General features: G+C 36.6%; 5 protein-coding genes across 7 annotated transcripts; 4 read left to right on the top strand and 1 right to left on the bottom strand.

The window, feature by feature from the left end:
* Window positions 1-3784: 3784 nt before the first annotated feature.
* Window positions 3785-9017, top strand: LOC132604031 (uncharacterized). Of its 2 annotated transcripts, none has more exons than XM_060317350.1 (6): window positions 3785-3921; window positions 4051-4123; window positions 5524-5659; window positions 6635-6772; window positions 6857-6978; window positions 8531-9017. In XM_060317350.1, exons 2-6 carry the CDS (start codon window positions 4080-4082, stop codon window positions 8688-8690), a joined length of 600 nt encoding a protein of 199 aa, XP_060173333.1. In that variant the 5' UTR covers window positions 3785-3921; window positions 4051-4079; the 3' UTR covers window positions 8691-9017. The 2 variants fall into 2 exon arrangements, with proteins under 2 accessions (XP_060173333.1, XP_060173334.1); XM_060317351.1 differs by having other exon boundaries at window positions 3825-3921; window positions 4069-4123.
* Window positions 9018-14875: 5858 nt separating this feature from the next.
* On the top strand, window positions 14876-23226 carry LOC132604030 (uncharacterized). Of its 2 annotated transcripts, none has more exons than XM_060317349.1 (7): window positions 14876-15715; window positions 17792-17927; window positions 18620-18757; window positions 18864-19028; window positions 20785-20922; window positions 21032-21153; window positions 22644-23226. In XM_060317349.1, exons 1-7 carry the CDS (start codon window positions 15672-15674, stop codon window positions 22783-22785), a joined length of 885 nt encoding a protein of 294 aa, XP_060173332.1. In that variant the 5' UTR covers window positions 14876-15671; the 3' UTR covers window positions 22786-23226. The 2 variants fall into 2 exon arrangements, with proteins under 2 accessions (XP_060173332.1, XP_060173331.1); XM_060317348.1 differs by having other exon boundaries at window positions 22638-23226.
* A 15060-nt stretch (window positions 23227-38286) lies between these two features.
* On the top strand, window positions 38287-40807 carry LOC132604029 (putative FBD-associated F-box protein At3g50710). The gene has a single exon (XM_060317347.1). It carries the CDS (start codon window positions 38593-38595, stop codon window positions 39826-39828), a length of 1236 nt encoding a protein of 411 aa, XP_060173330.1. The 5' UTR covers window positions 38287-38592; the 3' UTR covers window positions 39829-40807.
* A 19373-nt stretch (window positions 40808-60180) lies between these two features.
* On the top strand, window positions 60181-62322 carry LOC132604027 (farnesylcysteine lyase). The gene is given in 3 exon segments (XM_060317344.1): window positions 60181-60369; window positions 60371-61073; window positions 61259-62322. Coding segments are annotated over 3 exon segments (1470 nt in total). The 5' UTR covers window positions 60181-60324; the 3' UTR covers window positions 61981-62322.
* Window positions 62323-62498: 176 nt separating this feature from the next.
* Window positions 62499-69389, bottom strand: LOC132604028 (transcription initiation factor IIA subunit 2). Its single transcript, XM_060317345.1, has 4 exons — window positions 69272-69389; window positions 69023-69163; window positions 66441-66491; window positions 62499-62910 (listed from the first exon to the last, which is right to left on the bottom strand). Exons 2-4 carry the CDS (start codon window positions 69149-69151, stop codon window positions 62770-62772), a joined length of 321 nt encoding a protein of 106 aa, XP_060173328.1. The 5' UTR covers window positions 69152-69163; window positions 69272-69389; the 3' UTR covers window positions 62499-62769.
* Window positions 69390-72089: the final 2700 nt, after the last annotated feature.

Here is a 72089-nt window from a genome sequence, read left to right as displayed (position 1 = left end):
GAGCCGTGGAAACAGCCTCTTGCAGAAATACAAGGTAAGACTGCGTACAATAGAACCTTGTGGTCCGGCCCTTTCCCGAACCCCGCGCATAGCGGGAGCTTAGTGCACCGGGCTGCCTTTTTTTATAGCCTGTAAATAGTTTTCCTGTATATGATGTAAATAACGCAGCTGTGGATGTTAAATAATGTAGCACTTTCCAACCATAATATCCATAGAGGATACTTCATCTTAAAAGTGTCATCTTATGATTTTACACACATTGTCTGAAAGTAGCATTTATTTATGTTGAAATTACACCACCATTTTTAACTCAACATGAGCTGAATATAGCAAGTATATCAACTGAATCTACAAACACTCCAACCAGCACGGGCCAACTCTGCCTAGTATATATAGAAGATTCAATCGAACTAGTTGTTAATTAGTTACCCTAGCATCTTCCCTCTCAATTATATATGGAGATTCTTGATTAATGATCACACATGTTGTATGCACGTAAGTTGTATGTGTGCATTATTTTTAAGTGATGATTCTAAAGTGTAATTAAAGTATATGTAATTTGATTTTGCATCTGCGTGTAGGGGTGTTAAATATGGCCCAAAAGATGATGGCTCGTCCCACCTGTCCAAAATTTTATGGGTTGCGCTCAAGATAATTTCATATTGGGCTGATTTTAGCCCCAACTCAATATAGTTCATTTTAAAGTGATCTTTAACATAGTTCTTTAATTTTTGCCCCTCAAATTGGTGGTCTTTAACTTTTACCCTTCGCTAAAAATCCCTTGGTTCCGGATTCGAACCTCCGCTCAGTCAAAAATTTTTAAAACAAATTCGCAAGGTAGAGTTTGAATTCGCAAGGCAGAATTTGCAAAATTCTACCTTGCGAATCCAAACACCTGCCTTGCTATTTTTTCTTTTCTTTACTGAGCTGGAGTTCGAACCCACAACCTCGGGGTATTAGGCGAAGGGCAAAACTTAAAGACCACTCATTTGAAGGGCAAAAATTAAAGACCACCCCAATTGAAGGGCAATTCGCGCAAAAATATGGGCAATTTGCAGGATTGCCCTTCGCTGGGGGTGGTCTTTAATTTTTGCCTCTCAAATTGGTGGTCTTTAACTTTTGCCCTTCGCTAAAAATTCCTTGGTTTCGAGTTCAAACCCGTGCTCAGTCAAAAAAATTTTAAAAAATTCACAGGGTAGAATTTAGATTCGCAAGACAAAGTTTTGCCTTCAAAACTTTGCGTTAAGGCAGAATTTGCATGGACGGGATTTTGCAAAATTCTGCCTTAAGGCATAGTTTTGCTTGCGAATCCAAACATCTGCCTTGCGATTTTTTTTTTTTTTACTGAGCTGGGGTTTGAACCCACAACTTCGAGATATTAGGTGAAGGGAAAAACTTAGAGACCACCAATTTGAAGGGCAAAATTAAAGACCACCCCAAATGAAGGATAATCTACCAAACAAAATGACATAGCTCAATACAAGCAATTCGCAGAATTGCCCTTCTTTTGGGGTGATCTTTAAATTTTGACCCTCATATTTGTAATCTTTAAATTTTTCCCTTCGGCTAAAACCCATGGGTTCCAGGTACAAACCCCCACTCAATAAAAAAATTTAAAAAAATTCGCAAGGCAGAGATTGAATTTCGCTATGCCCCCACGGGTAGAATTGCAGTTATGTTTAACCAAAAGTCTGCTGATTGGGGCAGACTTTATATATATATATATATATATATATATATATATATATATATATATATCCATAAGACATAACTAAAAGTATGTCCCATAAGGCGGAACTTTTTCTTAAGGAATAACTAAAGTTATGTCGGACCCGACATAACTATAAGTTCCGCCTTAGGGGCATAATTTTAGTTATGCCTTAACTAAAAGTCCGCCCTATATAGCATAACTAAAAGTATGCCCCATAAGACAGAACTTTTCCTTAAGGCATAACTAAAAGTTTGCTTAATAAGGCAAAGTCTATATCTTAAGAAAAAGTTATGCTCTTATAGGGCATACTTTTAGTTATGCCTTAACAAAAAGTCTACCCCATAAGGCATAACTAGGAAAAGACTTTTAGTTAAGACTTAATTAAAAGTCTGCCCATAAGTATGCCGGATCCGGCATACACTTGTTAAGGAATAACCAAAGTTATGCCGGACCCGGCATACTTATGCCAAGTCTGCCCATAATCATGAGTATGTCGGGTCCTGCATAACTTTGGTTATTCCTTAACAAGTGTATGCTTGGTCCGGCATACACGCGACCTAAATCTTGCCTTGGGATTTTTTTTTTTAATTTATGTTTAAGCTCAGGATTGTAACGCGAAGGGCAAAAATTAAAGACCAGCAATACGGGGGGCAAAATTTAAAGACCACAAATATGAGAGGCAAAATTTAAAGACCACCCTAAAAGAAGGGCAATCCGCGCAAAAAAAAATGGCTCAATACTAGTTTAGCCCAACCCATTTATTATCTTAGCCATTGTTTTAAAAGGCAGTGTCAGGACTCGCCCCGGGGCTCGCCTCAGGGCAGTGGCAAAACACCCTGGGGCTAACGTGCGGGGCTTAGTTCCTATAAGGCTTACGCCCTAAGCGCCCAACCGTACGCCCTAAACACGCCTAACGCCCAACGCGCAGGGCTCGCCTAACAGTTCTTACACAAATTATATTTTAAATTCCTTAATTAAAATCATTCACCCTCATAATTGTTTAACAAAATAATGATACTTAATAGTTTTTCATCTATAGAAATAGAAGATTGGGTGTAACTCATATAACAAGTCGTAGTCGTGAGGGTGAATATCACTTATTTAAAAAAAAAAAAAAAACACATAGCGGAATTGTACATTTTCACTTGTCATTGGTCATAAGTCCTATGTATAAGAATTATCATATAATTTTATTTTTTGTTCATGAAGAATTTATGTTTTAATTGTAATATTGATAAATTTTATTGATTATTTGCTTATAGGGAGATAAAATGAATAGTATGGTAGTAATAGTGTTTTAAGAAACTGTGGTTTTTTCCGTGTTTGAAAGTTAAAATGTTAGAATTTTTTTGCATTTCGTAATAACTTTTATTTCATTGTATTGTTTATACTTGTAAAATTATGTTATATATAATTACAAGTTATAAGCGGTGTATAATGGGCTTTGATCATTTTTTTGTGAGGATCAAGCGCGCGCGCGCTCTCTCTCACACACACACACATACATACATATATATATACATACATACATATATATATATATATATATATATATATATATATATATATATATATATATATTTCATTTATTTACAATTTTCTTTTATTTTTTTATGTAATTTTACCTATTTAAAAATATTTATTGTAATTATATTATTTTAAGAAATACTAAAATTAAATACTCATGGGGCTTACGCCCCGTGCCTCGAGGCTTACGCCTCGTCAAGGCGTATTTAAAACGCCCCGCCTTACGCCCCCGCCTTTTAAAAACTGATCTTAGCTCATTTTAATTGGGCCAGTTTCAGTCCAATCCGACCATTTAACACCCCTATTTGCATGTATACAATGTATTTTGCTTGCACGTGTACGAATTTTGCAACATTCGGAAACACAAGTGTAACTACGTTTCTAATTACAATTTAAACTATAACTATTTATGAAATTTTCTCTATTATATAATTCAGATAACAGTAAATTTGGGCCCTCGGCATTTCTCCAACTAAGCCCAGACCACTCCAACAGCCCAATCAAAGTCGGTCAATTAATCCTCCATCGTAGCGCGTGCCTAACACGCTAAAAAAGGAGCGTCAGCTCAGCTAGCAATCATAAAAGTATGACACGTAAGAGAACCAAATCTTACAACATCGTCAAAGTGAATTCAACGATCATTTGATCAATCAAATCTATAATTGCATGACGAAGAATCTCAGGTTGTTTTATTTTTAAGCAAAACAATTAGAAAATAAAATTTATAAGAATTAATTTAATTAGTTAACCTATCATTTTCCTTCTCCATTATTGTATTTTAATTAATCCCTTTTTCTTTGTTGTTATCTTAGAGTGTTTTAATCAAACAGGTGTTTAATTAATGGCTATAGCTTGTGATCAAGCAACAAGTATCTGCAGTCACTGGTAAGTTATTTTCATCCTCTTTTTTTTTTTTTTTTGATGAAGATAATTAGAAGTGTATGAGAACTGTTACTTACATAATTATTTGCTTCCTTTTTTTGGTACCTTAGCTGGAATTTATACAGACAATATTTGGGTTTTGCTTTTTAGCTGCAATTTTAGGGAAAATTACACTCTATGTTTACTGGGATAAAATATTTACAATACGTAGCCCATATTTTGAGTTTGTTCCCGGTTTAGCCTATATTTGTGTATATACATCTTTTATACAAGGTTGATACCTTATGTATAATGCTTTCCCCCAGGTATTATGTTGTATAATATTGTATATCGGGTTACGTGGCGTAATATTTTATGTTGGGCTCTACATTTTTAAAAATTTCCCCCTTTTTTTTTTTTAATGGATGAAGATAGCTAGAAGTGTATGAGAACTATAAATTCAATATCATTTGCCTCGTTTTTGTTACCTTAGCTGGAATTTATACAGACAATATTAGGGTTTTGCTTTTAGCTGCAATTTCTTGCTCCCAGTGAAGAAGGAAAGGTCTTTAATTATAGGATATTAATGTGTATTGACAATTGGGATACACCATCTTGGTGTCTTTTTTAAAGAAATAATATTGATTTATCAGCAAATTATGATCACGCTTTTAGCGTGGTTAAGGGGTTGCAGTAGTTGCAATTTGTGTTCTCCATTTTCCTATTATTACTTGCAATGTACATAAAGTCCAGTACGGAAAAGTAATCACCAGCTAGGTTTTTGGTTGATTGTGATGTTGGTGGAAGTGTTACGACAACGACAACAACATACCCAGTATAATCCCACAAGTGGGGTTTGAGGAGGGTAGGATGTACGCAGACCTTACCCCTACCTTGGGTGGAAGTGTTAATTAGCATTATTCATTTTGCACCAGGGTTGTGAGTTACAGGAACATGTGGTTTTATTGTTGAATCCTCATTTTCTTACCAATGGAAGCTGAAGAGTTCATGTCTTTAGTAGATGATGAATGATTGCTGGGATTGTGGATAACACATCGTAAAATTGACAATGAAGTGATGAACCTTCCAGGTTTTTTTTTTTTGGTCGAAATGGACAATTTTGTATCAACCAAGTGGAATATTTACGAAGCACTAGTTCAGTTTTGGACTATAGAACTAGATCTCAAGGATTATTCTACTTTTCCAGCCTTCCAGCTTTACGCTTTCTGTCTTCAAATCTAAGCTGTAAGACGTGTAGTTTAACAGCTGTTGCCATTTGTGCATGACCAATCATATCATGCTAGATGTCAATGTTTGTTCACTTTGTATGTTTATCAGCTTCTTCTTATCTAATTAGAAATATGATCTTTGCCTCTGTGGTTTTATATTCATCATTCGCTAATTTGAAATTGTTATGTTTCCAGTGACAGAGCGGTTCCTTCTTCCAATCTCGATTTGCATGTTGCTCACTGTTCCCGGAAGCTTGAAAAATGTAAAATCTGTGGGGATATGATTCCGAAAAAACACGCAGAAGAGCATTTCTTGAGCACTCATGCTCCGGTAAGTGTACCTATTTATTTAAGAGATTTAGATTAATGCTAAATAATACAAAGAGGTAAAGTGGTCTGATGACTGGACACCAGCCCACCCCTACCCCAAAAAAATATAGTAAAATCCAAACTTTTCGGGGTTGTTAAACTCTCGATAGTCGATACATTCTAATTGCAGGGATTGAAGCTCTAGTTAGAGAAAAGGCACACCCCTTCTCTATGATTTCACTAAGTTGTCCTATAAAAAAACAAGATCATTTTTCTTGGACAAGTAAAGAATTTTATTCATGTGAAAGCACCAAGTGGTGCATAACAAATCACCAAGATCTCTTGGGGTCTTAAGCAAAGCGCAATAGCGCGCGTTAAATGAAAGAAACAAAAACATGTTTGTCATGGAAGAAAAGATAATTATAACTCGAACAACAATTATATGTAAAGCTACAATTCAGTTATAACATATGAAATAAAAATCACGTGAATCAAGTTTAACGACCGTTTTGAATTCTGATTCAGATACAATTTTAGGTTTTTAATTTGGGTCCAGGGACTTGTTTTCTTATACTTTTTTGATTTTCATATTCCTCATTTACTCGTAAGTTTTTTGTAACAATTAATAAATCATATTTTTTGTTAATGTCGGCCTTTTCAAACGCTTTGGTGCTATCATCAAAGCCAGATCTAAGCGTTCAGCCTGTCCTGCACCTAGTTTCAGGGCTTAAGAGTGCTTGAACAGAGTCTTTAAGAACATTCTATTTAAGTTATACCTCTTACTTTCTTCTCAAGTTTTTGCATTTGGTGAAGATATGTTTTGTATTACCACCTACTCTGCTTCTATCATTCTGTTCCGATTTAGGGGAAAGTTACCTTCCTCCCTCCCCTTTTTCAACGCTGAGGGATTACATTCTTTTCCCACTTCTTCATAGTTGCTGTTTTTCAATAAGCCAACTACAAACTTTTTAATGTGATTTTATGCATGAATTTTCAGGTAGCCTGTTCTTTATGTAGCGAGACAATGGAGCGGGAGGTATTAGCTGTTCACGAAGGTCAAAATTGCTCACAAAGGATTGTGACATGCGAGTATTGCGAGTTTCCTTTGCCTGCAATTGATTTATTTAAGCATCAGGTTACAATGACTATCTATGATTAGGCTTCTTTCTATTTTGTACTTTCTCAGGGTAAATGTTTGATATCTGCATTCCTTTACCAGGAAGTATGTGGGAATAGAACAGAACTCTGCCATCTATGTAGCAGATATGTTAGGCTCCGTGAAAGAGATGGCCATGAGAGTAGATGTAATGGACGCACAAACAACATTGCAGAATCTTCCAGGTATACGGACGTAGAATGTTTATTTAATAGACATTTTTCATGTCTCCAAGGTCGTTTTGAACCTTCCTTTCAAAGTTGAGTAGATTTTGGCTTTGATTCTTTGGTGATGTTTATGAGGTCCAACTGTCAGCTCATTGGAAGCACGCATCTCTCTGTCTTTTTTACCTAAATGATATTGTCCCTCAGACATGCATTTATCAATTATCATGTTTATTTTTTGCTTTCTTCTCTTATTGGTACCACTGGTCTATGGATCTTGTCTCAATAATTAGTGAGCACTGACTTACAAGACTTAAAACCCCTTTCTTAACCCCACCTCCCTCCCACCTGAAGACAACAGAAAAGAGGAAACATTTTGTATAGATGCACTGTGGTGAGTGGTCATGATATAATGAACCTAACATCATCATGGCTGGAAATGAAGGCCGCTTGGTTAGTGATCGCGATTCACGACTAATAAACCTGACATCATGAAGGGTAGATGGGTTCCAGACATGTGAAATTTGCTGGTTAGTAACTGTGACGAGGCATGCTGCCATGGAATACTTTTCTCCTTTTCGATCCAATCTACATAGCATAATCTCATCTAAAGGGATATTGGATAAGTTGCTTTTGAGCTATGTATGTAGTAATGTAGATGTGAAAATCAGTATTTTTCCTACCTGAACATTCACATCCACTAGAATCTCTGATAAAATCTAGGTCAGACATGGCCAGGGCTAAGCTGGCATATGTTTATACACTTGTTTCTCATCCGTAATGCAGTTAGTGCATATAAATATGTATGTGCTTGTTTCCTTTATGTTGTACATGCCTGTAAAGGGTGATCGAACTCCAGTTTTTTGTAAGGTTACATGAACTTCTTTTTCTTCTCTCTTTGGAGTTAATCCTTCCTCCATCTTACCTATGTTCATCAAGAATGTGTTTGCTTTCTTCTTATGCTGTCAGCTTTGTCCTCCCTTTATATATTTGAGATACTCTCATTAGAAAGAGTTCTTTCTGCTTTGCTCATAAATAGAAGATGGCTCTCTCATACTTAGACTCTGGCACTTCTAAGTTTGTCAAGTTTACAATATACTACATAGCTGGAATAGGAATCCAGATTTGAGAAAAGGGGGCTTAAGATCCTTTGTCAGAAGTCTTAATAGTACACTATATGAGAAATCTGGGGTCTAGGATCAAAAGAGTTAATAAGAAAATGTGCAGTTGTTAGCTCATGCAATGCCCTATGCCGAATCAATATGGTTTTAAAAAGATAATAGGTGAAAGTGTGTGATTTTACCGCCTTCCATGGAAGTTAATAAACTCAAGGTGCTCCCAGATATGCGCATGTGGTTGTTCATGTTGCTTACACATAGGTTTTCTCTTTACAACTTGCCATCTACTCCATCCATTGCAATTGTTTCCATCATATGGCTCGTCCAATAAATTAAATACACTTCTAGACCATCTACCAACACTTTGCAACTGTACTATTGTGCTGCTTTATCTGCTGTTGTATGGCAAGTGCTCTGGTCTTTACGTTTTCATTCCATTTCTTGTATCATTGAAGGAACACTAGTCCAGCTGAGAGAGATCGCAGTGCTCCTAGAAGGCAGCCACATGAACTTTCCAAGAAGGGGCTTCTATTTACAATTGCAATAACGGGTGTTGCTGTTTTGTTTGGCTCACTTATTTTCCAGAGGAAAGCTGAAGACAATCAAGTTCCCTAGCAGCTTTACTGTAATCCGTCAACTGATATTTTGCCAACTTGATTTTCTTACTATCTGAGAAGTTAATGTAACGACGTCTGCGTCCTAGAATTCATAATGTACCTGCAAGCAATTAACATGCAAATCAAAGACGAGTTTCAATAGTACATGAACTGTTGTATGTAAATAATAACTTCTAAAGTTCATTTGAAATTGTGTGGTACCCCCAGAAACTACAGGCGTAGCTAAGGGTGCAGGGGGTTCATTCAGATTCCCTTGCTGAACTATATATACAAGGTTTGTATTGTTTTGTCTGTATATATAGTAGATGCTGAATCTTCTTGGTTTCGTCGTGTATTTACTTATTTTTATTTGAATCCACTTAACAAATAATTCTGGTGATGTTACTGTATAAACCCCCGATGAACGTGTAATTTACACAATAATCCAGTCTTCCAAGAAGCTCTTTACATAACTTTGGGCCTTTTCTCCAAGGGTAAAACTCAGGCGAATTGCCCTTCTTTTGGGGTGGCGAATTGCCCTTCTTTTGGGGCGGTCTTTAAATTTTGCTCCTCATATTTGTGGTCTTTAAATTTTGCCCCTCATATTTGTGGTCTTTAAGTTTTGCCCTTAGCTTGGATACCTGAGGTTCTGGGTTCGAACCCCCCGCTCAGGCATAAAATAAAAAAATAATTTCGCAAGGCAGGGCTGGAGGGAGTGTATGCCGGATCCGGCATAAAGTCCTTAAGGAAAAACTAAAGTTATGCCGGAGGGGGCATAACTTTTCCTCAAGGCATAGTTTAGTTATGCCTTATGGAGCAAAATTTTTCCTTTTAAGGAACTATGCCTTATGGGGCAGACTTTTAATTAAGGCATAACCAAAAGTATGCCTCATAAGGCAGAACTTTTCCTTAAGGCAAACTTTTAGTTATGCCTTAAGGAAAAGTTCCGCCTTATGGGGCATACTTTTAGTTATATTTTATGGGGCACACTTTTAGTTAAGGCATAACTAAAAGTATGCCCCATAAGGCGGAACTTTTCCTTAAGGCATAATTAAAAGTTTGCCATGAAAAGTAAAAAAAAAAATATATATGTGTGTGTGTGTGTGTGTGTGTGTGTCTTAAGGCAAAGTCTGCCCCCTCCGGCATAACTTTAGTTTTTCCTTAAGGATTGTATGCCGGATCCGGCATAAAGTCTTTCAGGAAAAACTAAAGTTATGCTAGAGGGGACATAACTTTTCCTCAAGGCATAGTTTAGTTATGCCTTATGGGGCAAAACTTTTTCTTAAGGAACTATGCCTTATGGGGCAGACTTTTAATTAAGGCATAACCAAAAGTATGCCTCATAAGGCAGAACTTTTCCTTAAGGCATAACTAAAAGTAACTTTTCGGTCTTATGGGGCATGCTTTTAGTTATATTTTATGGGGCACACTTTTAGTTAAGGCATAACTAAAAGTATGCCTCATAAGGCGGAGCTTTTTCTTAAGGCATAATTAAAAGTTTGCCTTGAAAAGTAAAAAAAAAATATATATATGTCATAAGGCAAAGTCTGCCCCCTCCGGCATAACTTTAGTTTTTCCTTAAGGATTGTATGCCAGATCCGGCATACACTCCCCCCAGCCCGGCCTTGCGAAATTATTTTTTTATTTTATGCCTGAGCGGGGGTTCGAATACAGAACCTCAAGTATCCAAACGAAGGGCAAAACTTAAAGAACACAAATATGAGGGACAAAATTTAAAGGCCACTCCAAAAGAAGGGCAATCCGTGCAAAAAAATGAAACTCAAGAATAGTCATTTTCGGACTTGTAATCGTAAAGTAGTCAATTTTTTGGAATCAATGACACTGCCATGAATTTCGAACTTAAAAAGTGCAACTTCGTCACAGTATTCAGGACTCGAGTTTCACCTTCTTAAGTTTGACATTCATGACAATATCCTAGCTTTTTTGTTTGTTTAAGTTCGAAATCCATGATACTATCATAGTGATTCTGTATTAAAAAATGGGAAATTTACATGGCGTGGCAAACTAATAATAGGCAATTATATTTAGTAGTCATAGTTTGCATTAATTACTTTCCATAGTTAAAAGTTGTATGTTAATGACACTTATTAGCTATTAAGGTAAAATACATAACTTTCTCCTCCTCCTCCTCCTCCTACTCTCTCTAACGTCTACAACTCTCCTCTCTCTCTCTCTCTCTCTCTCTCTCTCTCTAACGTCTAGTTCTGTCTTCCTCTCTATCTTCTCCGGCGAGTGTAGCAGTCGCAGCCGTTGCCGTCAAATCTAAACCTAGGGTTTTGGATTGTTAACAACTCGTTTGATTGTTGTATGAATATGTGTTGATTTGAATGGATACGACGTTGTCTTCTTCGTCAGTGTCAGAGTCGTCTTCTTCTCCATCTTCTCTGGCGAGTTCTAACTGTAGTCGCCACACACTGACCGGAAAAGGAGTAGGTCAGTAAGGTCTAAATCTTACCAGAAAATACACTGTATTTTCCAGATCTGACTGGAAAATACATTGTATTGTTGTATACATACAGTGTATTTTTTATTGTTCGTCAGAGATCTAAAGTGTATTTTGTGCTTTTCGCCTATAGTTCGAAGGAGATTTTTTTGTATACAAATGAATACAGTGAATTTGAAGTGTATTTTTATTTCTTGTATCTCAAATCCGAGTGTATTTTATTTCTTATATCTCAGATCTGAGGGTATTCATTTTTTTCTAGTGTAAAATATAATGTTTCTTTATGTATTTTTTGCCTGTATTTCGAAAGGGAGATTTTGTACACAAATGAATACAGTGAATTTTGAATACAGCTGAATATCCTTGTATTTTCTTGCATTTATGTTGTATGAATACAATCGAATTTAAATAAAATAAGTTTAATACAATGTAAAAGTAGTTATGAATGAATACAGTCGAATTGAATACATCCGAATTCTTTTATATATAAAATGAATTTGAATACAGACGAATATCCCTATTTTTTTCATTTATGTTGTTTGAATACAACTGAATTTAAATACAATAAGTTGAATACAGTGTAAATCCAACCGAATTGGAATACAGTGAAATACAGCCGAATTTGAATACACGTTACTGTAGCTACGAAATGCAATTAGCAAAAGTGTAGTTATGCCTAAAAAATCCCACAAAGTTTAGTCATTTGTGTAAGTTACCCTAAAAAAAAAAGGGTAATTTTTGCGCGGATTGCCCTTCATTTTGGGTGGTCTTTAAGTTTTGTCTTTCGCCTAATGCCCTGAAGTTGTGGGTTCGAATCTCAGCTTAGTAAAAAATAAAAAAATCGCAAGGTAGATGTTTGGATTCGCAATCTAGATTTCTGCAAAATTTCACCTTGCGAATCCAAAATCTACCTTGCGAATTTTTTTAAAATTTTTGACTGAGTGGGGGTTCAAATCCAAAACCAAGGAATTTTTATCGAAGGGCAAAAGTTAAAGACCAGGGACAAAAATTAAAGACCACCCCCAGCAGAGGACAATCCTGCAAATTGCCCAAAAAGTTTCTACTTTTCAACGAACTATTAAATACTGGTAATGTTTAGAAAAAATGGGTCCGGAATATTGGTTAGAGAGTAGGGCAATTCGCAGGATTGCTCTTCCTTTTGGGTGGTCTTTAGTTTTTGCCCCTCAAAATGTTGGTCTTTAATTTTTGCCCTTTGCATTGCAATCCTGAGCTTCACATAGAAATCATGAGGTTCTGGGTTCGAACTCCCGCTCAGGCATAAATTAAAAAAAATCACAAAGCAAGGCTTGGGTTGCGTGTATGCCGGACCCGGCATACACTTCTTAAGGAATAACTAAAGTTATGCCGAACCCGACATAACTATAAGTTCCGCCTTATAAGGCAAAGTTTATGCCGTAAGAAAAAGTTCCGCCTTATAAGGCAAAGTTTATGTCTTAAGAAAAAGTTCCGCCTTAGGGGCATACTTTTAGTTATGCCTTAACTAAAAGAATGCCCCTAAGCCGGAACTTTTTCTTAAGGCATAACTAAAAGTTTGCCTTATAAGGCAAAGTCTATATCTTAAGGAAAAGTAATGCTTTATGGACATACTTTTAGTTATGTCTTAACTAAAAGTCTGCCCCATAAGACATAACTAAACTGTGTCTCAAGGAAAAGTTCTGCCTTATGGGCAGACTTTTAGTTAAGGCTTAACTAAAAGTCTGCCCATAAGGCATAAGTATGCCGGGTCCGGCATACACGCGACCCAAGCCTTATCTTGCGATTTTTTTTAAATTTATGTCTGAGCGGGGATTCGAACCCAGAACCTTAGGTATAAGACCATTTTTCAAGCGAAGGGCAAAACTTAAAGACCACAAATATGAGGAGCAACATTTAAAGACCACCCCAAAAGAAAGGCAATCTGCGCAATTTTTTGTAGCCTGTACGAATTGGGTGAATGACCTATATATACATAAGAATAGTATATATTTACAAAATATAACGATACTTTTCAGTTTACAAAACATACCAATAGATTTTTCACAAAACATATACGAAAAATTTGGTTCAAGGCTTAAAGTTCTGCTCAAATTTTGTGTATGAAAACTGTATGAAAATGAGTATATCCCACTCAAAGCTTAACATTTTTGCTCAGAATTTTGTGTATGAAAACTATATGAAATATGTATATCTCGCTCAAGGCTTAGAATTCTCACATTTTTTGTGTATGAAAATTGTAGAAAAATGGTATGAAATATGTACATAACTGTATAAAATTTGTAAAAAGATTATGTTAGGTTTTTGAAAATTTAATACAACTACAACAACATTGTATACAACTTTCAGACAATATTAATACAAATGTTTATTCTTGTTAAATGTACAAACAGAGAATTAACACTAAAAAGCTAAATTTATGCCTCCCTATCTCTGATTTGTTGAGCAGGTCTTTGATATAGTAGATCTATTGCTATTGTGTGCAATGAAACAATAGCAGTGGGAAGAATTACTCTTTTAAATCATTGTACCCATGGCGGCCTATCAAGAACAACATAATAACCGACTGTTAATCAATTTCATTTAGTAATTCTCCAAGTTGAAGCCTAATCTGCAGGGAACCAGCACTGTGCAGAGGTTCAGAAGACAAAAATCATGCCGTATCGAGTTCAGTTTCAAAGACAACATCGAAATCACCATTCTCACTCAACTCAAGTAAATCAATAGATCTAAGTGCCTCCGCTGGCCGCCGCACTTCCGCTTTCAACCTCCTCCATCGTTTCCATGTTTCTGACACTAGCTACTTCCCGCTTCGTCGTCAACCTCCTCCACTCATGAAAAGGGGGAAGATGGAGAGAGATGTTTCCGCATATATATTTTTTTTCCAGATCTGTTGTGTGAACATAAGGGAGGGAAGAGCATGCTTTTAATTGTTTCAGATCCGTTATGTTTTGTAATTTTATTTGTATATTTTGTAAATAAGGAAAAATAACCTTATGTTTTGTAATATAGAGTCCAAAGTAATATTATTAGGTCATTTTCCTGTGCAAATTTTACTTTCTCCAATTGATCCAACTAAGTCCAACGAGCCCAAGACCACTACAGCAGCCCAATCAAAGGCGGTCAATTAATCTTCCGTAAGTGAATCAAATTGTACAACATCATCAAATTGGATCTTAGGTTGTTTCACTTATTTACACCTTGTTTTGATCGTTGTTGCCCATTGTATGGTACTGTATTGTTATTACAATACAATATTTATTTTAATTGTTATTTAAAATACATTATATCATAGTGTTAAATTCGGCGTTACGTAATAGTGAAAAGCCCCATTAATAATCGATTTGGTGTGGTCGCGTTTTACCTAATTTCTCTTTCTAATTATGTCCTGACTTTGACCTGTTTCATAAGAATTATTCTTTTTTCTTTTCGTTTTTTTTTCATTTTATAATTTGAAAATTAGTGTTTGGTCGTGAAAATTTTAAATACAAATTGTATATAAAATTTAAAAAACATCTAAAATCCTGTTTTCACTTTTTCTTTTATGTTCAAATAATCAAATATTCTTTGTAAAAACTATAACCAAACATAACTCCAACTTCAAAAATTCCAAATAAAGTAAAAAAATATTTGATTTCTACATCCAAACGCCTAACTAGTATTTCATAATCCTATTTTACCCTTACCCTATATTATATATAACTCCACCCAAATACCCTACTCCACGTCTTCCTTTTTCTGCCTCGTCAACTTCTTGGTTTGTACGTCTTTCTTTCATCTTTATCTCCTTCTACGTTTTGGTAAAGAAACTTTGAGTTGCATGCATGTTTCGTTTTTCTTTTCTATTAAGTTGAACAGATGATATTCTAGGTAGCATGGACTATAGTTTATGTTCATACACTCAGTTGCATGAATTTAATTGTGTTTGGTTTTTTGGCTTGAGTTTTTTTTTTTTTTTTTAAGTTGAGCAGATGATATTCTAAGTAGCATGGCTATTTAATAGTTTATCTTCATACACTCAGTTGCATAAATTTAATTGTGTTTGGTTTTTTGGCTTGAGTTTTTTTTTTTCTTCTTTTTTTAAGTTGAGCAGATAATATTCTAAGTAGCATGGCTATTTAATAGTTTATGTTCATCTACTCGATTGCTCAAATTTAATTGTACTTGTTTTTTTGGCTTAAGTTTTTTCTTCTTCTTTTAAGTTGAGCAGATGATATTCTAAGTAGCATTGGCTATTTAATAGTTTATGTTCATACACTCAGTTGCATGAATTTAATTGTGTCTGGCTTTTTGGCTTGAGTTTTTTTTTTTATTTCTTTAAGTAATAAAACCAAAGTCCAAATATTATTTTTGCTTTCATTGATTTATTAAAAAAATAAAGTGTACATATCATTGTTTAGAATTTGCATGTTGTTAATAGCTTAATATATTTACATGGCATAATTTGTGATGAATTAGCAGTAAGAATTATCTGTATTATTTTTATGAGTAATTATTGATAAATTTAATTAGGTGTTTTCGCGGTGCTTTTGGAAGGGAATAATGGCTGTAGCTTCTGATCAAGCCACAAGTATCTGCAGTAACTGGTAAGTTTTGTTTATGAAGATGATAATATTCACTGCTGAGACAAGTTGTACATTGCGTTTGCAGAAGAGTACTTAGTCGTTAAGTACGTTAAAATTATGTTTGTTAGGTTAATACTTTAGTTCCTCTTTTATTTAAGTTATATAGTTTTGGTTATGCCACTATGGCCCAGTAATTAACTTTCTATTTAGCACTTCTAGTACCGAGTATAGTGCAGTCCTTTTCCCCTTTTCTGCTATGTCAGCATACATGGAGTACTATATTTGTTCCATTAGCAGAGCATCAATGAAACAGTACCTTTAATTTTACCCTAGTTTCTCTTAATGCGCGTTTGGAAACAAGAATTGTGAAATTTGGAAAAAAAGTAGTACTCCCTCTGTCCCAATTTATGTGAGCATGTTTAACTGGCTACGAAGTTTAAGAAAGAAAGTCTTTTGAATCTTATGGTCTAAAATAAACAAAAGAAATTTTTGTGGCTAGAAATTATTTCATTAAGGGAAATGGGAATTTTAGAGTTAAATATATAGACATGTGCCATTTTTTGGGACTGACTAAAAAGGAAAAAGTATCATATAAATTAGGGCAGAGGAGTTGTGTTTGGACATGCATACAAAGTGGAGTTGTTTTTGGATTTTTTTGAGTGATTTGTCAAAACAGCTTTTTGGAATTTTTTGAATTCCTCTATGTCCAAACAGTTTTCCGGAATAAAGTAAAAACTATTCATGGCCAAACAGGACCTTAGTTTTATTATAGCGGCAGCGTCTTTCCTTTCTTTTGTCTTTTCAATTTCCAACTCTTGTATCAGAAGATAGTTAGAAGTGTATGACAACTGTAAATTCCATAATCATTGGCCTCCTTTTTGGTACCTTAGGTGGAATTTACACAAGACAATATTTGGGTTTTGCTTTTAGCTGCAATTTCATGCCCCTAGTGTGTATTGACAATAGGGATAAACCATCTTGGTGTGTTTTTAATAAAATAATGTTTGTTAAAGCGAATGCATTAGTTCCGTAAAGACATGACACCTGGGCCTAACTCAACCCCAAAAGCTAGCTCACGAGAGGAAGATTGTCCAAGTCCATATAAGCAAACTACCGTCCATTCCCCAACCAACGTGGGACTCTAACCCACTCTTACACCCCTCTTCACGCCCAGGTCCAACTAGAGCGTGGACCGGTAGCCCAAACAGGAATGGACCTGGCTCTGATACCATGTAAAGATATGGCACCTGGGCCTAACTCAATCCCAAAAGTTGGCTCATGAGGGTAGGATTGCCAAGTCCATATAAGCAAACTACCGGTCCATTCTCCAAACAATGTGGGACTCCAACAAGTTCCAAGTTGGGTTTTCCATTTTGGTATTACTCTGATATGGACGAGTAAATTACAGCTAGGCTGTTGGTGTCTACTTGTGGATTGTGATGTTGGCAGAAGTGTTCACTGAGGTTTTACTCTTTCAATTCAATTTCGCACCGGGGTTGTGAGCTAAAGTAAAATGTGAATTTCTTATTGAATCCATGTTTTCATACCAATAGTAGTAGCATTATTCTCGTAGTTCTTTGTCCTTCTATTTCTCTTACTACCTGTTGTTTCTTGTGCTTCGGTTATCGCATTATTTGTTCGTTGTTACTGTTCTTTTTTTTTTTTTTCCAATGATTTCCCTATTATTTGCTAAGTCCTCTTTGATTAGATGTTTTCTTTTTCTAACTGCTTTTATGTGCGTAACTTGAGCCGAGGATCTTTCGGAAATAACCTCTCTACCTCCACGAGGTAGGGGTAAGGTCTGCTACACTCTACCCTTCCCAGACCCCACCTGTGGGATTACATTGGGTTGTTGTTGTTGTTGGAAGCTGAAGGGTTCATGTCTTTAATATATGATGAATGATCGATGGGATTGTGTAAAGTTTGACTAAGTGATGAACCTTCCAGTGCATGACCAATCATATCATGCTAAATGTCATGTTTATTCAAGTTTCACCTTGTATGTTTGTCAACTTCTTATTATCTTAATCAAATATGAACTTTGCTTATGTGGTTGTATATTCATCATTTGCTAATTTGAAATTGTTATGTTTCCAGTGACAGAGCGATTCTTACTTCCAATCTCGATTTGCATGTTGCTCACTGCTCCCGGAAGCTTGAAAAATGTAAAATCTGTGGGGATATGGTTCCAAAAAGACATGCAGAAGAACATTTCTTGAGAACTCATGTGCCGGTAAGTGAAACTATATATTTGCTCTCTTTGTTTTTTGTGGATGATGCTGAGGGGTTTATAGGGAAAAAGTTCTTTTTTCCCTTCTCTAATTGCATTCTCGACTTTTACACGCGAGGAGTTCTCAATTACCTAAACTGTATCATTTGATCACAACTAGTTTTTAGTGCCTTTTAGAGATAGATTTCTATATTTCATCAATTCAATTTCCTTTATTTTTCATCCAGTTTTCTTCAAGATACTGTTTATGTGAATATGCACTTTTATACAGCTGTCTGTATTTGTAAATACATATTTTTGTGTACCTTGTTTCATGGTTGTTTGCTATTTTCCTATTCCTCATTTACTCATAATGTTTGCTTAACAATTAATAAATCACATCGCTATGCACGTTTTTTTGTTTATGTCGGCCTTTTCAAGTGCTATCATTAAGGCTACATCACAGCGTTCAGCCTGTCCTGGGCTTAAGAGTGCTTGAACAGTCTTTAAGACCATTGCATTTAAGTTAGACCTCTTACTTCTCAAGTTTTTGCATTTGATGAAGATTTGTTTTGTATTCTCACCTACTTCTATCATTCTGTTCTGATTTACGGGAAAGATACCTTCCCCCCTCCCCTTTTTCGAGGGCTGGGGATAACATTCTTTAATAAGACAACTACAAACTTTTTTATGTGATTTTACGCATGAATTTTCAGGTGGCCTGTTCTTTGTGTGGGGAGAAAATGGATCGTGAGTTATTAGCTGTTCACAAAGGTGAAAATTGCCCACAGAGGATTGTGGCATGCGAGTATTGCGAGTTTCCTTTGCCTGCAATTGATTTATCTGAGCATCAGGTTATAATGACTATCTATGATTAGGCTTCTTTCTATTTTATACCTTTTTCTGGGTAATGTATGAACTTCAGTTACTGCTGTTTTAAAATCTGCTTTCCTTTACCAGGAAGTATGTGGGAATAGAACCGAACTCTGCCATCTTTGTAGCAGATATATTAGGCTCCGTGAAAGAGATGGCCATGAGAATAGATGTAATGGAGGCACAAACAAAATTGCAGAATCTGTTCCAAAAAGACATGCAGAAGATCAGTTCTTGAGCACTCATGCTCAGGTAAGCTAACCTATTTAATTAATAATCGTTAAATTGTGGCAGATGCCCAGGGGTTTTGCAGGGAAAAGATTCCTTTTTTTCCCTCCCTTGCATTCTCAACTTTTACATGCAAGGAGTTCTCAATTACCTATAACTGTATTATTTGGTCCCGATAGATGTTAGTGCCTTTTTGAGATAGATTTCTGTATTTGATCAATTCAATTTCCTTTATTTTCCTTCCAGTTTGCTTCCAGATACTGTTTATGTAAATATGCACTTTTCTACAGCTGTCTGTATTTGTAAATACGTATTTTGTGTACCTTGTTCATGTTTGTGCAATACCAAAGAACAGATTGAACTTGATTCTTCAATTTAGTTATTTAATAACTAAGTATGGTGCAAAGCATTGCAATTGAATTCTTTGTATAAAAGGATGAACCTTTAACGGTATATGATCCTATTCTTAACTATTGAAGAATTAATATAAGAGCTTTGGATTAATGCTGAACAACACAAAGAGGTGTGATGATTGGACACCAATCCAGCCCCACCCTAACAACAATTTTGGGGTTGCTAAACTCTTGATATCCTAACTGCAGGGATTGAAATTCTAGTTAAAGAAAAGACACACCTCTTCTCCATGATTTCCCTTAAGTTGTTGTCCTATACTACCTTAAGAAAACAAAAACTAGATCCTTTTTCTTGGACAAGTAAAGAATTTTATTCATGTGAAAGCACCAAGTAGGTGCATAACAAATCACCAACATCTCTTGGGGTTTAAGCAAAGTGCAATAGCGCGAGTTAAACGAAAGAAACAGAAACATATTTTTCTTGTAAGAAAGATAACTATAATTCAAACAACAATTATATGTGAAGCTACAATTAAGTTATAACGTATGAAATAAAGATCATGTGAATCAAGTTTAAAGACCATTTTGAATTCTGATTCAGATAAAAAGATGAAATTTTAAGTTCTTATTTTGGGTCCAGCGAGTTGTTTTCTTATACTATTTTAATTTTCCTATTCCTAATTTACTCATAAGATTTGCTTAACTATTAATGAATCACATTATTATACACATTTTTGTTAGTGTTGGCCTTTTCCTGCACCTAGTTTCAGGGCTTAAGAGTGCTTGAACAGAGTCTTTAAGAACATTCCATTTAAGTTATACCTCTTACTTTCTTCTCATATTTTTGCATTTCATGAAGATAAATTTTGTATTCCCACCTACTCTGCTTCTATTATTCTGTTCTGATTTACGGCAGTGTTATCAAATGTGAAAATTGCAAAAAGCTCTAAGGTGTTGGGGCTTTAAGCGCAAAGCGCAAATAAAGCATGGGCCTTAACGAAAAAGAGACAAATGGAGAAAAAAAAAATACAAATATATATGTTGTCCAAGACTGATAATTATAAGCACAAATAACACATATGGACAACAAAATTGAAAAAAAAAACGATAAAGTGAAATATCAACTGTTTAGTGTAGCCTCTTATGGAAATGCTCATTGGCAAGGAAAAGTATGTCTTAGAGCCTTGATGATGACACTAAAGCGCACATTAAGCGAAGCGAAGCTCAACATGTTTTGAGCCTCACTTCAGGGCTTAAGTGCGTTTAAACCGCGCCTTTAACAACGCTAATTTATGGGAAAGACACCTTCCCACCTCCCCTTTTCGAGGGGTGGGGGGATAACAATCTTTTCCCACTTCTTCATAGTTGCTGTTCTTTAATAAGCCAACTACAAACTTTTTAATGTGATTTTATGCCTGAATTTTCAGGTAGCCTGTTCTTTGTGTAGCAAGACAGTGGAGCGTGAGGTATTAGCAGTTCACAAACGCAAAAATTGCCCACAAAGGATTGTGACATGCGAGTATTGCAAGTTTCTTTTGCCTGCAATTAATTTACTTAAGCATCAGGTCATAATGACTATATATGATTAGGCGGCTTCTTCTATTTTATACCTTTTCTGGGTAAATGATTGAACTACAGTATCCTGCTGTTATAATATTATTATTCCTTTACCAGGAAGTATGCGGGAATAGAACAGAACGCTGCCATCTGTGTAGCAGATATATTAGGCTCCGTGACAGAAATGCCCATGAGAATAGATGCAATGGAGGCACAAATAACCTTGCAGAATCTTCCAGGTATTACGGACCTAAAATATTTTGTTTTGGTAGATGTTTTTCATGTCCCAAAGATCGGTTTGAACCTTTCTTTCAAAGTTGAGTAGATTTTGGCTTTGATTCTTTGGTGATGTTTATGAGGTCCAACCGTCAGCCTGTTGGGAACATGAATCTCTCTGTCGTTCTTACCATAATGCTATTGTCGCTCAGACATGCATTTATCATTCTTATTTTTTGCTTTCCTCTCTTACTCGCACAAGTACAACTGGTCTATGGATCTTGCCTCAGTGATTAGTGAGCACCGACTTACAAGACTTAGAACCCATTCCTTAACCCCACCAACTCTCCAACCTGAAGACAAAAAGAAAAACAGAAAATTGGAAACATTTTCTATATATGCACCGTAGTGTGTGGCCATGATACAATGAGCCCAACATCATCATGGCTGGATATGAAGACTCCTTGGTTAGTGATCATGACTAATAACCTGACATCATAAAGGGTAGGCGGGTTCCAGACGTGTGAAATTTGCTGGTTAGTAACTGTGATGAGGCATGCTACCATAGATACTTTTCTGATTTTCGATTCATCCACTTAGCATACACTCGTCTAAAGGGATATTGGACAAGTTGCTTTTGAGCTATGTATGTCGATATGAAAATCTGTATTACTCCTACCTGAACATGAACGTACTCAGAAATGGCATGTCTATACACCTGTTTCTCAGCCATACTGAAGTTAGTGCATATAATTATGTACAGGCTTGTTTCCTTTATGCTTTACCTGCCCAGTAAAGGGTGATCATTGATCAAACTCCAGTTTTGTGTTACACCGGAACTTCATTTTCTTCTCTCTTTGAGGTTAATTCCTCGTTCATCGTATCTATGTTCATCAAGAAAGTTTTTGCTTTCTTCTTCTGCTGCCAACATTGTCCCCCCTTTATATATTTGATACTCTTATTAGAAAGAATTATTTCTGCTTCGCTCATATGTAGAAGATGCTCTCACATACTTAGAGACTCTGGGACTTGTAAGTTTGTCAAATTTACAATATACTACATCAATGGGATACACATCCGGATTTGAGAAAAAGGGGGCTTTAATTTAGATCCTTTGTCAGAAGTCTTATTATTACACTATATGAGAAACCTGTACTCGAGGATCAAAAGAGTTAAGAAGAAAATGAGCAATTGTTAGCTCATGCAATGCCCTATGCGTAAACTTTATGGTTATAAAATAATCGGTGAAAGTGTGTGATTTTACCGCCTTTCTGTGGAAGTTAATAAACTCAAGGTGCTCCCACATATGTGCATGTGGTCGGTTATGTTGCTTACACATAGGTCTTTCTCTTTACATTTCAATTGTTTTCATCATATGTCTCGTGCAATAAAGTAAATACAATTCTAAACCATCTACTAATACTCTTTGCAACTGAACTATTGTGCTGCTATATCTTCTGCTGCATGCCAAGTGATCTGGTCTTTACTTTTTCGTCCCGTTTTGAAGGAACAGTAGTCCAGCTGAGAGAGATCGCGGTGCTCCTAGAAGGAAGCCACATGAAGTTCCCAAGCCTTGGCTTCTATTTACAATTGCAATAACGGGTGTTGCTGTTTTGTTTGGCTCACTTATTTTCCAGAGGAAAGAAGATAGTTGAGTGTGCAAGCAGCTTTACTGTAATCCATCAACTGGTACTTTATCAACTTGAATTTCTTACTATCAGAGAAGTCGTGCTAGAACTCATAATGTCCCTACAAGCAGTGGTGGAAATTTACACTGCATAGATACATAAAAGATTTTTTTTTTTTTTATATATATGTTGACTCTCCTTGTCTTTTTGATGTGTTTACTTCTTTATATTTTGATACCTCTCGGTTAAAATCCTGGCTCCGCCAGTGCCTACAAGCAATTAACATGTAAAATCAAAGACAAATTCCACTAATACATGAACAGATACTGTTGTAAGTAATCAGTTTGTATCTCTAGTTGATCAAAATAATGTAATTGCCTTCTTGAAAATTTTCCCATCCATGATGCAAAGAAGAGCAAGTTTTGTAGATGCTATAGGATGCAATGAGTTATTTGGAGTCACAACTGCAGAATGTTTCCCTGTTAATTAGGTGCTTTTGGTTGGAAAAAAAAAATTCAAACATTGACGTTCCACTATATATGTCCTGTCCAAGTCAAGGAACTTACGCTGAACAGTCCTAACATATGATGATTCAGATTCGGCTTACATCAGAAAATGCTCGGTTTACATCAGAGAACCTCGAGAACACTTGCACTGATGCCCTTAGCATCCTGAAGTTTATGTCGATTTTATCAAACTCCTTGACTACATGGTTAGAACAACGGGTGTCGATGGTTTTTAAAAAACCGATTTAACCGACCTATCGAACCATACCGAACCGATTTTTAGGTTTCTTTTAATAAAACTGACGGTTTTTATATAAATTTGTAACCGTACAGAATAATAAGGTCAGTTTTAAATTTCATAAAATAAACCAAAAAAATATGAACTGTATCGTATAAATTTATGTGTAATTATATTTTATATATCAAGTTTAAAATACTAAAATTTTCGCTTGCCCTCGGGTGATGGAAACGATTACAAGCCGTCAACATAATTCATATATACCCAAAGTCCTAACACTGAAACCTATTATACTACTTCTATATATTGAAACTATATTAGTTCTAGCATCTCGAATATTCTGATCTTCAGTTAGCTACAAGGTATAAGATATCTTTCCTCTCGTAGGATTTAAGTTTTTCTTATTGAATATTTAATCTCAGTAGACTTAGTTCTTGAGCCACCTCTTGATTGATGTAACACCCCGTACCTTTAACTTAAACTTTGATCATGATCCTAGATGTTATACCCCGTACATTTATACGACGAATTATCCGCAAGCAAAACGACTCAAGTTAAAGGCGGAATTATTTTCGGACATGAAATAAGAGCTTTTAATTTTCAACTTTGATTATCACAAAAATTGCTTATAAATTTTATTTAGCATAAAAATATTAATATTGGAGATTAGGAATTAATTTAATTATCGAAAGTGGGCCCCCACGACACGTGGCGAGATTTGGTTGGCCTTGAATAAAGATGGACACATGTCATGAAAATTGACACATGTCCACTTTGTAAAGATTATATAAATGAGCATAAGTGGATGACTACACTACAATTAATCTTGCAAATTAGGTTTTAGAGAGAGGGGTTCGGGCACTGTTCACGGCGGCGCTACTGTTCACGCCGCCACTGTTCACGGGCGGCGCCACTGTTCACGGCCAGCCCATTTTTGCCCCCTTCTACACAATTAATTGGAGAGATTTGAAGATCAAGAGGAGGAAAAAGATGGAGCTCATGGTAGCCATGGCAACTCACGGCCATGGCTTTCTTGAAGACATTTCATGGTGAAAAATTAGAGCTTGTCTCTAAGGTAAGATTTAATTCTTTTCTACATGTTTTGGAGGTAGTTTAGACTTGTATAGCTTGATAGATGTGTGTTGAATACAAACGGGTTATGTATGTGGATGTTGAATTATAAATTGAGCCGTGTAAGGGGGGTGTTTTGAGTAAGAATGAGGAATTGATTTTAGTAGCATTATGTAGGAATTAAATGGTTAAATTTAAAGTTATGTTGTTTTATGGACATATTGCTATCCTTGCTAAATTGAAAGGATTGAGGGTATGATTATGTTCATATGATTATTGTTGTTGTTATCATGGGTTATGTGATGAGAATGAAGGAAATTAATGGTTAGAAACTTTATAGAGGTCGTGTGGGTGTGTGAAGAGGAGTGTGGCCGTGAGCCATAGTAATGAAATAGAATGGTGAATTAAAATTTATTTAGCTTGTTAGAGGTGTCGTTGTGACATTGATGACGTAGATAAAGGGTTAACGAGTTGAGTTGGTGTTGAAATTGGTTGTATGTTGTTATGAGAAATTATGTGATTTTTATATAATTTTTATGCAATTATGAAAGTAAGATGCTAAATGTGAACTATGGTTGTTATTAATGAATTTGGAAGAAAACAATGCGATTTGGTAGTTTCGTTGCAATTGTAGAAGTTTCGAATGGAATATGGAAATGGGCGGAATGGTTCGAATCCTTGGATATTGTTTAAAATGTTATTGAAATATGTTTGGGTAATCTTGAGTTAGTTAATGAATATGGAAAAATGTTGATATTAGTTGGATGGTGTGAAGTTAGAATGGAAGAGTTACATTATGTGGAAAGGAAGGGAAAATTTTTGGATTGTTGGAAATGTTGTATGAATTGCTTAGAATGTCTTTAAGTATTGTTGGTATGGATTCGGGTTAGTATTTAAATATATAAGCATCGATGTTGGCTTGAAGGTAAGTCGTCGAGTTGAATTTATGAAAGTTGTTGAATGATGTAAAAGAGAGTTACTATTATTATTTTGCCTTTCGAATTGGTTATCAATGTTACTAGGTTAGTTATTGTGGTTGTTGTTGTTGATTTTGAGCGAGATAAATTCTCGGGATGGCCTATTTACAGGGGAAGTGCTGCTGAATTTTCTGTAGAATTTAATGATTAGTTTGGAATGAATGGCTTAAGTGCCCTTAGCTAATGATTGGTATTCGTTGGCGTAATTGTAGACCTTGGGGAGCCCGAGGCGTAGATTTGGATTAGCTTTAGATTGGCTATCTTGGAAGTGCGTTCGAGGTATGTAAAGCTATCCCTTTTATTCTTTTGGCATGTCCTAGGTGTACTAGGATCGGATTCGAGCCTCGGAAAATATTCTGCTCATCGGAATCCGCATATGAAAATATCCCTCTTTCATTCAATAGAATTGAACCCTTTTTGTATGCTTTCTTGAAAATTATGCAAACCTTCCCCAAACTTTATGAAAAGTTAGAGAATGTCCGTAGAACCTTCGTAGGTGACCCCATAAGCCTAAAATGCGTAATTTGAGCCCACCGCCTTGCTTGTCCCAAGGTGGGCCCACTAGTCCCGGTTTTACCCTTATTGTACTTAAGGCTCGTTTTCGAGCAGTTTTTGGAAAGAAATGTTCTGACTACTCTTTTAACTACTAAACAAAAATTGTTTTAAATAATTCATTAAGTCTTATAAATTGTTTTGGCATGCGGAACGACTTCAGAAAGGTTATGCTTCTGTAATTCATTATGACATCCGAAACTCACTTATTATGATCCCGTCTGACTTCATTGAATTGGTTTGTCATTGATATGCCTCATCGAGTCTCTGAAAATATTTATGATATTTTAACTGCATTTAGTTTCTCACTACTCTATTCGTGGATGCCCCAATGTTTTCCACACTGAGCCCGGGCCAGGATATGTTGTCAAGCGTAATCCTCTGCATTGTTCGCCGTGCCTCGATGTGAGGGGGCAGGTATACGTGTACATGGGTTTGTGGAGTATGCTGTGCCATGTACACATATTCTGATATGATTTGCCATGGCCATCTGATATGATATACTACGTTACGGGGTTATGCCCCTATTCCGATTCTTCTGTGTTGTGGCACCAGCGTCGGGAGGGTGGCCACGTTCTGTCTGCCGAGTCCCTTGGCAGGGGCCGGATTTGATATGACATATGTTTTTGTACACACTCCGCATGTTTTGAAAATATGTATTTGATACTTTGGATTTTCTACTCACTTTTTCTGTACGTTCTGTACCAGTTATGATTTTGTTTCTGTAATTCAGGCTTTACATATTCAGTACATATTTCGTACTGACCCCCTTTCTTCGGGGGCTGCGTTTTCATGCCGCGCAGGTACATACGACAGGTTCGCTGATCCGCCCGCTTAGGATCTTATTCTGCTATTCTGAGGCGCTCTCTTATCCGGAGCCTATATTTTTTGGTACAGTCTCCTGCTATTGTATAAATGTACGTCACTCAGGGGTACGACGGGGCCCTGTCCCGTCATATGATTCTGTCGGTCTGTTTAGAGGTCTGTGGACATGTTTGTGGGTTGGGGGTCTTCCTGTATGAATGCGTGTATATGTTGTGTTTGGGCGATCCCATTCGCCGCCGCGGCCGGTCCGCATATGTTTAAATGTTGCTTTGTTGGCCCTGGGTGGTCATTGTTGGTATTATCTGTGCGCAGGGTTAATTTGGATAGTCTGTAAAACAAAGGAAACTCTGCCGAAATTTGAAATATAGCCTTGTCGGCTTCTGCTATATACTTGAATGCGTTTGATAAAATTTGAGATAGCATTTGATAGATGTGTTTGGGTGCCCAGATCGGGCACTAGTCACGGCCTACGGGGTTGGGTCGTGACATTAGACTTAGAAACAAATCAGATAAAGAATGTGAGAGTTAGAATTTCTCTATTCAGTTGTAAGATGGTGGTTTACGCCCATGAACAGTGATCGTATTTCAGTTTACGCCCATGAACAGTGATCGTAAACTGAAACCAAGAATTTCTGAACATTCTGGAATTTGACATTTTGATGTCACATGGTTAAATACGGACCGTATTTTGATTTACGGCCTGTATTTCAAATCGTATTTGGAATTTGGGAAAACTTCCTTGATTAAAGTTGTAGAGCTTTGAAATACCTTTCCAACAGTATATTATGGAGGTCAAACGGACATCTGTGCAAAGAGTTATGGCCATTTTACTGAAGAGAGGCAGTGCAGTCCGTATTGCAAAATACGGTCAGCACTGTGTTGGACGTAAACTGCAATTTCACAGGACAGTATATATTCGTCCATACCAGTTCAAGTCATTATTTTTCATTCCCTCAAACCCTAGGTAAGCTCTCCTCCTACTCTCCTCCATCATCAAGAACACCAAGGTAAGCTCTCCTCCAACTCTCCTCCATCATCAAGAACACCAAGGTAAGCTCACTCTAATTATTCCAACTCAATTCTAATACATATCCTTGTAATCTAAACAAGAAATCATCATTCCTAATCTAGTTTTTTCAAGAAACCCCATCTGAAGATTCAAGAATCAAGATTTAGGAAATCTTCTCCAAAATTCAAGTCTTTAATTGAAGTTTTGGAGCAATTAAGGTATGTAGAACTTCCATCCACATGTGGGAATCTCTATGTTCTTCCCCATGCTCCGTTTTCTTGGTATTCATGAAGTTCAAATCCTAGGGCATTAAACCCAACATATTGGTAGCCCGTATTTATGTATTTATGTACAGGAATTTTGTATCTATATTCGTTGTTGTATTCATAATCTTCCATTACGGTTATTAGGAACCCTAGCTTAATCCATGAATCATGAATTCTTCCTCATGTGTTCTCATCATGTTCATATGAAACTTTATGATTTTATTTTGCAAGTTACAAGCATGTTTCAAGTCAATTACAAATATATGATTATGAACTATTGTTATTACTCATAAATCAAGAACATGTTTACAAGTTATTTCATGAAACCATGTTTACAAGCTATTTCGTGAAATCATGATTACAAGACAAGTACAAGTTAATTCACGAAAGTCATGGGCTTCTTAGCCAACTATATTATGTTCATGTTTTTGGGAGTTGCACGAATTACCGAGAAGGCTCAGATAGCCTGAAACTATGTAGCCACCATAGGACAAGAATCGCTCCGCCCAGTTAGGACGATACCTTAATTTTACACTGAATGGATCCATCAGGCACGTTACCACCTTATACCCGGGCAAGGTATAGGGGCTCTGCTGGTCCGGCGAGGTACCAGACTCCACGTATCCACGTGGTGATATCACATGTCGGTTTATGAAATGCTCTCCCTACTTATCATGTTTTTACTTATGTTATATATATACATATATACTCATGCTCATGTTTATGTCCAGGTTTTCAGTTTCAGTTCTTATCATGTTATTCCATGTCCCATGTTGTTTCTTTCGGTTGCTTTACATACCAGTACATTCAATGTGCTGACGTCCCCTTTTATTGCCCGGGGGCCTGCATTTCACGATGCAGGTACGGATTTACATGACGACGCTTCTGCTCATTAGGATTTGCACGTACCAGCTTATTGGTGAGCCCCATCTCATTCGGGGTTTAAACATTATCTTTCTTTATTTAGTTTTGCATCTAAAGGTATGCTGGGGGTCTTGTCCCAGTAAGTATGTTTTCCAGTCAGACTCATGATAGAGGTTTCATAGACTAGACAAGTCAGTTATGTTATGTCAGACATTCGGAGTCGTATAACCATTTTGGCTCATTCATGTTATTTCCGCATTCATGTTTAAATAAGTATTTTTATTAAGTATTATGACTTACTACGTGTTATAAAGGCGCATCATGCATTCACGTTATATTCCGCTCATGTTATGCCTCATGATGATTCAGCAAGCCATGTGGTTCGCTCGGTCACATGCAGCAAGGCACCGAGTGCCGTGTTTTGCTCAGGCCATGGTTCGGGGCATGACAAAGCTTGGTATCAGAGCCTTGGTTCAAGTGTATTTAGGGAGTCTATTAAACCGTGTCCAGTGGGGTCAATTTTATATGTGTGAGGGCCCTATACATATAAATAGTTGACCGCCAAGACATTCAGGATTGTCTCACTTCTTTCATATTCTAGATCGTGCAGTTAGAGCAGTATTTTTAGGATGGCTTCCTAATTCGTGCGTGTACGTGTTTTCAGAAAATGCCTTACAAAAGAAAGTACAAGAAGAGGAACACAGCCATCAGCCAAAAGGCTACCGTGGAAGCAGCTCATGAAGAGAAGGTTCCGACTTAGGCAACAACTCCAACCGCCCCTACCGTTACACCTCCTAGTGCTTCAGATGGGGATGTTAAGAGTGCTATCAACATGCTTACACAGCTGGTAGCAGCTCAGGCCCAACGTCAGGAATCTGGGTCAAGTTCAGGAGGTAATGGAGAGTCTTCTAAGACTAAGGACTTTCTCAGGATGAATACCCCAGTCTTTACGTGGACAAAGAAAGATGACGACTCTCAGGACTACATTGATGCTCTTCAAAAGATCTTCAGGATTATGACAGTTACAGAAACCGAAGCAGCTACTTTTGGAGCTCATCAGCTACAGGGCATTGCTAACACTTGGTATGAATCTTGGGAATTATCCCGAGGTGAGGATGCACCTGATGCTACATGGGATGAATTTACAAGCGCATTTCTGGACCACTTTATGCCAATAGAAGTCAGAGAGGCTAAGGCTGAGCAATTTCTAAGTCTTAAGCAGAATGGCAGGCTAGTTCAGGACTACTATCAGGAATTTGTCAGTCTAGCTAAGCATGCTCCACATATGGTACCGGATATGAGGGCAAGAGTGAGGAGGTTTGTTGGAGGACTTGATTCCCATTTGTATGATGGGGCCAACATTGTTGCACAGAATGGGGGAATGACCATCTCCAAGATGGTTGCTTTCGTACAGGGCAATGAGACAAGGCTAAAGGAGGATAAAGCCTTGCAAAAAGAGAAAGACAAGGAGTTCAACAAGAGAGTCAAGTCTACCGGACAGTTCAGCGGGAATGGTAACAGGAAATTCTTTAAGAACAGGTCAGCAGGACCTGCTCCGTCCACAGCAAGTGCCCCACTCCCCAAGTTCCGTAATGATAAGAAGCAGAATTTCAGGCCATCAAGTTCTTACTCTCAGGCTAGTGTGGGTCAGTCGACTTGTACTCATCCGATATGCGGCAAGTGTAACAGGAGACACTCAGGTGAGTGTCGTGTGGGTACCGATGCCTGTTTTAGATGTGGTCAGAAGGGCCATTTTCAGAAAGACTGTCCATCAGCCAGACAGGGTACTGGAGGCAATGTGACGCAGTTCATAAATTCAGCAGCTCCTCGTCACAATCAGGCCCAGCAGGGGCGTGGAATGGCAAGGTCCGGCAATACAGACGGTGGTCAGAACCGTTTGTATGCATTGACAGGTCGTCAGGATACAGAGGCTAGAGCAGATGTTGTCACAGGTACCCTCACAATTTTCACCTTTGAAGTATATGCCCTTATTAACCCAGGATCCACCTTATCTTATGTAACCCCTTTTGTTGCTAAGAAATTTGGTATTGAACCTGAAAAATTGTATGAACCCTTTGAGGTGTCCACCCCAGTTGGGGAATCAGTCATAGCTAGACGTATTTATAGGGGTTGCCCAGTTTTAGTCTATCACCGTAGAACCATAGCTGATTTAGCGGAATTAGAAATGGTAGACTTTGATGTGATCATGGGTATGGACTGGTTAGCTTCATGTTATGCCACAGTATGTTGTAGAACTAAAGTTGTAAGGTTTGAGTTTCCTAATGAGCCAGTCATAGAATGGGAGGGTAATTCTGTAGTACCCAGGGGTAGATTTATTTCTTACCTAAAAGCCAGAAAAATGATTTCCAAAGGTATTATCTACCACTTAGTTCGAGTAAAGGATTCAAATTCCCAGACTCCAACTCTCCAGTCCGTCCCAGTTGTAAATGAATTTCCAGAGGTCTTTCTCGAAGATCTTCCAGGAGTCCCTCCTGACAGGGAGATTGAAATTTGGAATTGATCTACTTCCCGATACTCAGCCAATATCTATTCTGCCATACAGAATGGCTCCATCTGAGTTAAAAGAGTTAAAAGCCCAGTTGAAAGATCTTCTTGATAAGAGGTTTATTAGGCCCAGTGTTTTTCCTTGGGGTGCGCCAGTTTTATTTGTCCGAAAGAAGGATGGTTCCTTACGTATGTGTATAGACTACCGTCAGCTCAACAAGGTCACCATTAAGAACAGGTACCCTCTTCCTAGAATAGATGACTTATTTGACCAACTACAGGGTGCCCAATGTTATTCCAAGATTGACCTCAGATCAAGCTATCATCAGTTCAAGGTTAAGGAAGTTGATATTCCGAAGACAACTTTCAGAACCCGTTATGGCCATTTTGAATTTCTTGTTATGTCATTTGGGTTGACAAATACGCCAGCTGCTTTCATGGATCTTATGAACAGGGTCTTCAAGCCTTATCTCGACTTATTCGTCATTGTCTTCATTGATGATATTTTGGTGTATTCTCGTAATGAGGTCGATCATGTAGAACATCTCAGAATAGTGTTGCAGACTCTTAAAGATCGCGAGCTTTTTGCAAAATTCTCAAAGTGTGAGTTTTGGCTTAAATCAATGGCATTCTTAGGCCATGTGATCTCAGGTGAAGGTGTTAAAGTTGATTTTCAGAAAATTGATGTCGTAAGGAGTTGGCCCAGACCCACCTCAGTTTCTGATATAAGAAGTTTCTTGGGTCTGGCAGGCTATTATCGATGCTTCGTAGAAGGATTTTCTTCTATCTCTGCTCCGTTGACTAAGTTGACTCAGAAGAAAGTTAAGTTCCAATGGTCAGATTCTTGTGAGCGAAGCTTTGAAGAGTTGACGAAGAGATTGACTTCTGCTCCAGTTTTGACGCTGCCAGAGGGAACTGAAGGGTTCATGGTTTATTGTGATGCTTCAGGATTTGGTCTCGGATGTGTCTTAATGCAGCATGGTAGGGTTGTAGCTTATGCATCTCGTCAGCTCAAGGATCACGAAAAGAATTATTCGATTCATGACCTAGAGTTGGCAGTTGTAGTTTTTGCACTTAAGATATGGCGTCATTATTTGTATGGAGTGCATGTTGATATTTTCACAGATCATAAAAGCCTGCAGTATATCTTCAAACAAAGGGAGCTGAATCTTAGGCAGAGGAGATGGCTCGAATTGCTTAAGGATTATGATGTGGATATTCTCTATCATCCGGGGAAAGCGAATGTTGTAGTCGATGCTCTTAGTCGGTGCTCCATGGGGAGTTTAGCCCACGTTGATGCAGATAAGAGAGTTATAACTAAGGAAGTTCACCGTTTGGCTAGTCTTGGAGTTCGACTTTTAGACTCTAAGGATGGCAGCGTAGTTGTTCAGAATAGAGCCCTTTCCTCCTTAGTGGTTGAAGTCAAAGAGAAACAGTTTAGTGATCCCTACTTGTTGCAGCTGAAAGAGGGGATTCACAAGCATAAGACGACGGCTTTCGAACAAGGGGGAGATGATGGTACCTTGAGGTACCGAGGTAGATTGTGTGTTCCAGATGTAGATGGGCTCAGAGAGTGAATCATGTCAGAAGCTCACAATTCCAGGTATTCTATTCACCCAGGTTGCACTAAGATGTATCATGATCTTAAGAAGATTTACTGGTGGAACGATATGAAGAAGAATGTGGCAGATTTTGTAGCTAAGTGCCCGAATTGTCAGCAAGTGAAAGTCGAACACCAGAGGCCTGGTGGCTTGTCTCGGAATATTGATATTCCTGTCTGGAAATGGGAAATGATCAATATGGATTTTGTATCAGGTCTACCTCGCTCAGCCAGGGGACATGACTCTATTTGGGTGATTGTTGACAGGCTTACTAAGTCGGCGCACTTTTTGCCAGTCAAGACCACAGATTCAGCAGAAGATTATGCCAAGCTGTATGTTAATGAGATTGTCAGATTGCATGGGACACCAGTGTCCATTATTTCAGATCGTGGTGCTCAGTTTACAGCGAACTTCTGGAAATCCTTTAAAAAAGGATTGGGTACCAAGGTGAACCTTAGCACAGTTTTTCATCCGCAGACAGATGGCTAAGCAGAGCGTACTATTCAGACTCTAGAGGACATGTTGAGAGCATGCGTCTTGGAATTCAAAGGTAATTGGGATGATCACTTGTCTCTTATCGAGTTTTCCTATAATAACAGTTATCTTGCTAGCATTGGAATGGCACCGTTTGAAGCTCTGTATGGGCGAAGGTGTAGATCACCAATTGGTTGGTTCGAAGTTGGTGAAGCAGAGTTGTTAGGACCAGATTTGGTTTATCAGGCTATGGAGAAATTCAAGTTAATACAGGAGCGTTTGAAAACGCCTCAGAGTCGCCAGAAGTTTTATACAGATGTGAGGCGAAGGGACTTAGAATTTTCAGTTGATGATTGGGTGTTCCTTAAAGTCTCACCCATGAAGGGTGTTATGAGATTTGTCAAGAAAGAGAAGCTAAGTCCCAGATATATTGGACCTTACAGAATTCTACGAAAGGTTGGTCTAGTGGCTTATGAACTTGAGTTGCCACAAGACTTGGCTGCTGTACATCCCGTGTTTCATGTGTCCATGTTGAGAAAGTGTGTAGGAGACCCGTCGTTGGTTGTTCCTGCTGATACTATAACAGTTAAGGATGGGTTGACTTATGAGGAGATCCCCGTAGCCATTATTGACCGTCAAGTTGGCAAGTTGAGAACTAAGGAAGTAGCCTCAGTGAAAGTTTTGTGAAGGAGCCAGAAGGTTGAGGAAGCTACATGGGAAGCCGAGGAGGATATGAAATCCAAGTACCCATTTTTGTTTGAACAGCAAGCAGAGAATTTTCAAGGTAACTTTCCATAGTCCATGTCATGTTATGTCTCATCTTTCATGCTCCTGTCATGTATCCAGCGCTCATGTTTCATGTCTCATGCTTCAGTATCCATGTTTCCATGTAATCACACATTCAGTTCTCATGATCCATGATCATGCTCCCACGTAACCATGTCAAGCTCTTATGTTTTACGTCATGTTTCATTCATGTTCATGTATTCAAGCCATGTCCAGTCATATTCTTAACCATGACCCATCATTCGGGGACGAATGATCCCAAGGGGGAGATATTGTAACACCCCGTACCTTTAACTTAAACTTTGATCATGATCCTAGACTTAGAAAAAAATCAGATAAAGAATGTGAGAGTTAGAATTTCTCTGTTCAGTTGTAAGATGGTGGTTTACGCCCATGAACAGTGATCGTATTTCAGTTTACACCCATGAACAGTGATCGTAAACTGAAACCAAGAATTTCTGAACATTCTGGAATTTGACATTTTGATGTCACATGGTTAAATACGGACCGTATTTCGATTTACGGCCCGTATTTCAAAACTTATTTGGAATTTGGGAAAACTTCCTTGATGAAAGTTGTAGATATTTGAAATACCTTTCCAACGGTATATTATGGGGGTCAAACGGACATCTGTGCAAAGAGTTATGGCCATTTTACTGAAGAGAGGCAGTGCAGTCCGTATTGCAAAATACGGCCAGCACTGTGCTGGACGTAAACTGCAATTTCACAGGACAGTATATATTCGTCCATACCAGTTCAAGTCATTATTTTTCATTCCCTCAAACCCTAGAACGACCTCCTACTCTCCTCCATCATCAAGAACACCAAGGTAAGCTCACTCTAATTATTCCAACTCAATTCTAATACATATCCTTGTAATCTAAACAAGAAATCATCATTCCTAATCTAGGTTTTTCAAGAAAACCCATCTGAAGATTCAAGAATCAAGATTTAGGAAATCTTCTCCAAAATTCAAGTTTTTAATTGAAGTTTTGGAGCAATTAAGGTATGTAGAACTTCCATCCACATGTGAGAATCTTTATGTTCTTCCCCATGCTCCGTTTTCTTGGTATTCATGAAGTTCAAATCCTAGGGCATTAAACCCAACATATTGGTAGCCCGTATTTATGTATTTATGTATAGGAATTTTGTATCTATATTCGTTGTCGTATTCCTAATCTTCCATTACGATTATTAGGAACCCTAGCTTAATCCATGAATCATGAATTCTTCCTCATGTGTTCTCATCATGTTCATATGAAACTTTATGATTTTATTTTGCAAGTTACAAGCATGTTTTCAAGTCAATTACAAATATATGATTATGAACTATTGTTATTACTCATAAATCAAGAACATATTTACAAGCTATTTCATGAAACCATGTTTACAAGCTATTTCGTGACATCATGATTACAAGACAAGTACAAGTTAATTCACGAAAGTCATGGGCTTCTTATCCAACTATATTATGTTCATGTTTTTGGGAGTTGCACGAATTACCGAGAAGGCTCAGATAGCCTGAAACTATGTAGCCACCATAGGACAAGGATCGCTCCGCCCAGTTAGGACGATACCTTAATTTTACACTGAATGGATCCATCAGGCACGTTACCACCTTATACCCTGGCAAGGTATAGGAGCTCTGCTGGTTCGGCGAGGTACCAGACTCCACGTATCCACGTGGTGATATCACATGTTGGTTTATGAAATGCTCTCCCTACTTATCATATTTTACTTATGTTATATATATACATATATACTCATGCTCATGTTCATGTCCAGGTTTTTAGTTTCAGTTCTTATCATGTTATTCCATGCCCCATGTTGTTTCTTTCGGTTGCTTTACATACCAGTACATTCAATGTGCTGACGTCCCCTTTTATTGCCCGGGGGCCTGCATTTCACGATGCAGGTACGGATTTACAGGACGACGCTTCTGCTCATTAGGATTTGCACGTACCAGCTTATTGGTGAGCCCCATCTCATTCGGGGTTTAGACATTATCTTTCTTTATTTAGTTTTGCATCTAATGGTATGCTTGGGGCCTTGTCCCAGTAAGTATGTTTTCCAGTCAGACTCGTGATAGAGGTTTCATAAACTAGACAAGTCAGTTATGTTATGTCAGACATTCAGAGTCGTATAGCTATTTTGGCTCATTCATGTTATTTCCGCACTCATGTTTAAACAAGTATTTTTATTAAGTATTATGACTTACTACGTGTTATAAAGGCCCATCATGCATTCACGTTATATTCCGCTCATATTATGCCTCATGATGATTCAACAAGCTATGTGATTCGCTCGGTCACATGCAGCAAGGCACCGAGTGCCGTGTTTTGCCCAGGCCATGGTTCGGGGCGTGACAATTGATTTCTTCCCGCTTTTGTGATCTAAATTATAATTTTTTTTTCTTTACTTAACATTGTTTCACACTACCGTAAAATAGCGGGATGAATCTCTATTCTTGTCGTCGTTCACTTTTCTTTATTCATCACCTTTTAGAAAATAAAAATGTCTAGAGAATTTTAGCCAAAGTCCTACAGAAGTATGCATAGCATCTTGTTCTAATTTCTACTAGGACTTTTACATGATGTTTTTATAAAAAAAAAATACCGAAAATTAACCGAACCGTACCGATACCGAAGAGAAACCGAGATGATGGGACGGTTTTAAAAAGTCTAATTTTGGTTATACAACATAAAATAACTGAAATTTGATACGGTATATATTTTATAAAATAACCGTCCGAACCGTACCGTTACAAGCATGTAAGCACCACTCAACTTGTTGCAATGTTGAACCTTAGATAATCCTTTCTAAAAATTATGATAATCGATAATTAAAAATAATAGAAATTAAAATTAAAACAAATTAAGAAATATGAGAAATCACATGGAAGCACATAAAGTAAAGATTAGGAAATGAGAAGTAAAAAAATGAAAGATAAACAATATAAATATATATATATATATATTTGAAAAAACAAATTGTAAAAGAAAAAAGAATATAAATAAAATATAAATTAAAAATAATAGAAATTAAAATTGAAACAAATAAGAAAAGTGATTAAAACATAATATCGTAATTACACCATGTAATTACAAGCAATTATCAACTCTATTTAGAACTGAACAGTGTAATTACTCCCCCTCAATTACATGCTGATCAAGTAATTACTTCATCAAACAAATATGTCAAACTATATAATTATTCCTAGATATCAACATTTTAGCAATAACTAAGGAGTCAAAATTACAATTACATAGCTCAAAATTGAAATTACATACAAAATATTAGAAAGGTGCAAATATACCCCACAACTTTGCGATTTAGTGCAGATATATCCCTCATTAAAAAATTAGTGCATATATACTCCTGATGTTACACAAATGACGCAAACATACCCTAGCCTTTAGAAAAATAAGTCTACCCATTTTTTTAGTAGAATTATTTTTCTAAAAGCCACGTGATATTTCTTTAATTAAAAATAAACTAAATGACTTTTTTTAAAAAAAAAAAATTCGTATACAAAAATGGTATATTTGCACCATTTGTATAATGGCAGCGGTATACATGAATCATTTTTTTTAAGGGTGACTTATATAAACAATAGTTTCTAGGTTTCTCACCAACTGTTGCTACAATTTTTGTAATTACAATTTGTAGCTATTTTTTACCAATTTCGCGTGTGTTCAAATATACATTTTCACAATACAAAACTTAAATAATTCTTATATGTTAGTTATACCATGTAAAAATTTCTTTTTTTAACGAGGCATATATCTATCCTAAATTACAAAATTGACGGATATATTTGGACCTTTTTCCCTACAAAACATAAATGTGATAAACCCTCAAGAAAGCCCCAAATATGGCTCTCATTCTCCGTAAGACTGGCGGCTTGTTGGTTTCAAGGTAATCTCACTATATATTCAAAATCAGTCTTTTCTGCTTTCTAATAGTTCAAAATGAAAGATTTGATGGAAAAATCAACAAAAAAACCCAAGTTTTTAGCTACATCCATTAATAATGAAGGGGTTGATAGAATAAGCTATTTGCCAGATGATATACTCCACAATATCCTTTAATCACTATACATTTTTGATGTGGTTCAGTTAAGCATTTTGTCAAAAAGATGGAACTACATATGGAGAACAATGCCTTACTTGAATTTCGATATTAATCGCTTTGGTTGTGAACGGATTAGACAACCTTGGGATTGGGTAATGGTTAGGATATTCAATGATTTTATCAATTGGATCTTGATTTCCCAATGTGGGGTTAGTCTTGTTTGCTTTAAGCTTTGTTGTGGCAATCTTTTTGATAAAGAGGCTATTTTTCGATGGGTTCGTGTGGCAACTAAGCGAAATGTTCAAGAACTTGTGTTAAGTTTTTGTCCTACTGAGACATTTGAGTTGCCATATTGTGTTGCGAGTTGTGAATCTTTACGAATTTTGAAATTACAGCTGCCTAATCATATGGGATTTTCGCAGCTCAAATTGCTTCATCTCGAGGAAGTTGAGTTATGGAATGAGCACTTGACGAGTTGCTTGTTCGCGAAATGTCCTGTCTTAGAAAAACTGATACTGGAAGAGTGCACTTTTGGAACTATGACTCTGCTTGATATTTCTTCGACATCTCTGGTTTACATGTCTTTACAATGCTATGGTGGTGAGAATGATGAAATTTACAGAAATTGTAGTATCAAAATTTCTTGCCCGAATCTCAAGTTCTTGAAATATGGTGCTCCAATGGCAAAGGATATAATTATAAAGAATCTCTTCTCTATAGAAGTTGTTGACATCTTCTTTTATTTTCCTTGTGGCTCAGTAGAAGAAGTTGGCATGCTTGTGCATAAGATGATCAAGAATGTTCCTTCTACATTAGCTTTGGATTTATGCATGGGTTCAGTTTCGGGTCTGCATAGTGTATCTCATCAACTAAGAAACTTTCAGGTCACGTTTTATAAACTCAAGTCCTTAAAACTGACAGTGGGAATTGATGAATCCTGGATGCAAGTCATGATGCTATTGCTCAAGTATTCTCCTAATTTAGAGGTTCTTAGTTTGTTTTCGGATGAGAATGATGATTGGGATGAAAACTGGAAGCTGCATGACCCTAGTGAAAGCATTGTGTGCTTGGAATCTCATCTAAAATTGATTAAGTTGGCTGGTTTCAAAACTGAAGAAAATGAGATGGATCTACTAAGGTTTTTCCTTAAAAATGCACAGGTATTAGAAAAACTAGTAGTGGTTTGGGACAGTTATCGTGCCATATCAGAAGAGGCATCAGAGGAGATTTTGAAGTTTCCTAGAACTTCTTCAAATGTTGTTGTGACATTTCTTGATTTCAACCTCAAATCAAGGTCTCGTTACCCGCACAATATAGATTAAAAGAAGTTTTGATTGTTAGAAGCTATGTTGCTCAGACTCGTTAAAAGTACTGCCGAGTGTGTTCCGGATCCTCCAAAAGCAATACATTTTTGGAGGGTCCGAGCAACAAAGTTTAGAAGTACCCTTGATGAGATTTTTTTCTCATAAGTTCCTTATCAGAACTAGACCATAATGAGCAAGCACGCGGTACCTGAAGTGTATGAATTTCTACGATTGTTTTGCCTTTCAAAAAGGAAAATTCAGCTGGACAGCCCTCAGTGAAGCATGTTTCACTCAGGACAACCTCAACAGAAGAAACATTCAGCTTGTCAACAGATGTTACATGTCCCGTTCTACTTTGGACTAAGTTGGCCATGCCACACACAATTGACGATCCATATGAAAGTTGGTGCTTATGGAGAGTTGATAAAGCCGTTAAGAAGATCTGGATGATGGTCCTTGCAAGTATATTTTGGTGTGTTTCGACAGAAAGAAACCGCATACGTTTTGATTCCAGTATGGATGAAATGGAGGCTTGCTTCCGGAGTGCTATGTGACAAGAAGGTGCCACCACAACTTAAGGGCAAGTTCTACAAAGTGGTGGTTAGACCGACTATGCTGTATGGGGCGGAGTGTTGGCCAGTTAAGATTTCTCACGTTCAAAAGATGAAAGTTGCTGAGATGAGAATGTTGAGATGGATGTGTGTCCACACTAGGAGTGACAGGATTAGGAATGAGGATATTCGGGACAAGGTGGGAGTGGCCTTGGTGGAAGACAAGATGCGAGAAGCGAGATTGAGATGGTTTGGGCATGTGAAGAGGAGAGACACAGATGCCCCAGTGCGGAGGTGTGAGAGGTTGGCCATGGATGGTTTCAGACGAGGTAGGGGTAGGCCAAAGAAGTATTGGGGAGAGGTAATTAGACACGACATGGCGCAGTTATAACTTACCGAGGACATGACCTTAGATAAGAGGGTTTGGAGGACCCACATTAGGGTAGAAGGCTAGTAGATAGTCTCATTATCCTGTCTTATTAGTAGTCACATTATCGTAGTATAATTTCTTGTGCTCTGATTTATGCTATTATCTGTTATTTCCTGTGCTTTGATTATTCTATGTTATCTGTGTCGCTTGCGTTACTTCATTTCCATATCGCTTTGAATCTCTTAGCCTTATCTGACCTCTTTTTATGTTTTTTATTGAGCCGAGGGTCTTTCGGAAACAGCCGTCCTACCTTGGTAGGAGTAAGGTCTGCGTACACTCTACCCTCTCCAGACCTCACGTTGTGGGATTTCACTGGGTTGTTGTTGTTGTTAATTTGTTAGAGTAACTTAGTCCCTATAACTAGGGCTGATGTACTTTTGGACCTTGTTGCTCCCGAATCCTAGCATAGTCTCTTCTCTTGTACTGGAGCTAACACAACCTCTTTTGTAACTTCTGCATCTTGATGCATTTTTATGAAACTTCTTACTTCATCAAAAGCACGGAAAATATTTCACTTTGGCAAATTATCTATGTTACAAAATACTTTTTATTGAGACGATTGGTTTACCATCCACTGGATGGAATGGATGTATAAGGGGGCTTTTTTGGATCTAAATAAAGGGATTAAAGATATTATTACTCGTCATGAAATGACTCAAAAATGGATCATGGCCTTTTGAGTTGTTCATTTTGATCATATTCAAACAAACGCAGGGCTAGCATTGAAGCTTATGGGTACATGAATCTAGTTCTTTAAATTATTGGGTTCTAAATTAATATAATTCATATATATGCAATGAATTTCTTAAGACAAATACATTGAACCAAAACTACTAAGTTTGACGGAACTGTAACCTACACTCTAGCTCCGCCCTTGTATTCAAATATTTTGTTGTATGGCAAGTGCTCTGGTATTTACTTCTTCGTCTGGTATTTTTGGAGAAACACTAGTCCGGCTGAGAGAGATCGTGGTGCTCAGGCAGCCACATGAAGTTTCCAAGAAGCAGCTTCTATTTACAAATGCAGTAATGGGCATTGCTGTTTTGTTTGGCTCACTTATTTTCCAGAGGAAAGCCGAAGACAGTCGAGTTCCCTAACTGCTTTATCAGCTTGAATTTCTCACTATCAGAGAATTTAATATGACGATGTCTGCGTCCTAGAATTCATAATGTACCTACAAGAAACTAACATGCAAATCAAAGAAGAGCAATTCTTCTAGATGCTATGGTATGCAATGAGTTATTTGGAGTCACAACTGCATAATGTTCCCCTGATGATTAGGTGCGTTTGGTTGGAAAAAAAAAATATTGTTCCCCTAATAATACTACTGTTTATCTAGTTATTAAATATATAAAGTTTATTTCAAAAAATTTGAAGATTTTATGTTTGAATTCACATTAAAAAATAGATAATTTGACATGATCAGCGATTTCATTAAACTGTAGTGAGTGTATAAGTGTAGCATGAGGACAAGCATGTTCTAGTCTAGCTCAATATGGGTAGGGCAATTTGCACGATCACCCTTCATACGGACTGGTCTTTAATTTTTATCCCTCAATTCGCTAGTCTTTAATTTTTGTCTCTCAATTTGCTGGTCTTTAATTTTTCTCTTTCGCTTAAAAAGGTGGTCGAAAATACCCTGAGGTTCTGGGTTCGAAATCCAGCAAAGTAAAAAATAATAATATTTTCGCAAGGCATAGGTTTATATTCGGGCTGTTGACACCCAATTTTGTCCCGCATCTCCTCCGAAATACCTATTTATACTTCTGGTATTTCGAGAAATTAAAAAATATGCATTTAAGTTTTACTATAATTATTAGTCTTTTATTAACACCCACATTTTTATTTATTCCTCTGCAGTTTATTATTATCATTATTATTATTATTGTTATTATTATTATTATTATTCTTAAATTATCATTTTTTGTCGTTAATTATTATTTCTTGTTATTTCCATTATCATTATCATTATCATTATTATTATTAATTACTAATCATTATTATCAGCGTTATTTGTTATCAATTATTAATCATCATTATCATTTCTTATTATTATTATCATTATTATTTTATTATTATCCCATTATTGTTATTATTATTAATTTATTATCATTTTGTTATAATCAATAATTGTTATTTATCGTTATTATTTTTATTTATTAATTTCTATCATCTTTATTATTATTATTATTAATTATTATCATTTTTTAATTATCAATGTTTGTTATTTACCATTATTATTATATCTATTATCACCATTATCATCAACATTATCATTATTACCATTATCATTGCTATTTAGCAGTATTACTACCGCTATTTATTTGCTACTATTATTTAGTATTATTGAAACTTGCATTTTCTCAACGTTCTACCAACTTCCGCATACACATCGCATTTATTTCGCACATTTAAATGATAGCGTTTTTTATTGCGCGGTCATTGCAACATGATATAACTTTATTATCCGGGTCTTTTACAATTACACATTTTTCGTACCAGGTGATATTCTGACACCCTTAGTACATCGTTAATCAAAATGTGTCTCTTATTCAAATTTAGAAGCCAAACTATTTCTTGCACTCAGTCCGTATTTTGACTTACCGGACCCCAAATCAAAGTTCGATTAATTCCTAATACTTTTGGACTACACCATATTTTTATCTCAATTTTTTAGATCAGTCCATGTTTAATTTACTAGTCCATTCTTTTAAACACCCAGTCTAAAATTTGACCCGGTTCACAAATGGACCGGGTCCAATTCATTTTCAGCAAAATAAGGAAACCCTTTTAGGGTTTCCCCTTCATTTTCCCCTCATTCCTCCTCCGCCGCTCATCTCCCTCTCCCCTTCTCCTCCTTTCCCGCTCCCTCGCCGCCGCTCCCACTCACCCCCCTTTCCCTCCTTCTTCTCCGCTCCCCACTCGCCCTTGTCCCCCACTTTTCTCTCCCTTTTCTCCGCCTCATCTCCCTCGTCTCACTCACCCCACCACCGCCGCTCATCCTCCCTTTTTCCGACCACGCCGTGCCCTTTCCCCGATTCCCTTCCTTCATCATTCCTTACCTCACACCGCTCCTCTCTCTCCCCATTCTATAAAAAAACAGGGGAGTTGAATCGTTTAGGAGGGGGGGATTGGCAAAAAAAAGCCGAATCAACTTTAGACAAACAAGACCAAAAACCACGAAAATCCCACAAAAACACAAGTTTTAATCAACAAAGACAACGAACAACTACTCTATTTTACTTTCATTCTCTGTTGAAACTTTAGTTTTCCTTAATCGATTTCGAGTTTGTCGCGTTCGAGAGTAGATTCGAGGCCTCGACGCCCCAGTTCATTGCGCACAAAACAGGTGGAAATCTGGCTTAGCTGTTCAAATGATTGACTCGGAATGATTGCTTGAGTACTGGTTTAGACCATGTGAGGTCTTGACATAACTGTCCTTAAACTAAGAGTCTATGTGAAATGTTATTTGCTTGTGTGCACTCTTAAGGTGATTAGTGATGCTTGATGATTTAAAAGACCTCTGATGACTGTTGTAACCTTATTTAGAATCATAACAGCTCAAGTATTTTGACCATGGAGTTTTGGTGACACAGTTTAGATAGATTGAGGTGCTCATGAGGAAATTTGGTTTATAAGACTGGGTCTTCTCTTGTTCTTAAATAATCTGATCTGAGATTTATATATATTGTCTTAGTCTGAATCTGTCTACTGCATTTGTCATGTTGACTTGTATGAACTATTATTGAGCTGACTAAGGAAAGTTTGATTAGGCCAGATTTAGCAAAGTCTGAGGCCTGCTTGTAAAGTCTTGTAATGTGACTAGGTTGTTTGGATGTGATTAAATAAGGCTTAACTGGTTTCAAAGAACATATTAGTTTATCTTGGTGTGTCTGCATCTGAGTCTAATAAGGTGGAAAAGTCTCAAAGAGTTAAGACATCCTCCTAATATGTACCAGGTTTGAGCTTTTCTACTGAAATAGTGAAGAAAGGGAACCACTTAGGTTAATATGAACTTTGTATGCATTAGGTGATTGACAGAGTTTAACCCTGAGAATTTAAATCAAATCTGGATGATTGACTTGGAACTTATATGTGAGCATGAACATCCAGTTGTCTCTTTATTTATATACTTATGTACTATTTTAGAACTCGTATAATGTGGGTATTCTGCTTCTAAAAACCTGACCACACTAGACTGGAGTTTAAGGGGTCAGTACTGCAAAAAATTGAATGCATGATTAAGCATTTTTTTACTGTTGTTCTGTGTGTGTTCCTCATAGAAGTAGCATCAGAACCTTACACGATTACTCTGTTTCCAGCCCCTTTAACTGAATGAATAAACCCCCCTCTGTCCTGCCCCTGTTTGTCGCGATATTTTGGAAACTTGACTTAGTGAAATATGGTGACAATTGTTGTTTGACAGAAATAGATGACGCTTGTTCATCATTACCTGGAAGTTGTGACCTGATATTTATGATAATTTTGAATCAAAAATACAAATTCACGCAGTAGTACTAGTTGAAAGTTTTAGATTTACCCCTGCATATACAGGTTATATTCAGTCATGCATACGTTTGAATATGTAAATTGGTATATCTGATTATATAGGGTATATCATTCCTTACTTGGCTGATTGATAAGCTGCCCTTGTTTAAATTTAGACCATGCTATCATCATGTCATGCCCTCGTCTTATCCTGTACCCTTTTTTTATATCTTACATGGCTGTCCGTTGCAAATATACCATGTGATTATATATATATATATATATATATATGTATATATATATATGTCGTAGATGACTAGTATAATCTTGATTTGTTGAGTTTAAATTTTATATGTTTAAATCTCATTCGTTGATTATATGCTAATCCTTTTCCTTTTGTTCTTATGCATGAATATTCCGCATTCGGTATTGGGCTAAGAGCCCAACACGAAATTCTCTCCCTATCAATCCAATTCACAGCCAAACAAAAAAAGGGGTCTGGGCCGAGGCCCAACAGATGGTCAACAAACCACAGCAGTTTCGGAAAGTGGGCTGAGCCCATTCATATTATAGCTACTCTTCCATTTTATTTTTTGTGTGTATTTAATGTGTATTGTATAACTAACATCTTTGTTTGTTAATTAAGATCGAACCTTAGGGACATTAAAGGGTTCAGTTTAGTAATGGGTAGTTAAGTCCACAAATTACATTCATTTCTATTTTTTAAAACTATTTATAGTACCTATAACATTTATTTGAATAATTGATTTTTTAAAGATAGCATGATTACATCTTTGGCTAAAGGAATAATAATTTATGCTCACTATTGTTAGAAACTTAAAACATCACCAATCCTACACTAACGATTAGCTTAATCTAAGGAATAAAAAGGCAAACTAATTCAACGAATAACTCTTTCACTTTAGTTTCTTTCCAACACTTGAAATTCATATTTGTCTAAACAACCTTTAAAACTTTTATTAAATAACTCTTTTAAATTTTAGTCATTTTTCTCCATATATATATATAAACATCACTCATCCCATTTCTTTTGGTTTATGTATAATTAAACTCTTATCAAATCACTACGTTTTCTACAAGTATTATTTTAACATTATTATTACATTTCGTTAAAAATTAATAACTTTTATAAGTCGTGTTTACAAAGTAACAATAGACATATTTTTTTTATACAACTTATTATTTTACATGTCTTATTTCTAATAACACTATTACCTTTTACTTTAAAAAACTTTCCCAAACATTTATAATACTATATTTACCCTTAGCCTAATTAATCATAAGTCCGGTCGGTTAACCATTGTTAATGGGTCTTAAAGGGTGCCTAATACCTTCCCTTTAGACTAATTGAACCTTTACCTAGAATCTTAAGTTTCGCAGACTTTAAACACAGCTAACTTTAAACATAACTTTAAGTAACTTTAGGTGTCCTAATTCACCATAAATAATTAGGTGGCGACTCCTTAACACAAACAAAAAATAGGAATCTCCAATATGTCGTACTTCTAATTTTAACCTTCCGGGTTAAAATGGGGTGTGACAGCTTGGCGACTCTGCTGGGGAATCACTTAGGTTCTAACCATAACGGACTTAGTTTAAATAGGTTTTGTGTGCTTATTTTGATTACTTTATTTGTTTGTTAACTGTTTTTACATGCTATTAATTGTTTGCTTGATATAAACTGTTTGTTTGATATAAACTGTTTATGTGTTACTGCTTTGATAAACTGTCATTCCGTTCATATTTCCTCCACTTCTGGAAAACTCACACATATTCACACACTTAAAACGGCTTCGCGGTTCGCGCCCGTTCACTACTAAATTACCCCTTTAGTTGGATTGATCTTGTGGATTTAGTCGATCAGCGGTGCAGTCGACGGCCACGGACTTTCCACTCTCAAGTTGTCCGCTTGGGAGAACCTTGTGTCATAGGAAGCCAACTCTTAGTCAGCCTAAGATAGAGCTAAACCAACACCCTTTATTAAGAGCATACATTTCATGACCTAGGAGGTTTAATACCCTTGGTGCATTAAATCCATTGGATGACTTTACCCAAAACGTCCAAGTGGGTTCATGACCCCGAGTGATACCAATCATACTTTATATGCATGTTTGAAGGATAACTGTGCCTAAATATTGACTATTCGCTCTAATTAATTAAACTTTAGGAAAGGAGGGAATGACTAACATTTCTATGACAGGTATGCATTTGCATCGGAGTACAACAAATGACGAAGATCAAGGGCATCACAAATGGAGCTAGAAGTTAGGCATAGAAATTCTATTTACTTTATTTAGATTAGGAAACACTTTATGTTGTATTCATTTGACATGTAATAAATATTACATTATTTTTTACTTTTGAGAAAATAGAATCTGTTTAATTAATCAAAGCAACGGGATGACATATTATGGCACACTTTACCCTTCAAACAACGTTAGGCCCACCTCTGGCACAAAGAGGTCACATGCATATTAGGACGCGTTATTATGTGATCGTTTACATTTGTTTGACAACTAGTTGACTCTACTTGATAAATTATTTGTTACATGCCTTACTTGACTTTACGTGATCATGACTTTACCTAGATATGTTCGTGAGACTAACATCGTTTATACTATATGTTTCTTTTATCTTATTCCCAAAAACAGAGAGTTGATTCGTGTTGACACTCAATGGCCGACCATCCTTACATCACAAGGTCAAAGACATCATCGTTACCTCAACGCAGCTGGGTTGTTCAAGGAAAGGCAAATGTTACGTCTGATCCAGCCACACCTATTTCAACTGGTCCGGAAAACATCATGGTTTCTAATGGCCCCCCTGAGACTTCTGAACATAGCATTACTCTCCAGCGGGATGAACATATCGCCCGCCTAACTCAAGAAATTGAGGATCTACGCAGAGAACTGAATCGGGTGAGAAACGTGACCAACTCATCGGTTACACTCCAAAGTCCGCCTCCTGAACCTAAGAACGTCGCATCAAACCCATCTCGTTTTCCATCACTTGAATCTCCAGTCCCTGAACATTTTCCTCCGCAAAACACTATACCTACCCACAACAACTTACCTCCAACCTACACTACCCATGCTACTCCTGATCCACCACCCAACTCACCAAACCAATCACTAGGTCATACTCCTTACATTCCTTTACCCATCAACACTAACCCACCACCTACAATTACTCCTCTAAAACAAGCCATTACATACTCTGACCATCCACAACAGCCTTTCTATCCTTACCACTACGCCAAACCCTACCAAGTTCCACTATTCCATTACCCTGTCTACAACACCCAAGCAAACTATTGCCAACCTCGAGCACCTCACTATCAAAACCCACTTGTCCAAGCTCCCACTTACCAAAATCGACCACATACCACACATAAAGTCCGTCCAAATCCTGTCATAAAAAACACCCGTAATTATACTCGGTTTGCTGAACCTTTGGCTCAACTATTTGAAAGACTGAAGGCAGCAGGCATAATACAACCGATTGAAGGAAAAATTCCCGAGCCTATCCCAAAATGGTTTGATAGTTCCAAGCATTGTGCATATCATTCTGGAGTTCCTGGGCATGCCACTGAGGATTGCTATGGCCTCAAAAACAAAATCGAAACCTTGATTAAGGAAGGAGCGATCCAGCTCACTGGAGCTCGACCCGATATGGATCCCCATCCATTTGCCTACTCACGAAAACGCCAACGTGAACATGATAATTATCGAAAGGTTAAGAATCGGAAGGAGGTCGTTACGCCAATTGGGAAAGATGGAGAGAGGCATGTCATCAACGTTCGTTGCGCCTGTGGGGATGATCCAAAAACAAGTGCCAGTGAAGATTGCTGCTAAAACTACTGAGACACCAACCATCCAGGGTGCAGAACCAGGAGAGACTCTGAAGAAATGGACTTGTACTCCGTCCCTGATTCTCCAGGAGTCTTGGTAGACTGAACATGTAGTGAACTTTTATTTTTAAAGGCTTGAATCATGCTCAAAACTTTTGTTTGCTTTGCTTCATCTTTTTGAAACTTAATCGTGAAAACTATGAATGCATTTCTAATTTTCCTTAATCATCTGTTATTGTTATTTTCTACTATAATTATCAAATCTGCTAACTCTACGATTGTGACATGAAATGAATAAATAAACAACATACATCCCGAGAGAGTAACAAAGAAACTAGGGGACAAGACAAGATTCCGCTCAAAAGAATCGAAATAGTCGATAGGTGATGACATAAGACTGAAAGCTAGCAATCCAAGAAGAGATCAAAGGACGACATTAGGTAAAACAAACTAGCTTGCAACCTTTCCTTTAACAACTATATACGAACTACGCTGACCTGATTCCCATGGGGGATACGTAGGCAGCCTACATAGGGTTCGGTTGCTTTACAAAAAAAAAAAAAAAAAAAAAAAAAAAAAAAAAAAAAAAAAAAAAAATCCAAAATATCTTATGCATACGAACTACGTTCTGACCTGATTCCCATGGGGGATACTTAGGCAGCCCACATAGGGACTCGGTCATACCAGGTTAGATTTTTTCCCATTTGCATGCTTACGAACTACGTTCCGACCTGATTCCCGAGGTGGGATACGTAGGCAGCCCACATAGGGTTCGGTTGCGTTATAACAGAAAATCTAAAATTATTACACAAAGAAAACCATACAGGGCCTGATTCCCTTGGCAAGATTCGTAGACTATCAACATACAGATCCGTCGCACTTAGATAAAAATCCAACAAACCTTTTACCGTTTATATAACAGAACTACGCTGACCTGATTCCCTTGGTGGGATACGTAGGCAATCCACATCGGGTTCGGTCCCTTTATTAGAAAACTTCAGACCATTTTATGTTTCATGAACTACGCTCTGACCTGATTCCTTGGCGGATACGTAGGCAACCTATACAAGGTTCGGTCACACCACAACATAAGTTTAGCATACCCTTTTGAACCCGAAACTGGGGCATATTTTGAAAAGATATAGACAAAAGAACAGTTGGACATCGACAAGATTAAGGCTACCAGACCGGAAGTATTATAGATCGATCACTTTGGAAGTGTCACAATCTGAAGTTGGCAGAAATATTTTACAACTTACATACATATATTTACACATATATCTTTCATTACATACAAATATATCTTTCCTTAGATACATACATTTACATATATATATATATATATATATATATATTTCACAACTTATATACATATAGTCACATTTCCTTATACATATACCTACATACCTACCATTCAAATCAAATACTTTCTTGCAATTGTTTCACTACTGTTCACCTACTGAGGCTTGAACGGAGATCACAAGATCCAAACAAACAAGACTAATGGAGCGCCAACCACGTCAAGCTTCGAGTCAACACGAATCAACTTCCCCCTCCCAAACTAAGAATTTTTCTTTGAGTGCAGGAACTTAAGACCGCGAGATCAACAGTCAAGTCTATCAATCATGGCAGAAAAGCATCATCTGGCTTAATATGGCCTTGCCTAAAAGGCCAAACGGCTTTATTTCTAACTCTATCTTTAATTTTTATTTTTATCACAATCACTTTATGACTTTATATACCTGTTTTGTAGGTTGACGAAGTTGGAGGCGAATTAAATCAGGATCGCACGTCATTAGTTCAGCCTGTCACGATACCATCAACATCATAAGCCAAACGGCTATTCTACCGCTTTGCTCCATACTTTACCAATTACTTTATCATATACTTTACCAGCTTTAACCATTTTACTCTGAACTTTGCAGGAATTATTATCAAGTCCCCGAAGACAACCGGAGACACATCATCAAATCTCTGAAGACAACCGGAGAAGTATCATCAAGTCCCCGAAGACAACCGGAGACACGTCATCAAATCTCTGAAGACAACCGGAGATGTATCATCAAGTCCCCGAAGACAACCGGAGACGCATCATCAAATCTCTGAAGACAACCGGAGATGCATCATCAAGTCCCGAAGACAACCGGGCATCACTTGGCTATACTGCCTCATATGCATAAGCCAGACGGCTACACATCATCAACTTTAACGATTTACCTTGAACTTTACAGGAATATCATCAAGTCCCCGAAGACAACCGGAGACACATCATCAAGTCCCCGAAGACAACCGGAGACACAGCATCAAGTCCCCGAAGACAACCGGAGACACAGCATCAAGTCCCCGAAGACAACCGGAGACACAACATCCAGTCCCCGAAGACAACCGGAGACACAACATCAAGTCCCCGAAGACAACCGGAGACACAACATCCAGTCCCCGAAGACAACCGGAGACACAACATCAAGTCCCCGAAGACAACCGGAGACACAGCATCAAGTCCCCGAAGACAACCGGAGACACAGCATCAAGTCCCCGAAGACAACCGGAGACATCGCATGGCTACACGGCCTCATCTGCATAAGCCAAGCGGCTATACACTTGCTTTACTCCTTACTTTATTTCTTTATTTCATCATCTACTTTACCTACTTTAACGAATTTACCTTAAATTTCGCAGACATCATCGAGTCCCGGAAGACAGTCGGAGGCCTTACTACTATCATCTCCAACCGCAACTAGAGACCTTATTACATCCTCAGCATACGCATCACACATTCATTCAAGTCCCTGAAGACAACCAGAGAGAAAATTGGCCACACGGCTTCATTTTTCATTCCCCCAATCATATTTACTATCATTTACACTCTTTATAGTTTTACATTTTTTAACTCTATTACTAATTCTAACATGAATTTCAGTTTTGGCAGAAAATACAACCAGCAGAGATGCAACACAACGTGGAACTTTATCTTACGCAGTGAACTGGGGCAAATTTGCTAAAGAGGAATACCAAACTCACAAGCAAAGGTCACGAATCTACTCTCGAAGTCAATTCCGCCTATGTCCACAAACACGTGATACGTAGTTTTGGCAGAAAATACAACCAGCAGAGATGCAACACAACGTGGAACTTTATCTTACGCAGTGAACTGGGGCAAATTTGCTAAAGAGGAATACCAAACTCACAAGCAAAGGTCACGAATCTACTCTCGAAGTCAATTCCGCCTATGTCCACAAACACGTGATACGTAGGTTAATTTCTCTTTCACATCCTCCGCTAAAACTCTACTAAATCTACTCTTCTCACCATCTCATATTCCTTTCTACATCCCCAGTGTTTCCATAACTCAACACTGGGGCATCTTTGAAGAATTTACACCGTGTCTAGTAGAGTCCTACTTATGGGTGTGTTGTGCATCACATTTATAATTAGGAGGCTATAAACACGTGTTCCATTCTTGAACGTCTCGTCACTTGTCTACAACCCCCTGCAAGATTGTGAATCCACAAAAACTTTCGAACTACACATGACCTAATTCTCGTGCAACCCGAGATATGTAGGCAACTCGAAACTGAGATTCGGCCATAATTTTCCATAATTCCTTCGGCCCTAATAATATTTTCAATCAATTTTTCCTAAATCATACTTTCTTACAAACTCATACTCGTCGGTCCAAACAAAATTGGCTACTACGTCAACTTCTTCGCCCGAAGATTCTTACATCACCTCCGGTCGAAGAGGGGCATCTGTTGACACCCAATTTTGTCCCGCATCTCCTCCGAAATACCTATTTATACTTCTGGTATTTCGAGAAATTAAAAAATATGCATTTAAGTTTTACTATAATTATTAGTCTTTTATTAACACCCACATTTTTATTTATTCCTCTGCAGTTTATTATTATCATTATTATTATTATTGTTATTATTATTATTATTATTCTTAAATTATCATTTTTTGTCGTTAATTATTATTTCTTGTTATTTCCATTATCATTATCATTATCATTATTATTATTAATTACTAATCATTATTATCAGCGTTATTTGTTATCAATTATTAATCATCATTATCATTTCTTATTATTATTATCATTATTATTTTATTATTATCCCATTATTGTTATTATTATTAATTTATTATCATTTTGTTATAATCAATAATTGTTATTTATCGTTATTATTTTTATTTATTAATTTCTATCATCTTTATTATTATTATTATTAATTATTATCATTTTTTAATTATCAATGTTTGTTATTTACCATTATTATTATATCTATTATCACCATTATCATCAACATTATCATTATTACCATTATCATTGCTATTTAGCAGTATTACTACCGCTATTTATTTGCTACTATTATTTAGTATTATTGAAACTTGCATTTTCTCAACGTTCTACCAACTTCCGCATACACATCGCATTTATTTCGCACATTTAAATGATAGCGTTTTTTATTGCGCGGTCATTGCAACATGATATAACTTTATTATCCGGGTCTTTTACAATTACACATTTTTCGTACCAGGTGATATTCTGACACCCTTAGTACATCGTTAATCAAAATGTGTCTCTTATTCAAATTTAGAAGCCAAACTATTTCTTGCACTCAGTCCGTATTTTGACTTACCGGACCCCAAATCAAAGTTCGATTAATTCCTAATACTTTTGGACTACACCATATTTTTATCTCAATTTTTTAGATCAGTCCATGTTTAATTTACTAGTCCATTCTTTTAAACACCCAGTCTAAAATTTGACCCGGTTCACAAATGGACCGGGTCCAATTCATTTTCAGCAAAATAAGGAAACCCTTTTAGGGTTTCCCCTTCATTTTCCCCTCATTCCTCCTCCGCCGCTCATCTCCCTCTCCCCTTCTCCTCCTTTCCCGCTCCCTCGCCGCCGCTCCCACTCACCCCCCTTTCCCTCCTTCTTCTCCGCTCCCCACTCGCCCTTGTCCCCCACTTTTCTCTCCCTTTTCTCCGCCTCATCTCCCTCGTCTCACTCACCCCACCACCGCCGCTCATCCTCCCTTTTTCCGACCACGCCGTGCCCTTTCCCCGATTCCCTTCCTTCATCATTCCTTACCTCACACCGCTCCTCTCTCTCCCCATTCTATAAAAAAACAGGGGAGTTGAATCGTTTAGGAGGGGGGGATTGGCAAAAAAAAGCCGAATCAACTTTAGACAAACAAGACCAAAAACCACGAAAATCCCACAAAAACACAAGTTTTAATCAACAAAGACAACGAACAACTACTCTATTTTACTTTCATTCTCTGTTGAAACTTTAGTTTTCCTTAATCGATTTCGAGTTTGTCGCGTTCGAGAGTAGATTCGAGGCCTCGACGCCCCAGTTCATTGCGCACAAAACAGGTGGAAATCTGGCTTAGCTGTTCAAATGATTGACTCGGAATGATTGCTTGAGTACTGGTTTAGACCATGTGAGGTCTTGACATAACTGTCCTTAAACTAAGAGTCTATGTGAAATGTTATTTGCTTGTGTGCACTCTTAAGGTGATTAGTGATGCTTGATGATTTAAAAGACCTCTGATGACTGTTGTAACCTTATTTAGAATCATAACAGCTCAAGTATTTTGACCATGGAGTTTTGGTGACACAGTTTAGATAGATTGAGGTGCTCATGAGGAAATTTGGTTTATAAGACTGGGTCTTCTCTTGTTCTTAAATAATCTGATCTGAGATTTATATATATTGTCTTAGTCTGAATCTGTCTACTGCATTTGTCATGTTGACTTGTATGAACTATTATTGAGCTGACTAAGGAAAGTTTGATTAGGCCAGATTTAGCAAAGTCTGAGGCCTGCTTGTAAAGTCTTGTAATGTGACTAGGTTGTTTGGATGTGATTAAATAAGGCTTAACTGGTTTCAAAGAACATATTAGTTTATCTTGGTGTGTCTGCATCTGAGTCTAATAAGGTGGAAAAGTCTCAAAGAGTTAAGACATCCTCCTAATATGTACCAGGTTTGAGCTTTTCTACTGAAATAGTGAAGAAAGGGAACCACTTAGGTTAATATGAACTTTGTATGCATTAGGTGATTGACAGAGTTTAACCCTGAGAATTTAAATCAAATCTGGATGATTGACTTGGAACTTATATGTGAGCATGAACATCCAGTTGTCTCTTTATTTATATACTTATGTACTATTTTAGAACTCGTATAATGTGGGTATTCTGCTTCTAAAAACCTGACCACACTAGACTGGAGTTTAAGGGGTCAGTACTGCAAAAAATTGAATGCATGATTAAGCATTTTTTTACTGTTGTTCTGTGTGTGTTCCTCATAGAAGTAGCATCAGAACCTTACACGATTACTCTGTTTCCAGCCCCTTTAACTGAATGAATAAACCCCCCTCTGTCCTGCCCCTGTTTGTCGCGATATTTTGGAAACTTGACTTAGTGAAATATGGTGACAATTGTTGTTTGACAGAAATAGATGACGCTTGTTCATCATTACCTGGAAGTTGTGACCTGATATTTATGATAATTTTGAATCAAAAATACAAATTCACGCAGTAGTACTAGTTGAAAGTTTTAGATTTACCCCTGCATATACAGGTTATATTCAGTCATGCATACGTTTGAATATGTAAATTGGTATATCTGATTATATAGGGTATATCATTCCTTACTTGGCTGATTGATAAGCTGCCCTTGTTTAAATTTAGACCATGCTATCATCATGTCATGCCCTCGTCTTATCCTGTACCCTTTTTTTATATCTTACATGGCTGTCCGTTGCAAATATACCATGTGATTATATATATATATATATATATATATGTATATATATATATGTCGTAGATGACTAGTATAATCTTGATTTGTTGAGTTTAAATTTTATATGTTTAAATCTCATTCGTTGATTATATGCTAATCCTTTTCCTTTTGTTCTTATGCATGAATATTCCGCATTCGGTATTGGGCTAAGAGCCCAACACGAAATTCTCTCCCTATCAATCCAATTCACAGCCAAACAAAAAAAGGGGTCTGGGCCGAGGCCCAACAGATGGTCAACAAACCACAGCAGTTTCGGAAAGTGGGCTGAGCCCATTCATATTATAGCTACTCTTCCATTTTATTTTTTGTGTGTATTTAATGTGTATTGTATAACTAACATCTTTGTTTGTTAATTAAGATCGAACCTTAGGGACATTAAAGGGTTCAGTTTAGTAATGGGTAGTTAAGTCCACAAATTACATTCATTTCTATTTTTTAAAACTATTTATAGTACCTATAACATTTATTTGAATAATTGATTTTTTAAAGATAGCATGATTACATCTTTGGCTAAAGGAATAATAATTTATGCTCACTATTGTTAGAAACTTAAAACATCACCAATCCTACACTAACGATTAGCTTAATCTAAGGAATAAAAAGGCAAACTAATTCAACGAATAACTCTTTCACTTTAGTTTCTTTCCAACACTTGAAATTCATATTTGTCTAAACAACCTTTAAAACTTTTATTAAATAACTCTTTTAAATTTTAGTCATTTTTCTCCATATATATATATAAACATCACTCATCCCATTTCTTTTGGTTTATGTATAATTAAACTCTTATCAAATCACTACGTTTTCTACAAGTATTATTTTAACATTATTATTACATTTCGTTAAAAATTAATAACTTTTATAAGTCGTGTTTACAAAGTAACAATAGACATATTTTTTTTATACAACTTATTATTTTACATGTCTTATTTCTAATAACACTATTACCTTTTACTTTAAAAAACTTTCCCAAACATTTATAATACTATATTTACCCTTAGCCTAATTAATCATAAGTCCGGTCGGTTAACCATTGTTAATGGGTCTTAAAGGGTGCCTAATACCTTCCCTTTAGACTAATTGAACCCTTACCTAGAATCTTAAGTTTCGCAGACTTTAAACACAGCTAACTTTAAACATAACTTTAAGTAACTTTAGGTGTCCTAATTCACCATAAATAATTAGGTGGCGACTCCTTAACACAAACAAAAAATAGGAATCTCCAATATGTCGTACTTCTAATTTTAACCTTCCGGGTTAAAATGGGGTGTGACACGGGCGAAGTTACATATAACCTATGCCGGAGACGACAAACTTTGTCTTGTAAGACAAACTTTTCCTTTGAGGCATAACTAAAAGTCTGCCGGTTTCGGCGGACTTTTAGTTATGCATTAAGGCAAAGTGTGCCGCATAAGGCAGGCTTTTTGCGAAAGCCTTAACTTATGATTTTTTTTTTTTGACTGAGCAGGGATTCATTTTTTTGCGCGGATTGCCCTTCTTTTGGGGTGGTCTTTAAATTTTGCCCCTCATATTTGTGGTCTTTAAATTATGCCCCTCATATTGCTGGTCTTTAATTTTTGCCCTTCGCATTGCAACTCTGAGCGTTCACGCAGAAATCATGAGGTTCTAAGTTCGAACCCCCGCTCAAGCATAAATTAAAAAAAAAAAATTGCAAGACAAGGTTTGGGTCGTGTGTATGCCGGACCCGGCATATACTTGTTAAGGAATTACTAAATTTATGCCAGACCCGGCATACTCATGCCTTATGGGCAGACTTGGCATAAGTATGTCGGGTCACGCATAACTTTGGTAATTCCTTAACAAGTTTATGCCGGTGGGGGCATACTTTTAATGGGCAAACTTTTATGCCGGACCCGGCATAAACTTGTGAAGGAATTACCAAAGTTATGTCGGACCCGACATACTTATGCCAAGTCTGCCCATAAGGCATAAGTATGTCGGGTCCGACATAACTTTGGTAATTCCTTAACAAGTTTATGCCGGTGGGGGCATACTTTTAATGGGCAAACTTTTATGCCAGACCCGGCATAAACTTGTGAAGGAATTACCAAAGTTATACCGGACCAAGCATATTATGCCAAGCTGCCCATAAGGCATAAGTATGTCGGGTCCGGCATAACTTTGGTAATTCCTTCACAAGTGTATGCCGGTGGGGGCATAGCGAAATTTAAACTCTGCCTTGCCAATTTTTTTTAAAATTTTGACTGTGTGGGGGTTCGAACCTGGAACCCATGGGGTTTAGCCGAAGGGCAAAATTTAAAGATTTCAAATATGAGGGGAAAAATTTAAAGACCACCCCAAAAGAAGTGCGAATTGCCCGCAGGGATTTGAACCAGAACCTTGAGATATTTTCGGTTACCTTTTTAAGCGAAAAATAAAAATTAAAGACCAGCAATTTGAAGGACAAAAATTAAGGACTACCTCAAAAGAAGGCCAATCCGAGCAAAAAAATGATATGGGAAAACACGATGGTCCATAAAAGACTGAGCATGAAAAAGACAAAATTAGTTCTTATTCCTTCCCTTCCAAAATTGTCCAAAAAAAAAAAAAAGGAAAGATGCTGTTGTTCCAAACATTTCACGGAATATTTGCAGAATTTTCACTTCATCAAAATTTATTATTTCTTTCGTTTCAATTTGTTTTTCTTACTTTTTTTTTAATCTGCTTAAAAAAAATTTCTTTTTTTGGTAACTATTTAATTCTAACTTTTCACATAACAGGTTTAAGAGCATAAGATTAAAAAATATTTTGGTACATTCTACATATTTTTAATTTAAGACTATAAGATTGAATTTTTTTTTTATTTTCTTGAACTCCGTGCCAAATTAAAATTAGACATACAAATTGAAACAGAGGGAGTATTTTTTTCTCTTACATTTCAAAGAAGAACGAAATGAAAATTGTAAAATAATTTGAAAGTGGATGATCTTTTAAAGATTTTTTAATTTTATCCATAAAATTTTACAGTAATAATTATAATTCAACCCCAACATTTTCAATTATTATCACTTAATTGACATTTGGCTTTTGATCCATGTGCCTCCTCCTTCATTAACACTCATTTATTTGTCCCAACAGTCTCCAGCTACATGTCAACTTCTGGCTGATACAAGAAAAACTCCATTAATACTATCAAGCAAAGAAATTTCCAGCTATTTATCTCACTTATACTCATCTCCACCACCACTAACATTCAAGCTACGAGAGAGAAAAAAAAGTTCAATTCCAAAGTTTTTAATGATCTACTCATAAGTTTTAAAAATTATAAGCCAATCCCATTTTTTTTTAATTATCACTTAATTGGCAGAGACTAATTTGATCCATGTGCTTCTCCTTCATTAACACTCAAGAAGTCTTATCTGTTCCAATAGTCTCCACGAGAAAAATGACAAAAATGGTCCTTTATCTTTAGTATTAGGTTCTAAATAGTCTCTTAAGTATCATTTGAGCAGTTTTAATCCTTTGAATTTGTCAAAGGTAAGAATTTTGGTCTCCGTTAGATATTTAGCAAACTCTAATTATTAAATTTATTGAAAAAAGAATATATTTAATGGGAACTCACATTTGGAATTACAGATTTTATAATTTATAGTTTGGTGCATCTTTTATGTATGGTAGCTTTTATGTTGTGGTTTTTTGGAATTTTGTTGGAAATTTCTGGTGTTTTTTGTTAAACTTTTTTTCCTCACAGTTTTGATTAAATAGAATTTGATAAATATTTGACGGAGATCAAAAGTTTTTTTTTTTTTTTTTGGTTTACAAATTTAAAGGAATAAAATTGCTCAGTTAATGAACTATCTTGAATCTACTATCAAAGATAAAAAAAAAAAAAGTACATATTCCTTCCTTCCCAATTTTTATGATATAGTTCGACTGAGCATGAAGTTTAAGAAATAAAAGAAATCTTTTGAAACTTGTGGTCTAATAAAGCCATAAATATTTGTGTGGCTGTAAATCATTTCATTAAGGATAAAAGAAAAAGTTTTCAGTTAAATTATTTCTAAATATAGAAATGTATCATTCTTTTTTAGACAAACTAAAAAGAAAAATGTATCACATAAATAATGACGGAGGAAATACTATTTTTAGTTCATCCGTCCTAATTTATATGAAGGTCCTTGACTTAGCACGAAGTTAACAAAGAAAGGAAATTTTTTTAATCTTATAATTTAAAACAAGCTAAAAAAAACTTTTGTTGCAAAAAATCATTTCATTGAGTATCATTTTCTCCGGTCTCTAGTCTACCTACACTCTCCAGCTACCAAAACTTTTAATATCAACAGGTCAACTGCTAGCTGAAACTCCATCAACCAAGCAAAAAACCTCAAATACAACTCAATCATGACTCATCTCCACCTATTTCTCTCCCTTATACTCCTCCTCCTCCTCCTCCTCCACTACGACCGCGGTCAACTCCAAATCATCTCCGACTGTCTGTATTATCGGCAGCGGAATCTCCGGATCCTCCGTAGCACACTTCCTCCGTACCTACTCCTCCCAAATCACCACCATCCGAATCTTCGAACGAAACCACCTCATCGGTGGCCGTATGGCCACCGTAACTCTCTCCAACCATACATTCGAAGCTGGCGCATCAATTCTCCACCCGAAAAACTACCACGCATTGAATTACACGAAAAATTTAAACCTCACTATTCACACAGAATCTGATGACTCATCTTTCGGTATTTGGAACGGTCACGATTTCGTTTTTAAAACCCTGAGTTCCCACTCAAATCTACCTATATATCAACGTGTTGTTTCCTTTACGAATTCGGTCTTGATTTTCCTTCGATACGGATTCTCTCTGTTTAGAATGAATAGTTTTGTTGATGGAACTGTCAACAGTTTCTTAAAGTATTATGACGGATTTGAGTCGAGGCCGGTGTTTGAGACTGTTGAAGAAATGCTTAAATGGGCCGGGCTTTATGATTTGACTAAAAGGACGTTGGAAGAGGAGTTAATCGATGCTAATTTATCTCCGCGGCTTATTGATGAACTTGTTACGGTTATTACCAGAATTAATTACGGGCAAAGTGTTAAAATCAGTGGACTTGCTGGTGCTGTTTCTTTAGCTGGAAGTTCATCAGGTTTTGTTACAGTTTGCCCTGAATTTTCTACCTTAATTGAATTTTATAATAATTGATTTTTTACGCTTTCCAATTGACCAAATCGTATTAAAATATTATGTTTCTTTTAGTATTTTTTACTCTGTGTCTGATTTATTGTCGTTCACGAGCTTCTGCATGACGCCCTGTTATTTCGATCCCAACAGGTTTATGGTCAGTTGAAGGAGGGAATCGGCGAATGGCTGTTGAGTTAATCAAGCATTCTGATGTCGAATTGCATCTTAATGAAGAAGTGGAATCAGTTTCTTTCATAGAGCAAAACTATCAACTTAATACGACAAAGGGAAAGAGTTACGAATGTGGTATTACAGTGGTGGCTACACCTTTAGATGAGCTAAAAATTCAATTTATTCCAGGGATTTCAATACCTGAGAGGAAATTACAGCACACTTATACGACGTTCGTTAGAGGTGCAGTAAATCCTGCTTATTTTGGTTTAGGTTCGGTATCAGAAGTTCCACAACTGGTGGGCACTGTGGAGACAGAAGATGTTCCTTTTTCGAGCATTTCGGTTCTTAAGCAGCATAAGGAGAATGATATGTCATACAAGGTGTTTTCGCGTAAACCTCTTGATGATGCTTTATTAGATCGGATTTTCAGTGTGAGAAATGAGACGATTAAGATAGATTGGGCTGCATACCCGCATTATCATGCTCCTGAGGTATTTGCGCCGTTTATCTTGGATGATAAGCACTTGTACTATGTGAATGCTTTTGAGAATGCAGCTAGCACCATGGAAACAAGTGCTGTTGCTGCTGAAAATATTGCAAGGCTGATTCTTTCCAGGCTTACTGGCCAAAAGAGCTCGGGTTCAGTGAATTTGAAAAGCTTTGGTGACGATGCATATGATGTGCATGCAGACTTGTGAATCGAAAGCAGTTGCATTTTTGCCATACATGTATAATATGCCGGAGTTTTCAGGTTGTGAGTGTATTTATTTACCACTTGCTAATAAATCCTAGTAAGTTCAGCTGTAACCTAGATTCCACTAGTAGGATTACATTGGGTATGTTGTTGTATGTCTAGCTATGAAGTATATGGTACTTCCTTTGTCCCTATGCTGCTATGCGGATAAAAAGCAATATACAGATCCAAGTTTCTATGACAAAAAAAAAATAGCCTCTCATGTATTGGAGATAACTCAGTTTTCTTTTTGTTGAACTTCATTTGTAACATTTGCACTAATAAACCGAGCTATTCAGCTTTGTTAGCTCCCTGGTCTTAGAATAAGCCTCTAATGTATTGGAGTTAATCTCAGTTTTCTTTTCGTTGCACTTCTTTTATAACTTTTGCATCTACTTGATGTCATCAATGAAACTACTACATCAAAAAAATGAAAATAAAAGCATGCTTTTCAGGATTTCAGAAAAGATAAAAAATTCCAGATAGGAGAAACTAAATTGTGGTACCCATATCAATGTCAGAGATACTAAAGTTCAACATTGTACAAAAGGTCCATCAAATACATTGGCATCATAGATATAACAGTTTTGACTAATATTAGCTATCGATGTTTGCTTGTTTGTACAAAATAAGTATTAAATGGCTGCTACACCTCCCCTGCATCCGCTTCACTCAGACTTCTCTTATGTTGATTTCTACATTAATGATAGAAATGCAAATCTGAAACAGAAAATTCTCTCCATCAGCTGTCTGCTCACTGTGTGAGCAGCTTCGAGTCGCATGCCACAATCTTAACACGCTCAACATTCTCCTGGCAGTCCTCGCTTTTGAACGTAGCTTTTTGTAAGATAAAGGTCCAGACATTGTCACAGAACCTGTAGGTGTGAAGATGTCCCTGCAACAATAGTTGCTCAAATTAAAAGAAGAATACAACTGAAGCATTTGCATGCTAATAAGCCCCAAAAAATCATAGAACGAACAGCCAAAATGCAAAAATGGTTAAAAAGGAGCACAAGAACAAATAAAAAGGGTTTGAAATACCCGAGAGACAAAAATGCTGGCAAGACGACAGAATTCTTCACAAACAAGTTTGACCATTGCTGGCATAGCAAAATCAAAGAGATGACAAAAGGACCTATTAACAGAAGACTTAGAGCTCAATTTCAAGGTTGCAGAAAGCAAGAACATAAGATCTCATTTCACTAATGAAATCTGAGCACCTTCTTGAACACCTATCCCACTCGCAGAAACAGTCATGCATATTTAACATCTAACAGAATGTTCTTGATATATATGTCCCTTCCAATGCACTAACAAGTGTGAACTAGAGGTCAACCGTTAACGAAGCTGGAATGAAGACCATGGAAGACCACGATTCAAAACCCAATGAGGCAAGCTAAGTGATTACGATTCAAAACCCAATGAGGCAAGTTAAGTGATTAACTCCCATCTGTCAAAGCATTATGGGCCGAGTTACCTGGTACCTGTATTAATAGCAGGTTGTACGTACCAGGTGGAATAGTCCAGGCAAGCAAGTTGGCTCGAACGCCATCAACTAAGCTATGCTAAAAAAAAAATTAGCACGGAATGGACGACTAATATCTCTGTGCCAATACTTGACATCCAAATGTTTACAAATTCTACCCTGTGCGAACTAAGCATATGGCTTGACTATGGTGAAAAGCACTCGCTTTTTCACGGATGTACGTTCTTCTATCAATTATTCTCAAGTTGTGCAATAGCTTTCTACTCAAAAACTTGTAAGGCAGCCCTCATGGTAAGTGGAGAGACATGTTAAGTTATGAAGATAATAGAATATACAAGGAAACGGAATGTGTTCAGGAGTTGAGATTAAGAGCACCCAGTAGCTATCCTAGGAGTCTACATGTTAACGTACTTCTTACAATCATTCTGAAAGGTGGCCGTCTCTTATGCTTCAGGTATCAACCATAGTTTTTATTATGACACTTGTATAATAATCAAAGAAGTATGTCCTTGAGCCTTATTGTGATAGTTGTCAAGTCAAAGGTTGTAGTACGATTTGTGATTTAAAATTTGCTTGTCGACAACAATTTCAAGTCTTTCTCGTCCCCAAGAAGGATCAGCTAGTTAGCCACTTTATTTCGAGTAAAGTACCAGATTTTGAAAGTTTGTTGTATTTTAGTGGGAGTAACTTCTTTATATATTTTGCTCTTCTGGGAAAACACTCCACATATGCTGTTAACATTTACGACAATTTTTTCTTCTAATTCAAGCTCAGCTACTACGCAATCATCCACCATACCTACTACCTTCAAGGAAATGAACTTAGGGACTGCTTTCCTCGTTTAACCACTCTAAGATACTAGATACCTACCACCACCCATCACCCAGAAGACTTTTAAATGATTGGGAAATAGCATGGGTAGCAGAACTACTGACAGTAATTGGTGGATTTCAAGGAACTAATTTTGAGCCAGATAAATTGACATGGAAGCATAATCAAGATGGACTGTTCTCTGTGAACAGATTGTACAACAAGGGTTTGACTGAAATAACAGGGAGGACACCAGGACCTTGGAAATCCATTTGGAAGAGTGTGGCACCAACTAAGGTGAAGTGTTTCACCTGGCTGGTAGCTTGGACTTGGAGAGCTTGTTTGACTCATGAAGCACTGCAGAAAAGAGGAATTAACATTGCTTCAAGATGCACATTATGCAAGGAGGCCTTAGAGACAAACAGCCACCTTTTCCTTCACTGTAAAGTTACGGCACAAGTCTGGGCATTGTTCATTAACTTGGGCTAAGGTGAACTGGACTATGCCTGAACACACTGCAGACCTTCTAAGCTGTTGGATAAGAAGGGGAGGGAGCAAGAGCCAGAAGATTTGGTGGAAAACAGTTCCTGCCTGCATCTAGTGGAACATTTGGAAGGAAAGAAATGACAGAATTTTTAAAGGCAGAGAAAGCTCATTGCAGAAGATCCAATGGAAGGTCATTACCTCATTAAGTTTTTGGTATAAAGAACAATATGTAGAAGAGGAAGTTCAGTTAGTGGACTTTTTAGGATTACTGTAAGTATTTCTCTTTCAGTAAAGTGTAAATTTTTGGAGGTGGCCAGCATACCCTTAATGCTGAGGAATACAAAGTTACCAGTTTCAAAAAAAAAAAGTCAGCCTTATTGGGGTGGACACATTATCCATTGAGTTTCAAGCTGCGGACCAGCTGCCCCTTGGGGATTTCTCGGTAATCAAAGGAAAAAAAGGCCTGCCTTATCTACTCTTTGGTTTTGCTCTAGAATGCTATTCAAACTCATTGATGGTGTTAACAATGAGGGGAACCAGCTGATATCCTAAACTTTCAAATAATGAGACAAACATTTCTATTTAATGTGAAACTATTTGAGATGCCAAAGATATCTTAGCAGAAAACAAGCTAATAACCCGTAACAACATAAGCGAAGATAACTGTTGCTCATTGGTAGATAACATCCCAAGTGCTATCCATATATCTTATTTCGAGTCTTGACCGAGTGAGGAATATAGGACAACAACCCCCCCCCACCCCCCCACCCCCCCCACCCCCCCACCCCCCCAAAAAAAAAAAACACACACACACACACACAAAAAAAAAAAACAGGACAAATATGAATTATCTTAATGAAGTGATATACTTACTGACAACACCTATGTATCTTTCTCTATTAATGGAAGTGCCATTTACTCAAGCTATATCTTAAATGAAAGAGACAGCTAATTCCAATAGATTATTTTTTTTGGTAGAAGGTAACATCTCCATAAGATAAATATTAGTTATATAATTCTTAAGGAAAACATAAATATTAGCTTTTTCTATAAGGTACAAGGTGTTGGATGACAAGTATCCTTAGTTCTCGGAAAACTTAAGCATGAATATACATAATGAATCCATCAGGTCCTTCGTCTTCTATTCTTTTAAATAAAGCCAATAGAAACAGTTTAGCCGCTACTACTGGTAATTTCTTTCTTTTTTCTGCCAAAAAATAACTAATATTTGTAAATTATATCATTTGCAGATGTGAAAATCTGCAAAAAGGAGCCAGAAAGTCAAAAAATTATCAACATAACTTATAATGATGTGGCTCATTAGACTGGACAAATGAAAATATTGTGATTTGACCTCATATGACGGATGTAAACTGACAAACAAATGAATTAATCGGCTTCTTCATCTTCTATTCTTTAAATAAAGCTTGCAGAAATAGATTCAACCACTACTACTAAGAAATTAGATCATTTAGCAGATTTCCAAAAATTAATAAAAATGACCCAGAAAGCCAAAAAGAGTAGAGTTATTCTTAATTATGCGAATCGTAAAACTGGTTCAATTAAATATTATGGTGTGATCTCATATTATGGATCTTATCTGAGAGACAAACCGAACATCAACAAAAGCAGATTATACGTACCTTAATGGACACCTTGGATTTTACTTGAGTCTCCAGAGCTTCAGTCATTGACTGCAATCAGTGCAACAACATAAGAAGCATATATAACCTAAAGCCCAAAAAGACAACAAAAGAAGTTTTACTATTATACACAATTTTAGAGCTAGATTGGTTGTCTGGATATGTACATATATACATCCTTATCAAGGCTAGTACACGCTTACAGAAATAGATGGACAGTAAATGAGAGGGCAGATGCAGTACTTGGTCAGCAGATGCAGAGCCATTGCAGTAGACTTGAACCATATACATAGTTGATCAACTTTTCAAAAATATGATTTTACTTTTAAATTTGAACTCAGTTACACGAAATAGTAGGTAGCGGATGCAATGAAGTCCCGCACTCTTCGACTAAAAATCTTGGAGACTAAATGCATGGAAAGATACGCGCTTGGGAAGCAGGTTTAGGCCCATCATACTAGACTTAAACCATATACAGAGTTGAACAATTTTCCAAGAAAATATACTAAAATTTTGATTTAAGTTTTGCATCAGATCACACAAATCAGTGGATGCAGCTTAAAAACCCTCCAACTACCCCTAACTGATAAGGCTTGAACATGTAATATTGAACATACACACACACACACACACACACACGAAGTTTGTACCCACAGCCACACATCTATATCACTTAAAATCCTGGAGACTAAATACAAGGAAGGATGTGTGCTTGGAAGCAGGTATGGGCACATTGCACAAAACTTAACCATACAAATAGTCCAACAATTCTCCAGAAAAAATACACTATGAATTGTTATTACAATTTGCATCCGATCACACAAAATTAGTGGATGCAATTTAAATCCTCCGTCTGCTTCTAACTAGTAAGGCTTGAACCATGTAATATTGAACAATTTTTCAAAGAAAGATATATACTTATACTAAGTTTGTATCCACAGCCACAAATAGTATATGGAGACTAAATGCAAGGAATGATGCGTGCTTCACAGCAAGTTTTGACATATTGCACTAGACTTAAACCATATAAACAGTTGAACAATTCTCCAAAAAATTACACTACAAATTTTCAATCAAGTTTGCATCCAATCACACAAAATTAGTGGATGCAACTTAAAATCCTCCATCTTCCTCTAACTATTAAGGCTTGAACCATGTAAAATTGAACAATTTATGGAAAATATATATACTTATACTCAAATCCCAGTAGAGACAAAAATAATAGGTGTTTTTTCCCATCTATCCTGACCTCGGTGAACACAGTTACCTGGTACCTGTTGCTAGTGGGAGAGGTATCCCATAGAGTTAGTCGAGGTGCGTGCAAGCTAATATACACTTATATTTTGATAAAATGTGGTATTTAGGTCAGGTTTCACGCACCTCGACTAATTCCATGGGATACCTCTCCCACCAGCAACAGGCACTATTCACTGAAGGAACACATGGTCAAACAAGACAAAGTGGAGCACTGGTTAAGTGTCGGGCTTAATCCCTTAAGGTCACGAGATCGAATCCCTTAAGGTCACAAGATCGAACGCAGACTAAATGCATCTTTGCAGTCTCTTTTTTTTTTCTACAAAATCTCTAAGCAGCCTTTAACGTTTTGCTCGGCAAGTTGATGTCACTATAAAATTTTATATCTTATCTTAAAAGTAGGGGTGTCAAATTTGACCCAAAAGGTGATGGCCCGCTCAACCCGCCCAAAATTTTATGGGTTGGGCTCAAGATAATTTCATATTGGGCTGATTTTAGCCCAACCCAACATAGCCCATTTTAAAGTGATCTCCAACATAGCCCAATGTTAGCCCAATTCTAGCCCATTTTTAAGATTTACTTAAATTTGGATTTATTACTTGAGATTTACTTCTTCTTCTTTTTTTTTATGTATACACTTTTCTTGTATCATGTATCTTATAAGTTTGTGGTATGTTTAATATGAAGGGAAATATTTTTCACAAAAATATGTTTAATATGAAGGGAAATATTTTTCACGAAAAATGTGTTTTTCTTGAAAATATTTACCACGGAAAATGTTTTCCTCAAAAATATTTTTCACAAAAAATCCGCGAAAATATTTTTCGCGAAAAATGTTTTTCTAGAAAATAGACCATTCAAAAAAACTGGGTCAAGTTGGGCAGGTCATGACCCAACCCATTTTTAGCCCATTTCAGCCCAAGTAACTTTTGGGTCAATGTTAGCCAACCCATTTATTACCTCAGCCCATTTTAATTGGGTCAATTTCAGCCCAACCCACCCATTTGACACCCCTACTTAAAAGCAATAGTGAACTCATACTCTTGAAATCCTGAATTCGCCTCTGGCTAGGACAGATGGGAATATATATACTTGTACTAAGTTTGTAGTACCACCGGTCACGGTGGCCGAACCCACAAGATTTTGTTCAAACCTTATATTTGCCTTAAGAAATTCATGTAATATGTATAAATTAGTAATTTAGAACCTAGTAACTTAAAAGGGCTTGAATTCAGAACCCACAAGCCTCAAATTCTAGCTCCGCCTCTGAGTCCGGCAACAAAATAACACGGTAGATCCATACGAAATAACAAAGTTAAGAAAACAACCTTATCGAACTGAACGAGAACTTGAATAGCGTGCTCGGGGCTAAGAACGCCGGTAGAGACCATTTCATCAAGTGTTTCAGTCAAACACATCCCAATTGTTGATCTCCTGTATAGCTCAAATGTTGCCATTTTCTACAAGATCTGCAACAACAAAAAATAAGAACCAGCACAACAATTAAATAAACTATATTGGATTCAATTATGTACGAAAATTAATTGATTAATTATTAATTAAAGAGAGGGAGTTACGATTTAAGTTGAGAGAAAAGGGAGAGAGGTGTTCGGGAATTTGTTTGAAGAGAGGGAAGGAAATTGGGGCTTTTTATACCCTAATATTTGTAGCCAGTGGCTTATATAGGCGACCGGTAGAATTGTTAACTGAAATGACTAGAATACCCTTCCGTTTGATCTTAACTTTGGATCCCTTTTTTGGACCAAATTATAAATTTTTGGAACTCCCATTGTCTAGGCCTTTTTTATTATTATTATTATTATTTGGCTAAACATAAGGAAAAACAACACAAAACAAGCATAAATTGCAAAATATTTACCTGCCATGCTCTTTAGGCGCTTTACCCAGTCCGCCAAAAATATTTACTCGAATACCCCCTTGGCCAAAATCCTTCCTCTGTGATACCTACTTAGAAGTTGATTTCAATTTTTTAACTCTCACGCGCTTAAAAATGAGTGTATCCCGCTCTTTGCCATGTTAGCATTTATGAAATGAAAGACTATGAAGATGCTAAGTAACGAGGATAAAAAATAATTTAGATGTGCACTGAATAAATGGTGTCAAGTTCAAGGAGGTCAACGAAGAGATGACACGAGGCCTCTTTGACTTCTCAGGAAAAAAAAAAAGGTTGTTATTTGATGTATGTAGTCTCACATTGATGGATGACATAACAATTTTTCATGTTTTGAACTAGTTGTACGGTCGAGCACATTTTACCATGCTAAAATTATAAAAGTTGCTCTAGTCAATTATAAGAGGACAAAAATGGAGAAGAATTTTGGCACAATGCCACAGTAATACTAATGCGAGATTTCAATTTCATCTCTCAGTTAAACTATTTCACTAATGCGACGCCTTCTTTTTAGAATACTATTAATGTTCTTTCTGTTTCAGAACTCCATTTTCAAGAAAATTACAATGACAATGAATAGACTAACAAACTCAAATAATAAATTAAGTTTTAACTGTATTCAATCAATATAACACACAACAATGACTCTGATACCAATATAATAATATATAGTAACGTGAATAATAATAGTGTACCCAGGGCCGACTCATGTGTAAAGCAAGTCAAGCAATTGCTTGGGGCCCCATATTTTTGGGGGGCCCACTTGTAAAAAGATCCTATATACTTATACAGAGTATATTACTACTGCTTTAAAAAAAGAAGAAGTAATACTCCTATGGTTAGTTACACCCACGTGAATGCTATTTTGGGGGAGGAAATTACCAAACGTCTAGCATTCCCTCACGCTTGGCGCCAATGAGGTTTTTATTTGAGAGAAAAAAGAAGACTATGCCTTCGCCATATGAATACTAAGTAATAATAGCATGGCACTTCGAATTCGATATGAGAAATTTTTGTATTGTTTTTAAAGCATTTTTTTCTCCATTTAATGTGGGGAGGGGCACCCACTTTTCCTAAAACTACTCTATATAATATTAATTATTTAAAAAGAAATATTTGTACACATATCTTCTACGGTTAGGAGAGTTAATTTCGGAGAATATTTACAATAGTAACTTTTTGGGATTTGGAACAGTGGGAAGGAATAGTTTCTCCTTTATATTCTAACAAATGGCATATTATTCATATTATCTCTTTACCTTTTTACTTCTCCTTTTCATTATTCCTATTATATTCTCAAGTCTGCTAAACCCCTAACATTCTACGGTAAAAACTTACAAAAGTTCAAGATTTATTTTTTGGTGTGTTCTTCAAAATTTCAAGCATTGCAAGAAGCAATCATTACATTAAAGCGATATCATTATGTCAACTTATCGGTCTTGAGCCAGGTTTTCTTATTCTAGCTTTATATTATATTTCTCATTGAAAATTTGTGATTGTCAATATTCTTGTATATACTCTTGTTTTAGTTATTATTAGAATTTATGCAATTTATATATGTCAAGTAGAAAACATGCATCTAGTTATGCAAAAAGAGAAAGAAAAAACAAAGGAGAAAATATGAAGAATTAATTAATTCCCAAAAAGGAGATCTTGATAGACTTATAACAAATAATAAAAATATGGAATCAGAAAATATGGGAGGATATTTTTCAAATGAACAAATCACTACTAGAGTTGAGTTAGATGATAATAATATCCAGGAAGAAAATCTAGAAGAAGTTACTGAGAAATCTGACACAGTTCCAGAAAATCAAGAACTCTAAAATGATTTAGATAATTGTATCCCTAAAAATATATACGATCCAAGTCAATGGAATACTATGGATATAGAGTTGAGAGATCTATTAGTAGAAAAAGGATCAATTAGAATAACTGATATAAATTTTCCAAAGGGTAATATCTCTAGACATTTTTCTAGAACACATTATATTCAAATATTGGCAAATGGGGAAGACATGAAAGAAAATGGTTAATTTACTCTAAAGATTTGGATAAAGTTTTTTATTTTTGTTGTAAATTATTTAGTACAACTTCTAGTACTTGTAACAGTAAACTAGCTAGTGAAGGTAGTAATGATTGGAGAAATCATAGTGCTAAGCTTAAAGGTCATGAAGTAACAAATGATCATATTATTAATATGAGTGTGTAGATTGATTTAGAAATTAGATTGCATAAAATAAAACAATTGATACATATGTACAGGATCAAATCAATAGAGATAGAGCGCATAGGAAAAATGTATTGTCAAGAATAATTGTCGTGATCAAAACTCTTGAAAAAAATAATATAGCTTTTAGGGGGGAAAATGAAAAGATCTAGCAAGAAAGTAATGGACATTTTCTAAGCCTAATTGAAATGATTGCAAAATTCGATAAAAAAAATATAGGCCCCTCTGTAAAGTTTCGCTTTAGGCCCCCTAT

Source organism: Lycium barbarum, chromosome 7 (assembly GCF_019175385.1).
Source record: "Lycium barbarum isolate Lr01 chromosome 7, ASM1917538v2, whole genome shotgun sequence".
NCBI lineage: Eukaryota > Viridiplantae > Streptophyta > Magnoliopsida > Solanales > Solanaceae > Lycium > Lycium barbarum.
The sequence above is the reverse complement of the archived record's forward strand: the minus strand, read 5'-3'. Positions and strand labels throughout refer to the sequence as shown.

What these genes read in the sequence shown, in the direction of transcription:
- LOC132604030 (XM_060317348.1), top strand. Translation starts at nt 15,672, where the DNA reads ATGGCTGTAGCTTCTGATCAAGCCACAAGTATCTGCAGTAACTG. An exon ending in TTGATTTATCTGAGCATCAG is followed by an intron (nt 18,758 to 18,863) that starts GTTATAATGACT and finishes TTCCTTTACCAG; the next exon opens with GAAGTATGTGGGAATAGAAC. An exon ending in TCTTGAGCACTCATGCTCAG is followed by an intron (nt 19,029 to 20,784) that starts GTAAGCTAACCT and finishes CTGAATTTTCAG; the next exon opens with GTAGCCTGTTCTTTGTGTAG.
- LOC132604031 (XM_060317350.1), top strand. Translation starts at nt 4,080, where the DNA reads ATGGCTATAGCTTGTGATCAAGCAACAAGTATCTGCAGTCACTG. An exon ending in TCTTGAGCACTCATGCTCCG is followed by an intron (nt 5,660 to 6,634) that starts GTAAGTGTACCT and finishes ATGAATTTTCAG; the next exon opens with GTAGCCTGTTCTTTATGTAG. An exon ending in AACATTGCAGAATCTTCCAG is followed by an intron (nt 6,979 to 8,530) that starts GTATACGGACGT and finishes GTATCATTGAAG; the next exon opens with GAACACTAGTCCAGCTGAGA.
- LOC132604029 (XM_060317347.1), top strand. Translation starts at nt 38,593, where the DNA reads ATGCCTTACTTGAATTTCGATATTAATCGCTTTGGTTGTGAACGGATT.
- LOC132604028 (XM_060317345.1), bottom strand. Translation starts at nt 69,151, where the DNA reads ATGGCAACATTTGAGCTATACAGGAGATCAACAATTGGGATGTGTTTG. An exon ending in TTCTCGTTCAGTTCGATAAG is followed by an intron (nt 66,492 to 69,022) that starts GTTGTTTTCTTA and finishes CACTGATTGCAG; the next exon opens with TCAATGACTGAAGCTCTGGA. An exon ending in AATCCAAGGTGTCCATTAAG is followed by an intron (nt 62,911 to 66,440) that starts GTACGTATAATC and finishes CTATTGTTGCAG; the next exon opens with GGACATCTTCACACCTACAG.